Source organism: Aulonocara stuartgranti (assembly GCF_965226115.1).
Source record: "Aulonocara stuartgranti genome assembly, chromosome: 7".
Taxonomy (NCBI): domain Eukaryota; kingdom Metazoa; phylum Chordata; class Actinopteri; order Cichliformes; family Cichlidae; genus Aulonocara; species Aulonocara stuartgranti.
Genome location: NC_138945.1, coordinates 58154499 through 58226587, shown reverse-complemented (window position 1 = coordinate 58226587; position 72089 = coordinate 58154499). Strand labels below are relative to the sequence as shown.

The following is a 72089-nucleotide window of genomic DNA, read 5'->3' as shown; positions in this document are numbered from 1 at the left end:
CGCTTTACAATGCCACTATTCAGTCACTCTCACATTCACACACTGGTGGAGGCAGCTACAGTTGTAGCCACAGCTGCCCTGGGGCAGACTGACAGAAGCCAGGCTGCCATATCGCGCCATCGGCCCCTCTGGCCAACACCAGTAGGCGGTAGGGTAGATTTATCATATCACACTATATTATCCAATATTATATTACATTATATTATATTATAATATGTTATATTATATCCCCTTTCACATTAGAGCCACAACAGGACCCACTAGAACATGGGAACAGGTAAAAGTGAAATATAAGAATATTCTACAGAATGGTAATATTTATCACTTATATTGCTTGTCGTCTCTTGGAAAGAGACCCTGGAATGATCTGTTTGTTTATAACAGCAACCAAGAAAAGGGCAGAGCAAAAAAAAAGACAGGTGGTGGTCCTGCACCCCCTCGTCAACAAGTTGGTTAAGTAAATAATATCCTCACGGGAAAATCGATATCTCTCTATGAGCACACTGTCGCGCTGAGCTAAAGGATCCTGTCTGTCCCGCAATATACGCGGAATTCTGAGGACTCTCCTTATCAATCTTGCACCTTCCGCAATGGGTGGCTCGCGTATACGGACAGGACATGGCTGCGACAGGCTTCCCAAATCCACCTTCGCTTTTATAGCCGTGGTCTCTCATCTTGATTACACAAAGTAATTTGCAATTGCTACTCTGAAATATGAATTACATCTGTAATAATCACATACATGTGATAGAATGTTAATAGTACATTTCCCTTTTTTAGGAAATGACCTGTATGTATCTGTGTGAAATCAATAAATGGATCAGGTGCTGCATTGTCTTTAGTTACATTGATGTTATTTATTTATGGTGAAACAGTGGTGGAATATCGCTGTTGCTTTCGTATAAATGAAGCGGACATACCTGCGTGGCCGCGATCTAATCCTGTTTACATAAAGTGAACCTGCTCCCGAGCAGGTTTACGCTTACGGCTCTGTTGCTATGACAGCAAGTCCCGGATGAGCTTCGGGGAACCGAACGATCCAAGATCAGGCGAAATCGTCAACAATCAAATCCAGCTAACCTACTTAGCGAGGTACGAAGAACGGGCCCCTGAAGTTACTAAACTTCATGAGTGTATGCACTCACTCCAAGAACCGTATGATTATAAATATGCATATAAATATGCTACGATGAGATAGCTGACTTCATCTAACTAGCAAATGTTGTCCAGGCTACGTTGGTGATACAGTTTTTTTTAATGTGTATGATATTTTTGTCATGCGATTTTAAAGCCAGTCCTACAACCGCATCCAAGAATAACATGCAGCTTATCTCAGAACTGTCGGTGAAAATTATTCTTGCAGCTAGGTTTAATTGAGCTGCATTTTAAAGAGGTGCAATTTCACAATTTGTGTATATTTTCTAAGTTCACTATTTTGTCATGTGTTGAGAAAAACACAGATTTTAAAATTACATGGTCTAATATTTACATTTAGCATAACTGCAACATTATTTTTTCGTTTTTTTTTTTTAAAGACTCGAAAGGACTTGAAATTCAAAGTTTCAGACTTGTGACTTGACTCGGATTTTTACACCAGTGACTTGAGACTCGACTCTGACTTGCCTGACATTACTTGAGACTTGACTTGAGACTTGAGGATAAAGACTTGAGACTTACTTGAGACTTGCAAAACAATGACTTGGTCCCACCTCTGATATTGTGTGTTAAGAGAAGTTACACCAGCAATTTCTAAATTAAAGCATTATGGCTGACTGTAAGATAACAGAACACAAAATAACAATATATGCAAGTGACAAATGGCAAATGAATTCTGTCCTAGCCACTTTGTCACAGTCAGGCTCAGACGGAGAGAGTTCCAAACTCTGGAGATCACTGTTGCAAAAGACTTTATTAGTTCTGAACCTGGTGTGCTGTACAGCTAGCTGACCCTTATCACATGACCTCTGGGACCGTCTCCAGCTGGTCCCCGAGGTCATGTGATCAGGGATGTAGAAGTTCACTGGTGTATGAAGATGCGTCTCTATGCAGGGTTCTAAAATCCAAAACCAGAGTATTAAAGTAAACTCTGAAGTTAATGGGGAGCTGGTGAAATTAGTGTTCAGAATGCCTCACATCAGCATTCTGAACAACATGCAGACGCTCCAAGGCAGCTTTATTAACAAAAATGAACACTGAATTAGAGTAATGCAAACATGATGAAATAAAAGCATGAATAACAAAATCCAGTTCAGAACGTGACACGTGTGTTCTCAACTTGGCAAAAATTTAAGTCATAAAAATAAGAATGAACCAGAGGTGAACAAGAACATCCAGAGTGAAGTTCTGGATAGAAATATTAAGCAGAAATGGCAAGGAGACCTTGAGTTTCCATTGCCTCAGGCATAAATCTCACAGAAACAAGAACAAGGACTTCTGTTTTCTCTCCATTAAAGTTTTAATAGAGTCCAAGCACCTATGCAAGATCTATAACAAAAAAACATCTTGGAGCTTAAAAGAGATATATAACTAAATGTCATCTACAAAGCTGTGATAAGAAATGACCTTAAAAGTGCTGAAGAAGAGCAAATATAACAAAAACAGGACTTTGGTAAGAATCATCATCTGATTTTGTTCTTTAGCGGCACAAATTCCAACTTTAGCTTTATACTAAATGTGAGCCATGATTTATCATGTAACATCTGCTTACGTTATATATTTATATTCATTTGCATTCATAGTGCTGAATATAGTTAGCTAATTCCTCCTCAAAACCTAAACCTCAGAGCCGAGTCATTTCTAAGTGAGTCATTTTCCCATGCTGCACTTCTACACCAGTTCCCCCATGTGCCAAAACAAACAAAAAAATAATAATAATAAGACACATATCTGATTTACAGTAAATATTAAACTGTAAAGCTATAAATGATAATGATTTGTTCAATCTGCTCTGTTTGTACCATGATGTCACACTCTTTTTTTTCTGGAAGAAAAAAAATGTCATCAGTGTTTTGTTCATTTAATGCTTTATTAAATAGACTAGTTTTCTGCGATAACAAACAATCTTCCATCTTATAGTTAATACTATCCAACCTCCTTTCCAGATCAGGATTCTGGATGTTGTGACTCAGCTCCGCACAAACAGGAAGAAAAGGATTTCAAACAGTCATCCCGTGAATACATCAGAGATTTCGCTCCTGCTGCCGTATAGAATAATAAGCCAGTGTTTTGTTTCGCATCATTAGACTCTCCCAGTAGGAAGAAGTGTGTTAACAAGTCATTTACATTTTAAAGTGCTTTATGAAGAGTAAACTGAGAAGTGCTAGTCTGCAAAGGACATCAGCAGAATAATAAAGCCTCTGTTTCATTAAGGTTTCCTGGGAAAGTCGGAGAGGAAAAGTCACGGTTTCGTAAGCTGTATACATTTTTCTTTAATATTAATTACACTTTGATTCACTAAATCTATTTTCCTCCCATTTTTTCCTGCCAGTCTATTACAACAGAACATAGAACTGTAGGGCTGTATGTTCCCAGGCAGAAAGGTTATGTCTGTTTCAAAGTAGCAGGAAAACAATTTGTTTTCCATTACCGTGTTTTGGATTTTGTCTTGTATATGCAGTAAATTTCAAATGGCAGGAGCCATAAATTCTCAGATATACCATATATCTGGTTGTTTTTTCCTCTTGAATGACCGCTGAGCTCTGCCTGCTTGCTGGAGCAGAGCAGCATGTAATAGTCACCTCTATGTTCTGACTGTGGCACAATCTCTTAAAAGTGAAGCACGTTTCGGAGTGTACTTCAGGCAACTTAAAAAAAAAAAAATCAGCCTTGTTGTTTATGCAGGCACGGAAAATAGTGTTGATGAAAAACACTGCTGATGCTTAAGTTCATATATTCACACCCACAGAAGGATAATTTTATCGCACGCTGACATCCATTTGATGCTTCACTGGATGTAATTGGAAAGACAGGTCGTCCAATCTCTGAAGGCACCGAGCACATTTACACTTCATCATAGCGTTCATGCTTCCCCAGAAATGATAACGTAATCTCACTGAGGTGAGCGTGACAGGGTTCCTGTTCCTACATTTTAATAACATCATGTCAATCCCTTCTCAAGCCCCACTTGCAAACTTTATACCATTTTAGATATTTATTTAAACATATACATGCAAAATGAGCCTCCATGTCATACAAACATGCTGTGCATTTATTAATAGGCAAATCGAATGCAATCATGCTCAGTTTCAGCTGCAGGGTCGGATTGTTTTAACTATTATTACGTTGCAAACATATAAACGTCTCTGCTGTCGATGCCGATATTTAATCTTTTAATTGTTTTATAAAGTCAAACTTACTCGGCAGCCGATACCTGTTCATAGGTTGAGCTCATTATCCTGGAGAAGCACGGCAACACAACTCTCCAAGGCTCTGCCCTGTGGTATTAATTGGGTCACAGCTAAGCCGACAAGCTACCCTGAAAGTGAGTTAGTTCATTTTCAGGTTTAATGATGTGAGGTTAGATGATTGACGGTTCGCACTTTGCTCTCTGATTGGCTGAATGTAAAGAGCGACTAATTAGTGTGTAATTAATTCAAATCCCTTCCACTTGTTGATTAATTTCTAGAGTTCAGTTACTAATACTCATTCAGACTGATCATACGCCACCAGGCTTCATAGACAGTCACTGATCGCCATGGTGATGGCCCTACATTTGTCCGCCTCAGTATGAGCACAGTTAGCCTCGGTGTATTTAAAATATACCGAATGTCATATGTCTGACAGTTGCACTCTAGCGAGAGAAAAAAAATCTAGCAGGACAATCATATTATGGATGTGTGGAAGTATGCACACAAAGCCCATGAAGTATTCATGTAATCGGTTTCCTTCTGTTGAATGCTTCACCAGAGATTCAATATCAGCCTCATCGCCTTCTCTGGTCCCCATCAATAGAGTGAAATTAATACCACTTAAAGTATCTTTAGGGCAATAATTTTTTTCAGAGGCAATGAGATTACATGTATCCCTATTGACTTGGTATTATACAGCATGTAAGTGATCTACTTAAAAAGGATTAAGACATGTTGTGTGGCTACCAGGACTCTGAAGGAGCATGCATCAGTGTGTCCACTAAGTTTTAGCGTCTGAACCACTGAATCATCTGATTACCTGAGATTTGAGCCTTGCACCATAGCACCGAACAGCCAATGATATGACTCTAATTTCCTTTCAAAACTCTGCAGAATTGTTTCATTACAAATCCTTCCATCATATCTCTTCTCAAGTGGATCAGCAATCAGTCTGGGGAAGATTGGAAGCTAAATCCAGTTTGCATGTAATGCACCTCTGCTGTTGGTGAATGTCAATTTTACTGTTAGGAATAAAACAACACAAAGACGGAAATACCTGTGCTTGAGGCTGTGCGGCAGCACTGATAGAAATCACCTTTTCATGGCAAACAGTGCACCAACGCTGCCTGACGGACTTGTCTCTGTTGAATAATATTATTCTGTATCCAAGGGAATCACATCTACATTGAATAAATCTGTATGATTTACATTAATGCCTCCATCCAGCACCCTCGATCTAACAAGTGGGCAGTGTGGGTTTTGTGCCTTGATTGGGGGATGTGCATGTGGTGAGTCAGACTCTTTCATCCCGGAGCCCAGTTTTTCAGCAGTCTCACAAATCTTATTAATGTTTACCTTTTTATGTATTGAAAACACAGTCATTCACTAGAAGTCTTTCTCTTTCGCTGGAGCGATTGTATCTCCTGGAAGGCTTGAGAACGATTCTGTCCCCATCCAGATGGACAGATGGATGGCCTTTCACTAATCTTGAACCTGTTACTGCATAAGAAATACTGGAAATGCGATGAAACTCTTTCACCTCTAATGAGACACACATTATGCACAAACACCTTTAATCAGTACATTAAAAGGAACTCTGGGGAGCAAAGGAAACAAGCTGTATACACAACACTGACATGCTTGAAGCTGATATGATATGGTATTTACACAAATGTTATCAAAAAACACTGAAACGCAGGGAACTGTCCAGCCAGAAAAGACAGGGTACACAGACCAGCAGGAAGGTGAAGGGGAGGTCTGTAAATACACGGAGAACTAAATGAGTTGAATACAATGCTGATGAGGGCGGTGCAGAGAATGATAAAGGGGGGAAAGGACAAAGACAGGAAGTAAAACAACCAAAGATGCACAAGTAGGTGTTTAAAGAAAGAAAAAAACATGAATGATACAAAGAGACACAAAGTGGTTGAAATGGCATGCTTCTTAATATATTAACAGGGGAACTAGTGCACACAGGTGCTGGTTTTGGACACTATTTGGATGAAATGCTGGTACAACAGTGTGCGCTGGATAGTTGCTGGCATGTAAACCATGTTTGTTCACCCCATTCAAAGCAGACAGATAGTGCATATACACCAATAGTGCATAACATCGTGACCACTGGTAGCTGAAGTGAATAACACCTGTTAGTGAGTGGGGTATTTTAGGGAGGAAGTGAACACTTTGACCCAAGAGTTGATGTATTGGAAGCATGAAAAATGATAAATTGTAAGGATGTGTGCGAGTTTGACAAGGGCTGGGCTTGACGGCTTGCTCTATTCCAAAACTGCAGCTCTTGTAACTGTGCCGCTTGCCGGGGGGAAACCTGGCATCAGGTTGGACTATGGCAAGAATGGAATGGATGACTTAAGCAAACCAAGGCTAACCTGGTTTGCCCAAGGCATGGATGGAGGCAATGTGATGCTTTGGGCAATGTTCTGCTGGGAAATCTCAGCATCCATCCAATTCATGTGGATGTTACTTTGACATGTACCAGCAACTTTGTAGCCTTTCATGGAAATGGTATTGCCTGATGCCTCTGGCCTCTTTCAGCAGGATGGTATTCCCTGCCACAAAGCAAAAATGGTCCAGGAATGGTTTGAGAAGCACAACAATAAGTCTGAGATGTTGACTTAGCATTTAAATTCCTCACATCTCAGTCCAATCACGCATCTTTTGGATCTGAAAAAACAAGTCCAATCCATGGAGGTCCCACCTTGCATTTTACGGGATCTGTAGCTAGCATCTTGGTGACAAATACCACAGCACACCTTCAGGGGTCTAGTGTCCATGCCTCAGGGCTGTTTCGGGAACAAAAAGTGGGCTATCATAGTATTAGGCAAGTGGTACTAATGTTATGCCTGATTGGTGTATATTCCCCTGTGAAACATGAGAAGACAAGCTCCTGTACATTCATTTTTGGTGTGTCATGCAGCGAATCTGTAGTTAACTATATGTAATGGATGAGATTTGCATTTGACCTGTTAAACCACCCTGCCAAATAGCTAACTCTTTGGTGGACATTATGAGTATTGTAATAAACAAACTGGGCGTGAAACCAACAAGGAAGTAAGAACAAACACCCAGAATCATGTTAGCTGAGTTACTTTGTCTTCCAACTCTAGAAAAAAGATAAGTAGCTCTTTAGTTACTAAATTTCCCACCAGATCATCATTACAATAACAGTATCTGTGCGCTTTTTAACAGAAAACACTCACCTGTTTTTTCTGTTAAGATCACTTACATACTGTCCTGTGAAAGCTGTGGCTGTGAGGTAAACAGAAGCCTTAGAGACGAGCAGTTAAACAATGAGCTGAAATGCAAAACGAAGTCTGCCAAATGCAATCAAATGCAAAGTAGGTTTTCCGTAAAGGCGACCCCTTTGGTAAAAACCTCTTTGAATCATCTTTTTATGACCGTTTTTATCATAGCTGCTTTAACTATAGCTGTTTCATTGTTGTTGCAAATAATATATTACAGATAAGACACATTTCTGAATCGCATTCTCAGTGTAGACACAGACCCTTGTGATTCTCATTTGTAAAGGCTGGCTTTGTGTCCCATTTGAGCTTCAGGATGAGGAGTGAGTGAGCATCCTGACCGCTGGTCAAGTAGCTCTGTCTGATGACTTAATTAAGGTCACCGGCTGAGAGCACGGTTTGCCTCTCCTCTGCCTCATTAACATTTCTCTTTGTTCAATATGCTGATGCAAAACAATAATTTACAGTTACTCAGCTTCAGTGTTGCTTTTCTAATTATGCCAAAGTGCCACAAAAAAGAAAAAAGGTTTTAGGTCTTTTTACTCAACTGGATATTTTGTTTTTATAAAGCCTAAGAAAAGCTTTACAGTGCAACTTCTTTACCCAAACAGTCATTAATAAAACAGACACTCTCGCAACCTGCTTGCATTCTCCGCTGCCGCTGTGTTGAGCTCATTTGCCCGGCACTGAGGGAAAGGTGATAGCTGACAGTGTGCAGTAATCTGCTCTATTGATCATGCTGTCGCGTAGTGTTGCTGAGGGAAACACAGTGAGAATTAACCCTTTATTCATAGGCACCAACAAAGACTAGTTATACCAGATGATGATACCATTTTAAAAAGTAAAACGCTTTCATAACATCACACTCCCTCCCTCCACGACACATACACACACTGTGTGAATTAGGGTTGATCCTGCAGTGCTTTATACCTGTAAGGAGAGGAGAGTGCTGCAGGGATCATTTACTGACACTGGCGTCTACGGTTTTGGAGATCAGAGGGTGAATCCCGGGGGGGGTGTTGATGCAGACTCGCGCTTTGGTTTGAGGATCTGTATTACGTTGCTCCGTCCAGCCCTTCTTCCATCAAGTTCAGGAAAACAGAGCCCGTTGTTACCCATAAGCCCATGTGTCATTGAATATTTATCATGTATCTGATTTGATGGGGAGAGATTCCTGAGATGTGGCAGCTCCCCCCTGAGGCCTGCAACTCAACACCCTGTAATAGAAACCTTAAAATGTGGCTGTCGTTTTCTGCCTCTGGGACATGGTTAATTAATTACACGTTAGCCTTAACTCTTTGAGCAAACCTCTCTATGTTATTTCACAAGTTTACCCCAGCTCTCTGTGCTGCCAGTGCTGTGCTGTGAAATACTGTATGTAGTCATCTGAGAGAATAAGAAATGCAGCTCCAAACCAGACACAGAGTAACTCGAACGCATCACTTGACTGTCAGTAAAGTACAGTACATGTCTCTGGAAGCATTTTAATACAAATCAGTCAGGTGATGGAGCCTTAGCAATGGTAGCACAGAAAGCTGGGAAAAACTGTTGAAATGTCAACAATCGGGTGGAGCGGGAGGAAAGGAAAGCCCCAGCTTCACACATAAAGAAGTACAGGCAACGGAGAAGACAATAACATGTAAGTATCAACCTATTTTACCACCCATGCCTCTCAGTGGACTCTTAAATTTCACATTAAAACAATAGCACGAGTAAACAGATAAATCTTAGGGCTCAGTCACAGAGGCCCAAAGACTGGTTGCTGACATAAAGTCCCAATCATACTGTTGCTGAGGGAAATCGGTAGCAAAGAGAATGCTGCTCCAAAAACCTCACTGCGATTGCATTTTTACAAGCATGTCTCCCAATCTGCCTGGCAACACTTTCTAACTAACTAACCATGGAGCAGTACTGCGGTAACTTGGAAAAGTAAATGGCCTGTATTTGTATAGCGCTTTACACATCCAGTCATCCACCCATTCACACACACTGGTGATGGCAGCTACATTGTAGCCACAGCCACCCTGGGGCGCACTGACAGAGGCGAGGCTACCGGACACTGGCGTCACCGGGCCCTCTGACCACCACCAGTAGGCAGTGGGTGAAGTGTCTTGCCCAAGGACACAACGACCGAGACTGTCCAAGCCGGGGCTCGAACCGGCAACCTTCCTATTACAAGGTGAACTCCCAACTCTTGAACCACAATTGCCCCAAAAAGTGCAACACAAACCAGAAAAACAGAACGTTCACATTAAAAGTAGAAGCTGTACATATTTCAAAGTTTTACTTTGAAGGTGAATGTTTTATGAGGGCACTGTAATCTTTTTCACTACCACTTAGCGCAGGGGTGGGCAACTCCAGGCCTGGAGGGCTGGTGTCCCACAGGTTTCAGATTTGTCCTTGATCCAACACAGCTGATTTAAAGGGCTAAATTACCTCCTCAACATGTCTTGTAGTTCTCCAGAGGCCTGGTAACGAACTAATCATGTGATTTAGGTGTGTGGACCCAGGGTGAGATCTAAAACCTGCAGGACACCGGCCCTCGAGGCCTGGAGTTGCCCACCCCGGACTTAGCGAGTAAGTAGCTGGTGTTTGCTGACAGCTCAGCATCTTCCTTGCAAACTATGGGTGACCAAAGCAAGGAGGCTTTGGTGCAACACCATATACCATTTGCCACTATACCTAGCGACAGCAAACAATCATCCATTGGTTGAAGAATACATCTTTTTTCCTAGCAGTGAGTGGTTACTGGGGCTTACTGACTGGTTACTAGGGCTGTGTGGCTGAGATAAGAATCATCACACATCGAGAAGCTGTGCAAAAATCAGTGGTCTCTCTGTGTTCCCCCCTTTAAGGCTGCCCCTACCCGAGCTGGTTTCTGCCATATGTCTCTTCCTGTTAAAAGGGGCTTCTTCCTTCCCACAGTCCAAGTTTGGGAAAAAGTCATAGTTTGGGGTAAAATACATACTTTCACGAGGTTAACTCTGCATGACTGAAGGATTATGGGTTTGCAACATATGAAGACATACTTTATGTGCAGTTCTCATGTAGTTCCCCGTGTAGAGAGAGAAGTGTGAATTTTCATTGTTTGTAACTCTTGGTTTCATTTTAGGTCTTTGTACCAACAAGGACCAACAACAACACAAGCAGCTCAAGTAGCCCACACATTTGTGACATCATCCCCTTGTGACATTAAGCAGCTCTAATATCTAGATGATTGCCTGTAAATCTGTGTTCAGCATGGAACCAACGCTCAACTATTTCAGTCCCTTTTAGACTATAAAGTGTCTTGAGATGACTCTTGCTGTGAACTGTTGAGACAAAAAAATAGTAGAACTAAACTAAACTGTAGGAAATGATAATGCTCCTATAGTGACAATGCTAGCAGGCACCTGTTTGGAAGCTAATGTTTATTTTGTAGATATAGATTGTATTCATGATCACATTTTCTCAGTTTGACAGTAAACACTCAACACAACAAAGATAAGAGAATGTGAAATCTGTAAGATGCAAATGGGAGAGGGTGCACCTATATTTCCCATAACCCTCAACCAATTCTCCTGTTGACAGTTGTTGTGATTTGGCAATATATAAATAAAACTGACCAAAGCCACTGTACTAATTTCAGACTCCCACAATACATCAGCTCACACAGTACATATAACAGCTACATGGTGACGTCATTCGCTATGTTTAGCACTCTATGTGTTTGATGTTCTTTCACTCTTCATCGCTCCGCGTGTTTCATTTAGAGCTGCTCCGGTGTGGAGGAGATCGATTTTCTGCAACAGGAACATTAGTGATTCTCGAGCCAAGGGTATTAAACTCAAATCATTGTGTTCTATTGTTTGGCATGTCATATTGATTATCTCCTGGGTTTCACTGGCGAGAGAGAAATATTGTAGCCTCAACAGTCTTGCACACAAGGAACTGGATTCATTTGAAAACAAATAACTTGTGCAAAGCGATCCAACATTTCTGTTTAGATTTAATCCTTTCTTGTTGTTTTTGCACGGTGTAAAGAGTGGGAAACATAATAGCAAGAAGACAAAGCAGAGTTTAATAGCAGGTTGAAAGGAGAAACGGGTACGGACTGCATTAAATGGAAACACAGTCATCCCAGGTGTTGCTGCCCTGCGGCTGGCCTGTGGTCAAATTCACAGCAGGAGGAATAAACTGACAGCAGCATCACTGCAACATGTTAATACAGCAGCGGTTTGCAGTGCAGACCTTGACAGCATAAAAGCACGAAAAAGTTGGAAATATCGATCTGCTTGACTCAAATCCCTCATTATTTCACAGCACCTGTTAAAGGGCAGAGTCTGCACAGCTCTGCCCTCACAAAGAAAAGATGTGTGACGCACGGGAACAGCAGCGAGGCACCGCTCAGATAAAAATAATATTCTCATCCATGAGTCATTTTTGCTATTGCGTCTCTTGAATTAGACACAGCAGGTACCGAGAGAAAATTTCATTTTTTTGAGTTGCAGTGACAGAGAACAAAGACTTTCGCATATATCGCGCCATTGCATCATGTTAGAAAATCTGATGAAAGTGACCGCTCAGACGCTTCAAATTTTCAAACTGCGTGACGGACACCTTTCTATAAACGGAGTTTAATTCCTGTTGTTTACTCGTGCCGTCTAATTAGGTGACTTTAAAAGCAGCAAACAGCAGTCTCATCTGTTGCTCCTGGACTCATTACTGATTCACTGTTTCTTAATGAATATGAACCTGCCCATGCACAAGAGCTGGTCCTATTCTAGCAGAAACAAAGAGAAAACCTCATTATATTAAACAAATGTTACAGCAAGACTATAAAGGCTCCTATAGCTCCATTCATCTAGTGTGCTTTGTTTCACTATCAGTGTGGCATTTACTGTATAGGCTCCATTGAAGACTTGACAGAGATTGTTTCCCGTGACTGATGTAGTTTGAGTCTAAACGAAGCATGAATTCATTAGGCTGAGTGATTACATCACAGCACAAAGTACACATTTTTAAGAGTCGACAGTGGATCTTCATGGGTGGAAAAAATGGTTATTTGCCTTCCATTTAAAAGCATCGCTAAGCCTTGTTGTGTTTATGCCCATTGAACACTGCATTGAGGATTGAAACCCACCATTATCCTCAGTTCTCTGGCTGAGTTATTCATATGGGTCTCCTGTCGCGTCTCTTAAATAAAAAGCCCACAGCGCCTCGCCAACCTCCCACTCTTCAAGCTCTGCAGGGTCTCTCACAGAGCTAATGGTCATACTGGGGCCTGTCAGACCTCTCTAAAGCCCATCCTTTGTGCACACTCTGCTCCAGCCTCACCCCTGCTGCCCTGCACCTTACTACAAATGTCAAAGAATATCGATTGGGCTCAGTGACAAAGTCTTCTCTCAGATAGCTCCCTTTGTACTACTACAATAAAGAGGAATACCTGACATTCATGCGTGCTTCAGCGGGGCGCTATCTATATTTTATCTTCCATCTGCAGTTTTGTTTCTCTTGTACGAATGTTGTCGGGAAGAGACATCCAGCAGCCAGCTGAAACTTCGCAGTGGCACAAATGCTGCCAGGTTATGAGCGAGCCTCATGAATGCTGCTGCTCTGATGAGCGTGCCATCTCTTTTAGAAACAAGCTTCTGAGGCCGAACGAATATTCCTATGAGCCTTTTAGCAACTTAGCGCCACTGATAAAAACGGGACGGAAAGCAAAATAGAGAATCTAAATTTCTGACTGATGGCAGCTTCAAAAGCACATCAGAGGAGTGACACGGACAAACAAAGAGGAACAAAAAAAAAGAAAAGAAGTGGGTTTTAGCATTTAAAAAAGCATACTTGGCTTCAATTTTCATTCCAAAATATTCCAGACATATTTCAGCATCAAACTGACAACTATAGAGGTATGATCTTGTAAATTTCTGCCAATATGTGAACACCTTTATGTGCTTTTTTGTCGTGGATACAACAAAATAAAGTGCGTAATAAAAATCCCCATTATCCAGCAACATAAAACAAAACAATGACATTTAGATGAAATGTAAGAATGAATTGTTGGGCTGAATGAGTGTGGCATGATGCCTGGTTTCTTATGTCTTGCATGGCTGATATCTAATTGTTTCTGCAGAAAACTCATTAGCAGTCAGTTGGCTGCAAACTCTCGCAGGAGAATCACTGCAGTCATCTGATAACTCCACTTTCCCTTTCAGAGGAGTTTATTCGAAATCCTCTTACAGAGACAGTGAGAACAAAAAGCCTCTGATTTCCCTGAGGTGTGATGATATTACTGCACTTTGTGTGTAGGAAGTCAAATGCAAAATGCACTCTGTGAATACTCGGTATTAATTGGTAACAATGTTGCATTGTAAGTGACGTTCCTCTAAACACACTAATGCAAAAGCAACAACAGATTCTTTGTCGTTTGCCCAGAAAAGGTTATTCTCTGTATGTCACGTACCTGCTTTAGCTATATATTAGAGTCTAATAAAATCTGACCTCAGGACTCTTTGATGTATCTGTAACTCTCTGATGAATGAATGCTTCTGGATGCCTCATCAGGTTTTCTCTGCAGTCATCAGTCTGAGCTCAGATCCAGTTTGCCCTCTGCCTGTACTTGTACATCTCACGCTCCCTCTCCTCTTGCCCTGCTCACTCAGGGGAGCACTTCTGTGTAATGCTAGATGCATCCGTTGCATCTTCATCCCTCATTATTTTACCCCCTCAAAGGCCTTTGCCGGACACAGGAGATGCTGAAATCAGAACGAAAGGTTTAACTCTTTGTTGTGTCACACCGTGAGCCGTGTTGTCTGGAACTCTAGACGGGTTTCGATAAACTCGACGGAAATTCTCAGCAAACATTTTTGTGGATTTTTTTGCAGGGAATGAAAACTTGGACTTTTTGAGCATAATAATGTTTTTGATGGTTGTTTGTTTTTTGTAAAATCTTTTTTTATTCAAAAAGAAAATCCTAAATTACATTAAATGCAGTGCTTAACAATCACACCCCAGTGTTTAATTTATGCCACATCGTTTTTTATTTTATTTCTTATTTGAATTTCTATTTTTAATCATGTTTCTATAATGCTTAATTCACCAATATGTGTGAGCTCCTTAATAGAAATATTATTTTATTCCCCCAAAAATTATTATTATTATTATTATTATTATTATTATTATTATTATTATTATTATTATTATTATTATTATTATTATTATTATCCAGTGCCTGAAAATAATTTGCACTCTAGAACAGAAAAATTAGCTTTAGTGATTGATTGTTAGTTTTGATGGATTTCTCAGATAAATGTGCCGACTCAAATTTGGCTACAAAAATGTAAATTCATTTTGTTATTTGCCTAAAAATAGATATATAATCTTTTATTTTTAATTAAGTTCTTGTTTTTATGACAGGTGGTCTAATTAATTTGTTAAACACTGTAGGTGTGATAAAGATAACAAGATGAGAGCAAGTTGTGCACTTCACAGACGCACCTGAAAACCTGCAAAAGAACAGTCATCCTTAGAAATAAAAAATATAAAGGTGCTGTACCGTAACACCAAGGAATAACAGCAGCTGGAGATTTGGGACTCCAGTAAAGTTTGAGATGTCAAAAAACAAAGATATATAGATGATAGGCAGGATGATAGAGATAGATACTTAAGCTTACCTGAATCCTCTCTTTCCTTAACACCACAGATATCGACTTGACGGCTCTTAAGCTCATCCCTTGCCCCGCTGATGACCTCTTTCAGACCTGCGTCTTGGTAAAGTTGTTGTAACTGTGGTATCATCCATAAATGCACTGACTGAGGTTCACACCCGCTGTCTTCTCCAGTGTGTTCATGGACAGAGCAGCAAGGGTAACTGAAACAGCCAATCCAGTGTTAATTAGATACGATTTAGATTAGTTTTTTGAGTGTAACATATGTCAAAATATTGGGAGACCAGACCTGTGAACACTTGTGGTATTTTAGAGACATTTAGTCAACAAACTCTTGCTTTGCTATTCCACACACTTTGCATGCAGCCTAGTAAAATTCTTCTACACCAAAGCGCAACTAAATTTTAAAATATTTTACATGTTTTGCATTAAATGATGAACTCATCCTCAGTTTTAGCTAAAGGGTACAGCCCTGAGTGGTGGTGGAGGGTTCATCTGCACAATCCATTATTAAAGGGTAATAAAAATACTATTTTCACTCTCTGCTGTTGTCAAGGAAAACTCAGCCAATGTCAGTGCTGAGAGTCATTAAAATAGCATCATGAGTAATGGACACACCTGAAATATAGATGCCTAGAAGGAACACTATCACCTTAATATTAACTCTGATTTGGTAAATCTTAGAAAGTTGACATATGTAAACACTGCAAAGAGCAATGTTGTGTAATCTGCACTTCAAAAAGACAGATTTTAACAGAACTATATCTGACTGTTTCTAACGTATTTACATTATATGGGCAGAAAAAGTGGGCAGAAGGTTGCAGCAAAGCTAAAGGGGGTTGGTTAAGAGTGTTATGGGGGTAGGAGGTCACCGCTGGGATAAATTTGATTGGTTAAGGAGAGAGGAAGGAGAAACAGAATTGGGTAAGGGATATGGAAAGAGGGAGCAAGAAAGATTGGGTTTAACCTTTTTTTAACCTATTATTATTGTTATTATTATTATTATTATGTTTTATTACTTTTCTGTTTCCTCTGTTTTCTCCTCATCTTTCCTTTCTATTTTTCTTCTCTTCATTTTCAACACACTCTTTGCTCCTTCTGTTTCTCCACCGCTTTCTCTCTTTGTCTCCTCTTGTTTCCTTTAACCTTTTTTATATTCAATACTTTTCAGTTCAGTTCATTTTTATTTCAAACATATACATTCACCAACATTTCATAATATCATTCCGTGACGTTGTTTTTAAAGGACTAGGCAGAAGTATATACTTATTCAGCCCTACCCCCTTAGGTTTACATCTTAATCATTTGCTCATCATCTAAATTTGAACAACAGTCCTCCTCATTTAGGTTAGATGCAAACTGTCCTGGAGAGAGACAGACATATTTTAGAGTCTATTACACAGAGAAGCAGTGTGAAACAAGCTGGAAAGTTAATCAATAAGTTGAGACAGCATACCCCGGGGTTTGTTGTTGCTGGAAATAAGGAGATTGTTTTGGTCAGCTGCTTCTCTTCCCGTCTTCTTCCTCAACTTTCCTGCCTCTTCACCTTTCCATCACACTGCTCTCCTCTGTGGGGCTCGCTTCTTCGTGCTCGTTCATTATTCTTCACTCTTCTGCAGCTCCTTTTATTTTTAAGAACCAAAGTGAGATTCATGAGCCTTATTTTTTCTGACCCCTTTGAAAAGCTTGTCTTTTTGCTTTAGTTCTTCTTGGAGCTAGGTTTAACCTTCCGCTTTCTTTTCCTTCCTGTCTATTTTCCAGGAAATTAATCCATACCTTCACAGATTTGTTGTCCTCGCTCCGCGTCAGAGATCTCCAGGTTGGGACCAAGCACATATTTTTCTATTCTCTTCATGCTACAGAGCTTGATTAGAAGACATGTAGCATTTTGTTTTGTTTCTATTGCATCAACTACAGTAGAGTAGAGCAGCTGAGAAACATCAGTGTTGGCTGACTCATTTTCAGGGCTGTTACTCTAATCTGCAGTTTTGATTAGGTAGAAATAAACATGCTCATATTTATGGCTGTGGAGCTGTTTCTGAACAAATGTGGGGATGATTATGTTTATTTAAATTTCTTACATGTTGAGTTTCACAGCAATCTGGAAACACTGGCCATTTAAAGTCATCAAATCAAATCAAAACAGGTGTTTTTTCTTGGTACCTTATTTGTATTTGGATCTGGTGCAGTTTTCTGTTTCTCTATGTTCACTTTAAGCCTAGTTTAGAGATATATGTTGAACCACATTTATACATGATCTGTGTGATGTGATGTGGAAAATTGCTGCCTAACTACGCGCACTATATATTTTAAACAGGTACCGAGATCAGTTTTAAAGAGTTGTGGGGAAAAGGCGATAGCAGTGGTAACTGTGCTTTAACTAGATCAAACAAAACCTTTTGTATTGTAGAAATCAACTTGCAAGTGCACTGTTTGAAATACTAGACCTATGTGATGATGTCACTCTTCGTAAATTATACCCCTGGTTCCCAAAAAGTTGGGTTGGGGTTGTGTAAAATGTAAACAACAGGATAAAGCGATAATTTACAAATGATTTAAGCCCTTTGTTGGATTTTTTTTTTAACAAAACACAAGGACAACTTGTGGTTGAAACTGAGAAATGTTATTGTTTTTCGAAACAGCCTGCTCATTTTGAATTTGATGCCAGAAACATGTTTCAACGAAGTGCTGTCACATTTTCACGTCTCTTTGAGTCTAAGCATCTGGGAAATAAGGAGAACAAATGCTGTCATTTTCTTTTATTCTTTGCTTCATGAGAAAAAGGTGTTCACTCGGTGACAGACCTGAACTATAGCCCAGTGTAGCACCTGCACTGCTGATTTAATATGGGTAGAATGTGGTTTGGCATTGTCTTGCTGAAAAATTCATCATCAACAAGCAACATATGCTACTGGATGACATGCTGCTCCAAAACCTCTTTCTATATACATGAGCCAGGATAAATGGAACCTTCAATGATGTACAAGTTACTCATGCCATATATGGTAATGCACCTCATCACAGATGCTGGCTTTGGTTTCTCTCCTGCAATTTGATTGGTCAGACCACGGGAGAGTTTTCCACTATATCCCAGTCCATATTAAACGCCTTCATATTCAGAGAATGCGGCTTCTAGATATTGTTTACATAAGTTTTAAATTTTCATTTGTGGACTCAATTTCTGAGCCTGTGAGTGGAAGAACAGAGTAGTTCTGTTTGACATGCAGGGGTGTCAAAGACAAGGCCCGGGGTTGAGAATCGACCCGTGAAGATTTTCCTACTGATGAAGACCTGCCCCATAGCCATTCATACTAGACTAAAGATAACCAATGAAATGATAAAACAGTCTGTTTTTTTCACCATCTACAATTGAAATTGAAAAACCAAAATGCAAGCAAGCATAAACTTATTATTACAGGACAGTCTAGACGCTCTGAATCTGTTGATGAAAAATGAAAATCATCTACAAGTTAATTAAGTTACATTTTTTGTTATACTGTGCTGACATTAAATTAAATGGTTTTCTTAAAAATCAAATTTCTCAGTTTAAACCTTTTGTGTTTTCCTCATTCTATTTTCAGAGTTTAAATAATCTAACAATTATTTACATTTTACACAGCGTCCAAAATTGATTTGTAAACAGCCTTCATGTGCAGCAATAATGTCCAATCTAGGCTAACTGATGTCTGGCTTTTGTTAAGTCAGCGGTAAAGAAAACATGTAATTTCAAGTATTTTTAAGAGAGATTATTTAAAAAGATTGCTCAAAAACTATATCAGACACATCTATTGCACAAAACCATATTTTTAGTTAATATTGTTTAAAACATTAAACAAAATAATAAATAGCAGTCAGTAAGCATCAGATACAGAAAGGAAAGAGAGTGGAGAAATGCAAACGTAAAAAGATTATTTTTAGTCCCTAATTAAAATCCAAATTATGAGTTCAATATTTTTTAAACAGATTTTGAAACTGAAAGAGTTTTATGATTTCAGTCAGGTATTTATAAATGAGCCCCACATTGTTTTACGTATAAACATCTGCTTAATTAGATTCATATGAAATTTGTATATTCTTTGCACTGTTTGCCTTAATATTCTCAATTAAGAGTGACCAGAGCAATCACAAGGTTTCTGTTGCAGAACCCTGTTTGCAAACTGTGAGGTAAGACAAACCTTCTCCTAGCATTGTTGCCAGCAGTTGACAACCGGTCTCTAGGTCTGTGTGACTGAGGTCCAAGAAGCTGTTTGAGGACTATATTTTGCAACTTTCCCATTTATAGCTTGTTTATGCTTATTTCAAGGAGCTGAAAAGTCAATAAACATAGATTTACTGAGCCCAAGTTATGTCCATTCTTTCTTGGACAGAGAAGTGAAGTGGTTACCCACCAAACATGGCTGAAACCCTGATGTTGTCTCTCTGGTTGAAGTACAACATAAAAAACAGAACCATATATGGGCCGATGTGAGGGTGTGTCAGAAACGTTCTTAAAAAGTGAGATATGCATGTTAAATGTCTTTGTGTGTTTTTTAAATAACAAGAAATAGCCCCCCTGGCTTCTGCTCCGCGGCTGCTGAGTGACCCCTCATCTGGGGCTCTCCTCAGCTCTTACTGGGACAGTGGTGCGGCTGCCCCTCTGTTGGTCTTCCTTGGTCTCTTGTGTTCTGCGGGCCTCTGGATGTCTGGAGTTTTGATCTCCTCCATACCTGCTTCATGCCCTGGAGGACGGAGCTGTGGCCCCCCCACACCCTCTAGCAGATCATTACATGAAGGAACCTTTTAAATACAAGCGCGCTCACGCTCACAGGTGTACACACGGATGCTCACACACAAACTACACCCTTTTTGGCTACTACCTCAAAGCACACTGTGCGCTGTCGATCTTACGTGCTGCACAATAATGTTTAATATTTAGTATTTACTGTTATATTCCCATATATCATCATGATGTTGTTTATTATGTTGCTCTTTTTTTTTCTTCTGCTTGTTTTCTCTTTTTTCTTTCTCAACAGGTGATCCAGGTGATTGATATATGTGTTTTTTGTCTGCTTATTTTGTTGGTTTTTGTTGTTTTCCCTTTATCACCTTTCCTCTTCCCCGCTGTTTTTCTTTCCCTCTTTCTTTCTCCCCTTTCTTTTCCCCAGTCAAGTCTGTCCTGTATTTAGCAAATGAAAATAAAATAAAATAAACAATAAAAGGTGAATCAAATAGACCATTACAGCAAGGCTGGGATGGTCCATTTGGCAAAGTAAATCCGTTGGGCAGCTTTCTTCGCCTTTAGACAATAATTCTGATGGCAAAGAGCCAAACGGGACAGGCCAAAATAATAAAATAAAAAAGAAATATGGTTAATACATGGTTGCGAAACAACATCCACACAACCTCTTTTCCAGGTACACAGACAACAACAACAAGAACTTTAAGCTTTTTATTGCTATGATTTAAATGGGAAGGTAAACAATTCAAAAGGATAATGGCTGGACTGAAAGTGTGAGATTGTGATTCTGAGTGTGACTCTAAGTTTTTTCTCTTTTTTTTCTAACTCTTTTTTTATCAAAAAAACGTCCCATTTTGTTCATCTCATTTGACTCTAATCAAAATGAGGTATTAGAAAACATTTCTTGAACATAAACTCTTTCTAGAAAAGTCTAATGAGGCCATCCAAGCAACGTTTAGGAAGTACACAAGCTGATGTTGAGGTTTTATCCTCAAAATTTGGTTCAACCTTTATTTCTCAACAATTTTTCAACCCTGATGAGATGTCAAGAAAAGATCAAGATGGAAGTTAATGTCAAAATGTTTGCTGGCTACGATTTAGTTGGATTTAAACGCAAAGTTAGTTTCCACTTTTCTAAGAGTCTAGACATGTGATTGGGGTTATTTACCTGCATTCATCAAAGGATAAGATATAATTCTTCAGTACTCCCTGCAGGTTTAGGGTTTAAGAAAGGATTGATATGACGGCTTACAAAGCAAAAATGTATGTAAGACGTTTTACAGCCAGGACACCGTTTTGCTTACTGTAGCCCCTCTGTGGGTAAATATTGCAGTTTTCTATGTACACTTAACAATTATTTATGTGTTTGAGAGAAATGTTGTCTTTTATCCTAACAGAAAAAAAATAATGTAACCACAGTTAAAGACTACCTAATTTAAAATCCTCCTTAAGCCCTAAAAATCGATTGCAGATTCCAGAAGACCTGGCTGTGCTTACATCTTACAAATAAATCTGTCTGATTGCACCACTATCTACTAAAACTCAATTCCCTGCTGTTGGTTTCTTTATGTGCTTTACTCCCCAACCTGTTCCACTTCTCAGACACTGGGCCTGACTGTCCCCAGAGGCTTTTACCCTGCTATGAAATGACTGATTGCCATTTCTGTTTCATTTTAGAGTAGGGCTATAAGACAGGTGAATGAATTGTGAGTTGGTACTTCTATTCTATAAGTGGGCGTTGAATGCTGGGTATAAATCACCACAGTTTGACTGACATTTAATATGCCAACATTATTTTAACTGACAGACAAGAATTATTGTGTCACTCCCTGACACCTCAGCTCAGTTAGATTCTCTCACATGTGACAACTAAATTCACCTGATAAACATGGAAAAATAGTTTTTCAATTCTTCAGATATCTTTCAATTATGCTTCTGACACACTACAATTTAAAAAAATTATTTTACTAAAATATTAAAAACGGTCTTGTTGCTACACGGGGTGGGAAAGAGAATTCATTAAAAAAAACCAAATATTTCTATATTTTTTGCCATGGTAAATCTACATTATATCAGAGAAACTGAATAGTGATTACCGCTGTTCGCTTCAGCTGTGGTGTTTCACAATAGTTCAGGTTATTATTCCAGGTTGAAAGCCAAAGAAATCCATCAGGTGATTATGCCGTGAAGTAAAATCAATGCTGTGTCAAATAAATTATGTTGTTACGTCAAAGATCCATTAAATAAACGGTGTTAAGTGTGATGCTGGAATTGGTTCAAATCTAATCTGACAAAGGTCCACTGTTGCTGCTGGCAAAACTCTAAAGTGACGTTGATCCAAGCTGAGACTTTCAATTGCCCTTGAGGGAAAAACAGAAAATTCATATATTTCTCTAAACATTCAATCAGTCATGAAGTTTCTTTGTGGAACTGATTCCAAGTTGAATATTTTGAGCATTACCTACAAACCTGCTGTCGTTAAAATTGATAGAAACATATTAAAACTCAATCACATAGAAAGAAATCTGCTGTAAAACTGGAGTTGGGTGTTTCTTTCTTTTGTGTCTAAAAAAAAAAGAAACTTGAGGAAAGTTCGTAGACAAAGGCGGCAAGGACATAAAAACTTCAGGCAATGCTGATTGTCAGAGTTCGTAGCAGGGATTTGTTGCATGGATTAGGCCTCTGTTGAAGTTGGGTTGGTGGGAGGTAATGGAGCTCACTCTGCAGCCTGATTCACACATTGTATTGATGACCGACTGCAGCACAGACTGCAGAGTCACTAATTTCTCTGCAGCTTAATGGAAAATAAATAAGGTAGCAACCTCCTTGCAACTATGAAAACCTGAAGGTTGCCTGATGATGGTGCTGAATTTATGCACATTGAGTGATCGCTAGTAATTGTGGCAACCAAGTCGCCCATTGGTCGACTTGGACTGATTGCAATCACTCTCAGACAGACTGGCAAAAGTTGGAATGTAATTTGCATCTAATTATAAGCACAGACAGATCACCAAAGCATTGCAATCAATCTGAGTCAGTCTGCACTAATGAGCACAACGCGGCTGCGATGTGTTACTGCAATGTGGGATTTGACTCAACTGTTTGTATTCTGGTTGTATTCCTACATAAAAGCAAGGTACCTGAGAACCTGTGTCAGTTTGCAGGAATTCCTACATTTACGTTAGTTTCAAATGTCAGCAGTTACTGCTGAAGCTGGCGAGGTAGAGCAGGTCATCTGCTAATTAGAAGCTTGGTGATTTGATCCTCAGCTGCTCCGGTCTCCAGTCTGCATACCCGAGTATTCTTGGACAAGATAATGAACTCCAATGTAAATGCTAGATAAAGGTGCTTGTGGATAGATGAATGAGGCATGTTGCATCAAGAAAAGCTCTATATAAGAACCAGTCCATTTACCATTTAATGTGAATATCTATGTATGGTAACAAGCAATTTTCAATGATCCATCACAGTTAATTGTCCTATAACTGCCAACTTTTATCACCGTGTCGATGCACCAAAGTCTCTTTGAAGACAGCAACTGACCGGAAGTGCTCGCAGACCTTTAATGCAATCATTTTAAAGGCAACAAGGCTGTAAGTTCAGTGCACATGGTCCTAATGACTTTGGTCAAGCCAAAGTCTTCAACATTTGTTTTCTCAAGTGTGACTGTAGCATGTGAAAGATTTTGATTTGTTACCATTTTTGAAGCAGTGTGCTCTCCCACTGAACATGGCCAACCTGCTGCTTCCCAGTCATCAAACTAACAATGCAACAAATAATAAATCTCATAAAAAGACAACATATGAGTCCATGTAATAAAACTTTCTTTCATTGCTTTTATATGGCACTCGGTCTGAAGCCCTACCATAATCCTCCAGTATGAAAACCTTTAAAAATAGCTCATGAATCCATCTCTTTAGTTTCTGCCAAAGGCTACTCAAACAGTGATATTTGTTGCAATCCCAGAATCTAGGATGATTTTATACAAAATACAGTGTGGTGATGCTAAAACAAAAGCATGTCAGAGCAACCACGTGGCTCACTCAAGTGTTTTTAAGGATTTTGGACAACAATGGAGCTCTGCAGCACAGAGGAATACACGTTTTCGACTAGACAGGCTATATTTATTTAAAAGATGTGTTTGGTCTTGGTTTTATTGTTGTGTAAAATTTGTTTTGACTAACAATAATACATCACCAGGCTTAGCTATTAAAAGCATTTTTCATCTGAAAATAATCTCTCTGCTTCAGAGCAGTAAATACTCCAACACTGAATGGTGCAGCATAGCGAGTTTTCCGAGTTTTACACCAAGAGTTTTCTAATCTTTTAAAGGTCATTGTTGTCAGAAGGTTTTCCTACTTGTGAACGGCACAAATTAGCATGCTGAAGTTCACCAAATTTGCGCTCTTGATGAAAGTGCTACGAGTTAGGGTTCTGGTACGACAATTTTATTCAAAGGACACGACAGAAGAAGCTGCTGGAGAAGCATATTATTTCAGTATGAAGTATCACTTAGCGTCCGTGTACAAAATAACCACACTTAGGATCTGAGTTGGATCAAGCTGAAGAACCCTTGTTGTAGCACATACATGTGCTCACATTATGCACAATGCTAATTAGCACAGGCAGCCACTTTACATGGTTAATTATAATCATCATGTGAAAAAAGAATTTGAGAAGACTGGATGAGAAGAGAATGACTATTGTTTGAAAATTCAATCAAGATGTGCCACTATAGCTCAGAAATATTTCCAGAATCTAAGTTCTGCTGTCAACTGGGATATCTCCTGGGGCCATTAGTCAAATCATGGTGTACAGGGTGGTGTACAGGCAGAAAGATGAACTTTACACACTGTAACGGTCCACCAGGCTCGAAGAACTATACTGTCCATGCAGTACATGATAAGACGGGAATATAATTTACATGTAAATATACATAAATTAAAAACTCCCACCCTCGCCCTAATCTGATTTTGTCGTATTTGATGCCCCAGCAAAGCCCACGCTGATTGGATTTCTGTCAGGGGAGTAAAAAAGGCAGTTGCTGCAGGAAACAGGTGGCTATCTCTTTTCTGACCTAATGAGAACCTCCTGTCTGCTATGGACTGAGCTAAAGTTGGTGGTTTGAATCTCTGGACTTAGTTCCACTAGCCACAGAGTCAGCGTACCAGAGTGGCGTAATTATGTTTGGCTCCCACTACCACAACAGGATTAGGTGATTTGCAGCCAACAGGCCTTCATAATTGCCCCTGATTACCACTATCCAGTTCAGTGTAGAGAAAGGTCAGCCATTCTGCTACTCAGACACCCTTTTGGTCCATAATCCCTCAACACCGTGTGTCGGTGTCATCCCCTCCCCCCCCTCCCATACACCTCTGAGCACGCAGAGTGATCTGGAGCATTACTGCACTCTGTTATTGTCTGAATCCTACTCTAATTGCTGCTCTCTTCCCTTCACTGCTCGGCGGACAGAAAACAAGTAGATGGTGCAGCTGATGTCGCAGCTCTGTGGATGAGGTCTGGATTTCCTTTTATTAGAAAACACAACCACCGATCGCTCATTATCTTCAGCTGAAAATATGTGACCTTGTTTGGAACCACAAGAAAACAGACTTAGCAGTGGTGCACTGTCTGAAAAACAATTGCTTCTTTTCTCTTTTCTTCATTTCCGACTCTCGTTAGGCTTCACAAGGGCTTCGAAAAATTCCCTTAAGCCTCCTCAGTGTTTTTTCTCTCCTTTATGTAATTTTGCTAGCACAGAAATAATTGGCTATATTACATGCAGCAATACAGGTCTCTCACTCCTGAAGTGCAAATCCTTCATTCTGCCTTACTTCGTGAAACTCCAATGCATCTTTAGAGTTTATACTGGCTTTGTTCCAGACCTTTTGTATCAGTGCCTATAGGTAGACAGGTAGTAAAGTAGGTACTTGCTGCTTCCTGTGTCCCCTACTGGTTGCATGTACATTAAAAAGCAAATCTAAGTTTTGGCAAAAGCTCCTGAAAACTGTTTAATAATGTATTAAATTCTAGAAAACATCAGCAGGCGTTATCAAGAAAGATAGATTAGAAGAAAGAATTTGAGTCCATGCACAGATATTTGGGTTTAAATTATAATAAGCTCTGAAATTAGATGACATAGGCATTTGATAATGATCTTTAATATCCATCCATTCGCTTCCCCTTATCCTTTTTCAGGGTCACGGGGGTGCTGGAGCATATCCCAGCTGCCTCTCACCCTTAGGGTGAGAGGCAGAGTACACCCTGAACAGGCCGCCAGTCTGACGCAGGACTAACAAATATACACAGACAACCAATCGTGATCACATTCACTCCCACATTCACACCTATGGGCAATTTAGGATTTCCAATTAACCTGTCCCTCACTAAGTGCACGTCTTTGGACAGTGGGAGGAAGCTGGAGGACCTGGGGAGAACCCACACACATGGGGAGAACATGCAAACTCCACACACAAAGACCCAGGCCTGATGATGGAATTGGACTCAGGAACTTCTTGCTGTGAGGCAACAGTGCTAACCACCGTGCTGCCCTTAATCGTTAATATATTATTTAGTATTTAGAGTAAAACAACAACAACAAAAAAAACAAAGAGGAGAGGGTCTGTAAGTGTAGTGGTTTACACATTTGACAACAAGTTTCTGGAATCTCAAATTTCAAATTCAAATCTTGTGAATAAGGTGACTAAGAGAGCCACTGAATGTAGCATTTAGAGTAAAACCTGAACCCTGTTTATGAAAACAAAGACCAAAATTTGATGTTTTTCTTTCTTTTGCACTGAATAGCTTTCTTTTTCCTTTTTTTTTTTTGTTGTTGTTGCTATTTTATGACATTTAAAAACTAACTAGGTAATTTTACTAGTTAATAATAATCATCAGCTGATGTAAGTGTAAATCATGACAATAAATGTCAGTGCTAATTGTACACAACAATAACTGTCAGCTGTCTAGTTAAAACGTCTCAGTTTTTCACTTCAGGCAACTTTAACACTTTATAAACAAGTATGGAGAATAACAGTAGCTGTAAAATAATTAGCAAGTGAGCAAAAATGCAGACACTGAAGTTAACGTGATAATAAAGTGCGACAACTTACTCAAGATTGGCATATTCAGCCAATGGTTTTTGTGTGTGTGTTTAGAGACATTTGAGCCCATCTGATAGAGCTATGAAAATGCTCTGGGCAAAAAAAGTTGGGAATCTCTGGCTTCCTGTAATAGTCTGAGGTCTCAGGATTTCATTACAGTCAGTCATCAGTTCGTATAGAGCTCGGAAAGAATTTGTTCTCCTTTTCTTTGCAGCTCTCTTAATTGAGAAATGATCTTATAAAATCATCACTGGGAACTTGTTCTTGTTTTTAATACGTTTGTATAAAAATGAGACAATGTTTGCTAATTTTTGTGATTTTACTTTGCTACAGGTCCCTCGCTAAATAAGATGCTGAGTCTGAGTAGGATTATATGTATAAAGGTTCAAACATTACAACACTGCACCCTTAACTTTTTTCAGCGGTGCCAAACAAACATCAAAGGTGTCTTCTGTTCTCAGTGAAATCGCTCTCATATCTGCAGTCTGCTTGTCTTTGATAAAAGCTTTGTCCGTTTGGATGCTTTGGGTTGGAGACATTAGCTAATAAAAGATTTATGATAAATTCCACTTTAAAAAGTGTCAGCGTAGTATTCATTGTTGCTTGTAGCCAGCCCACCTCCTGAGGCTTATGTGAATGACCCAGTGTGACTATTTGTTCTCCAATTTGTTCTGCACTTTCTCTGAATTCTGAAAGGTGCCTTTGGCTTGAAGCAGAGCTGCCTCTGAAGATGACTCAATTGCTTAACGGGGTAAGAAATGAAGATTTATCTCCACATCTGTGACGCGCTCTGCTCTCCCGGTCACACGGCGTATCTCAACCTGTCCCTGCATGGCTTCTTTTAAAAAGCAGCTGCTCGTATATACAGATTTTTGTCTTTTAGTTTAACACAAACTTTTAAAAAAAGGTGGGGACTCAGCTTAATCTGTCCTTGTTTGAACTGCTTTATTTATTCAGGCCAACCTCACACTATCACCCAAATTGCCACTCCACCTTCATTTCCTGCCAGGCAGCACAGGCTCTGCCTCAGCTGACCTTTCACACAGTGAACCCCTTGAATGGACAATAGTGCCCTTCAGTTGGGCCCCACGATCACAGCAAAGCTTGCAGCTGGAGCACACAGCAAGGCTACCCCGGTCCGAGGGCACGCTAACAGCTGAGAAAGATCACTGAACTGCCAAGGGGATTTTTGGGTAATGCTCGGGGAATCACAGATGTGAGGGATGAAAAGTGGCCCCTACACTGTGAGAGAGGATCAAGAGTTGGAGCTGTTTATTGGATGCCATGAAGTAGTTGGCCTTTAACAGGTGCTCAGGGGCTGGATGGGGGATCTGGAGTTGAACTTCATGAGGATGAAACCCTTTGAAAGCCCCGGGGCATTTTTCATCAAATAAAGGAAGCAGGGGATTAGGGCAGTTACTATAAAATCCTCAGGGTTTCTTGCTAGATGTCAGAAATAATTCCAGGTTATGTATTGGATGACAACATGAAAAATAAAAGTTTCACGACTTCATAAAGTGGATGAAGCTAATTGATTTACCATTTTCCTCCATGTAATTAAATTTGAGGCACTTGGTCATCTGTAGTTTATATTTCAGTACATCTCAGGGAAATACAGTGGGGCAAAAAAGTATTTAGTCAGCCACCGATTGTGCAAGTTCCCCCACTTAAAATGATGACAGAGGTCAGTAATTTGCACCAGAGGTACACTTCAACTGTGAGAGACAGAATGTGAAAAAAAAAATCCATGAATTCACATGGTAGGATTTGTAAAGAATTTATTCGTAAATCAGGGTGGAAAATAAGTATTTGGTCAATAACAAAAATACAACTCAATACTTTGTAACATAACCTTTGTTGGCAATAACAGAGGTCAAACGTTTACTATAGGTCTTTACCAGGTTTGCACACACAGTAGCTGGTATTTTGGCCCATTCCTCCATGCAGATCTTCTCGAGAGCAGTGATGTTTTGGGGCTGTCGCCGAGCAACACGGACTTTCAACTCCCGCCACAGATTTTCTATGGGGTTGAGGTCTGGAGACTGGCTAGGCCACTCCAGGACTTTCAAATGCTTCTTACGGAGCCACTCCTTTGTTGCCCGAGCGGTGTGTTTTGGATCATTGTCATGTTGGAAAACCCAGCCTCGTTTCATCTTCAAAGTTCTCACTGATGGAAGGAGGTTTTGACTCAAAATCTCACGATACATGGCCCCATTCATTCTGTCCTTAACACGGATCAGTCGTCCTGTCCCCTTGGCAGAAAAACAGCCCCATAGCATGATGTTTCCACCCCCATGCTTCACAGTAGGTATGGTGTTCTTGGGATGCAACTCAGTATTCTTCTTCCTCCAAACACAACGAGTTGAGTTTATACCAAAAAGTTCTACTTTGGTTTCATCTGACCACATGACATTCTCCCAATCCTCTGCTGTATCATCCATGTGCTCTCTGGCAAACTTCAGACGGGCCTGGACATGCACTGGCTTCAGCAGCGGAACACGTCTGGCACTGCGGGATGTGATTCCCTGCCGTTGTAGTGTGTTACTGATGGTGACCTTTGTTACTTTGGTCCCAGCTCTCTGCAGGTCATTCACCAGGTCCCCCCGTGTGGTTCTGGGATCTTTGCTCACCGTTCTCATGATCATTTTGACCCCACGGGATGAGATCTTGCGTGGAGCCCCAGATTGTGGGAGATTATCAGTGGTCTTGTATGTCTTCCATTTTCTGATGATTGCTCCCACAGTTGATTTTTTCACACCAAGCTGCTTGCCTATTGTAGATTCACTCTTCCCAGTCTGGTGCAGGTCTACAATACTTTTCCTGGTGTCCTTCGAAAGCTCTTTGGTCTTGGCCATGGCGGAGTTTGGAGTCTGACTGTTTGAGGCTGTGGACAGGTGTCTTTTATACAGATGATGAGTTCAAACAGGTGCCATTCATACAGGTAACGAGTGGGGGACAGAAAAGCTTCTTACAGAAGACGTTACAGGTCTGTGAGAGCCAGAGATTTTCCATGTTTGAGGTGACCAAATACTTATTTTCCACCCTAATTTACGAATAAATTCTTTACAAATCCTACCATGTGAATTCATGGATTTTTTTTTCACATTCTGTCTCTCACAGTTGAAGTGTACCTCTGGTGCAAATTACTGACCTCTGTCATCATTTTAAGTGGGGGAACTTGCACAATCGGTGGCTGACTAAATACTTTTTTGCCCCACTGTATTTTGTAGTATTTAGCCATTAGAAACACTTATTACACTATACCTGAATAAATAACAAATACATTGATAACATGTGTGAGATTTGCATCTGCCACTTTGAACAGACACAGTCAAACATCTCTTGATTTTGTCCTTGTAATGAGCAAACAGACCTGTAATTCTTTCATTTAATTCTTAGTAAAAAGCAAATGTGAAACTATTTATTTAAAGGGAGTGCACTTTGTATTATACAGTGCTGCCGTCAAACTCAAAAAGTTCTCATTTTCACTCTTAAAATGTTAAATTTTCTTAGTTTAAACATTATATGTTTTAACTGCATAAAATGTGAGTTTCGTGAGCTCTGTTTTATTTACATGCTTATACATTATCTCAGTATTATGTAATTGGAGTTTTACAATATTGTTGCACATTGAATATGCCTAAAGCTTACTTTATGGAGGAAGAAACATCACAGTGCTCTAAGCGCTCTGTTCGGGTTTTGTTTTTTATACTTTTCGCTCCATATGATGTCAGTGAGAGCAAATCTAACCCGGGCTTAAAGGGAGCACGGGGCCATCTCAAACAGCCATTTGAGATAAACGATGAACAGAGAGATTGCACCAGGTCACAGTAACTTAAATAAGAATAATTTGGGCTGTGTGGGCAGTGGGATGATTGGGTAGTAGATCCTACTGCTTCTTCCACCAATGCCTTGGTTACATTTACTTATTATGTTTATTTGGCGTATCTGAGGTGAGTAGCTAAATTTAAGACTTCTTCTTTCTCCTGCTTCTGTTAACAAAGTTGTTGGAGTTGTTTATGAGATATAATAAAAATCAGATATTGTAATTAATTATATCTCTCTTTGGTCATTTTTAATTGTCTGTGTGTGTGTAATTATATAATGAAGTAGACAATTGACCTTCGAATCACTTGTGCAATGAAAGATCAATAATGTCTCATAATGAACATGTGTCTGTAACTTCTGTAATCTTCCTATTGAACTTCACTGTCACCAAAGCAATCAGCGTTTGGCGATTAGGAGCTTGCTTCGGCATCCCGCTCTCTCTCCCCTGAAGGGGTTTCTAATTAATGAGGAAATCAATTATGATGAAAACACACCAAACGTGTCTTATCTTCTTGCCAAGAAGATATTTGGTATTCGGAGCCACAGGGCAAGTACAGGCAAACAAATAGGAAACATGCAAATGAGCAACAGAATTTTAAAAAGTGCTGAAAGACACTTTATTAAAATTCTGTCATAATCATCATCATCATCCTGCTCCTCATCACTGCCATTATCACAAGGCTCGCTTCTCTTCCAGTCCTGCAATGACACGCTGTCCAAGAAGCCATTTACTCCAGCCAGCCCGGCTGCACAGGAAAGTCGTCCAGATACTTGGCGGCGCCCCCACTCTGCCTCTTTAAATGAGTTTTCATTAGCATAATGGTGTGTGCTGCTGCTTGGTGATTTCTTTTAATCAACCCCGGAGTCACTGGTAATTAGTAACAGACGACTAATGGATTCTGATGGATACTCTTGGCATCCTCAGAGTCACTCTCGGCTGACTTGATACCAAAAGAAATATCACTAGCAGCTGCACACTCCAAATATACCTATAACGCGGGATTGTAGGTGAACTGAAATAGGTTGACACTGATATTTTAGAGCTTCTTTGTAGGGAATTCAGTGCATTTTCAGATTCACCCAAGCTGGCTTCAGCACATTTAAACTCATTGGACCTCAGGTTTGACATCAACCTAATCTTCCCCCGCAGGAAAAAAACTGCCCTCTGAGCCGATTGGAGGAAATTGACATTCTCTTTGCTGTTTCCATTTCTGACTGTGTCTCGCAGCTTTGTTTCTCCACAGGACATGTGGTGATTGGAGTTCTGAGAGGTAATAGGAAGAATAATATCCAGCAGTGCAAAGATATAGAGCGAAAGAATCGGTGCGTCTGTAGAGGGAAGGTAGAGGGAAGAAGGGGGAAAAAAACGTTAAAATTCATACGACGAAAAAAGGAATCAACTGCAGAATACATTACACAGCATCAACTCTTCCAAGGACAGCAAAGGTCAGACTGCTCATCTGGCACACTGTCTAGCAGTCGATTGGGACTGTGGGATCACGTTGTACAAGAAAAATTGGGATTTAAAGCTGCAGAATGTCAAGCTCCAAATCCACACATGCAATCTTGTGTGCATCACTTCCTTTCATCACTGTCCACACACACACACAGCCTGCATGTCCCCTGACAGCAGGTGTGGGCTTGTGGACAAGTGAGTCCATCCACAGAAGCCAGTGACCCGTTTTTCCAACAGCCACACAACGCCTCCTCACTTGTATGCTCTGACCTTTGATAGAGAAGACCCAGATATGAAGTACCCCGCAGACAGAGAGCCTGTCTCAACCCTAATCTGTCCTGAGGCTGAGATTGATGCTGTCCAGGGTTTAGAGAAGCTCGATTCTTTCAACAGACATTCACCAGGATGTGTTACAGCATGATTGCAAATTACCAAAGTTGTTTAATCACGGATTGATAAGAACAATGGTTTCCCGGGAAACCAGACTACTATGCATTTAACCGCCAGACAAGCAGCCTCCCAAACATCGTTCTTTGTCATTCTGTTTGCTTTTGGCCCTACTGTCTCTTAAATATACAAAGATCACTCACACCTACACACCTAGAAACACACACAGGAACACACAGCAGCGCCCACACGGGTGAAAAATTCAAGAACCTTTGATTTCTCCTTCACGATTTCCTTTCTTTTGCCCTCTAACCCTCAGCTCAATAAATTAACTCTCTCTTCTGTCTCAGACTTCCTTGTTCAAAGTTAAAGCAAGATCAAGTTTACACAGAAACCCCACCCAGCCCGCCTCTCACTCTTTCCCAGAGACTCACTATTTCAACACATGCTGGCTGTACATGTATGTATACATATATATGTGTGTGTGTGTGTGTGTGTGTGAAAGCCACACCCTGCAGCTGTGCACCTGGAACCGCTCCCATTCCCGCATGGCAGTGAACCCACACACCTGTTCACACCTGAGGCCTGCGCCTCTGGTCTGCCTTCTCATGCCTGCCTTTGTTGCATCCATCAACTTGTGACACTGACACAAACTGAGAGGGCGGGCAGTTTAAAAAAAATGTGTCAGGACTACCCATGTCTCATCAGAATAACGTCAGCTATGCAACAATCAGAGGCCCATAAAACAAGAGTATCTATTTTTGGTTTTATTGCACATTTGAGCTTAAAAAACAAAACAAAAATCTCTTTGCAATCCCACCCAGCCAGTTAAACCAGCCACAAACACAACATGTCAGTGTGATGAATAGCTGACTAATTTTTTTTGATTTGAGAGGGATCCTTTTGTCCAAAAGCTCAACAAGTTTTCACGCTTTGATGACTTCACATGAGAAATACTAAAATCAGCTTGATGACTTTACAGCACAGACAATAAATCATCCTGGGCCATAGTCTTTTGGGGGGGGGGGGGGTCTCTCAAATCTTTTTAAAGAAAAACAAGAATCTCCAGCTATAAACAGCTAATCAGCACCCTTTAGGTGTGGTTTGAATAAATCTTCTCAAATCAGACGAGAAATATTAAACAATATGTCATATAGTATTAAAATAAATGCTAAAAAGGATTCATTTCTGTTCTGATCTACTTATTTTAATCATAATGTCTGAAATCCTTTTCACCATTTATCAGTGTCACATGTGTCACTTTGTAAAATCGGTGCAAACACTCGTTTGCTAATGAGTTGATGACCACTCCAAAAAAACATGGGAGGTCTGAGCGCGCTCAGCAGCTCCAGAGCGTCCCACATGTCTGCTGACAGGTACGATATCAGACCATCTGTTGTTGTCTCTCTGGCATTTTAGTGTGCCTCAACAAACCATTTAGCAACCATTGCAGCAATTGTCTGCACCCATGAGAGCTGAAACAGCACAGACACAGCAGCAGATTAAAAAAGTTCTTCAACCTGAGACACTTGTTGTTTTGTTTGGAAATATGTTTTGCTTCTATGGTGTTAACTTGTCATTTCATCTTGAATTTTAAAGGTTTGTTTTTTTTTAATAATTTATATAAACACATTGTTTTTAGCAACAAAACATTTTCCTCTTTCTCCACTGTTATTATTTCATGTGGTTTCATAAGTGGACTCACTGCATAAAAGCATTTCTGTAATAACTGACGCCACCCTCTTGTATCAATCAATCTAGATGAAACTGGTGTTTATGAACAGCTGTTTCTTTGCCATCTTATGGTGTAAACAGTTATTTAATGAACATAAGGTAATGTACATGTCTGTGTTTTCATTCACAAGTATAAAACAAGCACTGCAGGCCTGCAAAAACTGCCTACGGGCTAGATTTTTGCTAGTTATAACAATAACAAAATAATAATAAAGACCTTTCATAATACGACCACTTTTGTAGAAAGTGCTCTTATTTTTAAAAAATAAGCGATAAAAATTCAAACATACCGTCTTATAAAAAGAAATAATTTCCCCCAGGGATCAATAAAGTATTCTGATCCTGATAGTTGGTCACATAAACTTACTTCCATAAATACATTAGATATGAACTTTAGACAAAAATAGTGAGAGGAAGATTAAAGAATAACAAGCCTATAAAATAAAAGGCTTTCATGAGCTGTGAAGGGAAACAAGAATAAGGGTGATGTATAAGCATCGGCTAGCTGAGCCTAGCCCCTCTTTTCTGGACCACCTGAACTGAATGCATGTTACGAGAGTTGCTATAATCAGCACAGGAGAAAATTAATGTGTCTACTAAAAGTTTTAGATTTTTGAGGAACAGTATAGGTTTGATTTTTTATATATATATATTTCTTAGATGAAAGAAATAAGACTGGGTGATCTTATGAATGTGAGATTCATTGATCAAACGCTTCCCAAAAATAGGACCAAGGTTCCTGCCAGATGAGCCAGTGTAAAGACTCAGAGAAGCTGTCAGAGCCGAATATAAGAACCTCTGGTTTTTCAGAAAATTTGAAGGCTTCCAATTAGAGATAGCAGTGAGTCACTCGATTGCACAGACCGAGCAATGTAAACATGCAAAAACTGTCAATTATACAAATGCATCTTCACTATCCGGTCGTTAAGTCTGACGTCACTAGCCATGTCTGGGCCTAAACTCCGCTGCAGGTCCATATATCAAATCACTATGGCATTACTGAGAGTTGAAAAACTGTCTAAAGTCTTTCATCTTTAATAAAATGATCAGCGTTCTGCTCTACCAGGTGTAACAATTGAGTTTAACATCCAGGCATCCACGAAAACGGAATTTATGACATTTAACGGAGTTAGAAGTTAGCAGGGAGTTAGCTCGCTAGCTTCTATCTAAATACAATATAGCATGTCCTGACTGCGGGGTTTTGGAAACAAATTAAAACGTACAGCTCTGTTATCACTTCCAACATAAATGAAGACAGAAAACTAAACAGCAGTGACATTTGTAGGGTTACTGAAGTTTGGCTAGCTGGTATATAATGATGTGCTACGTGACCACTAGCGACACAGCTATGTTAGCATAATATAAACAAGCTAACTTTTTTCCACTCAATAAAAGTTAACGTGAGTGTTCTTGGTGGTCAGGAACAAATGTAATCGCATGGCAGGATGCTGTAAAAGGACCAAACTTCAGCCAGGAGAACAACTGAGATAATTCATCCACTATACGAGGTTAGTCATTCATATACTGCTGCATGGGCTGGGCTGTAGTTACATCCTAAGGTTTTAAAAACTGAGCTTAAATAAATGATTAGCGGTAATAAAAGCCGAGGGAGGTCCACAGTGATCAATGACTGTTTTAGGAGCTTTTTGAGATTAAATAGAAGAAAATACAAAACATTAAACATGTTAACAACACAAAAGCCATATTAAAAGCAGACTACTTTAGGCCCGGAAGTAGGATTCGTCACGTCGTCACTTAACGACCGGATAATTGGTTCCTGTGTTTTTCTAAAAGCTAGCATTCAGTTTCAAACAAGATATATTTCATGATGTTAGCAGCTATTTAAAAACTCTGAGTTTGATAAAAAACTGCTTCATGAATAATTTACTGAATAATGAGGCTACAGTACCACTTATTATTTTTTGGTTTGTGAGTTATTAATTCTTACACTCTTACAGCTCGCCTGTCTTCTATTAGACTCCATCATGAGTGCTTAAAAAAAATCTCTTGAGATGACTTTACTCATCTGAAAAAGTATAAAAATCATCTCCAAGCAACAAAGATCCAAGAACTGAAGGTACATTGCCAATATCTGTTTTTTATTTATTCTCTAATTTCCCAACATAGACATATTGGTTCAATTATCAACTTGATCTAGGTTTTGAGAATAAAGCAGATTGCCAGAGAAAACAATAACGCCAGCAGCACTGGGATGGCTCAACAATGAGCTTTGTTTTCAGTCTGAATGTCAACCACGTCTCTCTGCAGGGAATAGATGCAGTCTTCCAGCTTCATACTAATCCCACTGTGGTCCCTCCAGAAGGAAGCCACCTTTACTTTTCCTTAGTCTCTAAAGTAATAAACCTTCCCTCTTGTCTCTGTTTGTATTTTGAAAAGCGCTCTGTATTAGAGACGGGTGTCATCAAGAACCCAGTTAGAGGTCTGAGCCCATCCAGAGGGATTTTTCTCTGCTCTTTGCTTTGAGGAGCCAGTTGCCAAGCACTGCCATGTGCACTGAAATAATTAGCAACTCTCTGGCATGGGACTCGAAACACTGTAATTCTGTGCAGTTGTCTTTAAATTGATTAGTAGTTTGTCCATAAATAACACAACTTTTTCTTTCCAAACAGACATCCAACATGCTTAAATCAAGCGCTGTTTTACTGTTAGATCACTATTTCAGCTGAGAATTTATAAATGTTAAAAACACGGCTTTTCAGCCCTTTCATTTTTATTAGTCAATTATAAATCATCTCTAAATATGCCGTTATACGACAGTGAGACAAGATTTGTTGCACTTAAATCAATGCCAGCTTGCCTTTATTTAAGCTGCATTTACTGAACCAAGAGCTTTTTTAAGCAGATGCACAGCTCACACATTTGCGGCACAAGCCTATATTCAGTCACAAATATTTCTGTAAAGTCAGATTCAGATTGGCCTCTAATAAATCAAGACAAGAACAAACGCAATAACTGCCAACAGTCATGAGAAGATATCAGCTGTTCAAGGTAAATGAAGGTAGAACAAAAGTATCTCTCAGCTCTCCTGCAGCAGTAGCTTATAGTGTAAGACCACCCAAAGAGTTCAGTTGATATAACAAACTTGCACTGTTTCAGCATGAACTAAAATACTCCACCCATGGATGTATGAATTCTTGCTACATGCTTCTACATTTTGAAATCTCAAGCAATGTTTAAGACTGATTTTGTCATTGATATGATTTATATTGTTTTTCTTTTCTAGTCAGAATGAATATCCTACTGTGAACCTGCTGATAGTAATATTATTTTAACTTCATATCAACATTGCAGCTAACAAATATAGCATTTCACTTGCTAAACTTTAATATTTAACTTGAAATAATGTAAAGCACCTTTTGTCACAACTAAACTAGGTAATAAGTGTCCTAGGGCGTGTCATGGGAAATCATTCACATACAGTAATACAATATACACACAATAGCGATAATATAGCTGAGAACTGATTAAACTAGCTTGGCTTCCTATTAAATCAAGAATCCAATTTAAAATCCTTCTCACATACATGTTGAATAATGTATATCACAGCTGGAATCTTAAGTTTTTGACTAAATAAATCAATATTATCAGTTTTACAGATAATGCTGTGTTCCTTACATTTCTTTTTTTTATCACAATTAGGTTTACAGGTTTAGATTGTGTTTCTCTAATAAAACTGAACAGGTTTCCATGTAGCTTGCGGGTGTGTGTGTGTGTGTGTGTGTGTGTGTGTGTGTGTGTGTGTGTGTGTGTGTGTGTGTGTGTGGTAGAGAGAGAGTGGACAGGTATTAACATCTTTGTGGGGTTTACTGTACTGTGGGAACCGACAGCCCTTGTGGGGACCAAAATCGCAGCCCCAATGAGTTTGAGGGCATTTTTGAGACTCAAAATGTGGTTTTAGTGTCAGGGTTACAATTAGGTTATGGTTAGGTTTAGGGTAAGGGTCAGGGCTAGGCATTCATTTTTGATGGTTAGGGTAAGCAGCTAGGGAATGCATTATGTCAATGAGATGTCCCCACAAGGTCGTGTGTGTGTGTGTGTGTGTGTGTGTGTGTGTGTGTGTGTGTAGGTGTGTGTGTGTGTGTTTATGTAAAGATAAATTAACCTACTTTTTTTTTTTTGGCCAGCCTCAAGTGGCCAAAAGAGGAACTGCACGTCATCAGCTCATATAATGACTATGCCTCTTATGCAAGCATTACTTTGAACAGTGTGAAGAACCAACAACAAAGAGGTGCTGCCACAAGCTAACCATATTCCTACCAATTTTAATATTAGTCATTACTTATTAACCCAAACCATCAAAGGAGTCATATTGAGCGTTAAATGATGAATGAATACTTTGTGCTACTCGTTGATGTCTGTGTAGCTGCAAATTATTAGTGTGGATACTCGCTCAGCGTTGATGAACACGGTGCATTAAAAACACTGCTTTTCCTGTCTGTTGTTTTTTAATTATTTTTATTATACTGATTAACTTTTCTGAAATGCAAATTCATGCAAAGCATCACTGGAAAGCACATGTAGAATATGTGTGTTAATAGTATTTAACACATAAAAATGTTCTTATTGCAAGTGAAACATATGGCCCCAGCAACACCACACAGTTTGGAAGAAGAAGGGAGGGGTCGGGTCGGAAGAAAAGCCCTGACCTTTGGCTCTCTACAAAGCATTGCCCACACTATAGACCCATTGAACTGACGTTCTTCTGAGGTTCTATATAAAGAGCATCTCTAATGTGACTGACATGCACAGCTCTCCACAAATACTAATATCACCCAGGAAACTAGTTATGTGTGGAGCTGCCAGTATGCTGTCATTATAGCAATCACAGCTCTGTTGTGTAGGTGCTTTTGTTTTTTTCGTGTGTCAAACATGCGGTCTATATTTTCTTTGTTACACACATGCTAAACCAAAATGTCATGTGTCCATCGGTGCAGTCTGTCAGTTCAGTTGGCATTCTTGGAGACACTCCACTGAGGATATCTGTCTCCAGCTCAACATCTGTTTCACACTCCTGTCAACTGGAACGGTCGATAATCTCTAATTCCTCCAAATGGGGCACAAGTTGTGCATAATGTTGGCTTCAAGACGGGGAATATATGAAAACAAATGCACGTCCAAGCAGCTCTTCCAGAATTTAGACTAAGTGCAAGTGGTTCTTATTTATGCATCTGAATTTTACAGTATTCCTTCAGCTCCACCAGTCAAAAAATATAAGCGTGGAAGTTCATACTTTATTTATTTGACATTTTATTTTTAGGTTACACCAGCGTTTAAGTTTTCCGCAACCACTGAGCTGTTAGGAACACATTTAAAAACATTAGTCTACGCGTTTGGTTCCCTCAGCCTGTTTACTCCGTCTACCCTCTTGGATTTGGCTGGTGTTTTATGATGCTTATCAGGTGTGACAGCTCTCTGTTGTGACGATCTTCATGCTTCACAATGTCTTTAACATAATCTACCACAGACCAGTAGAGAGATCAAAGTGAGCATATCTGTGAAATAAGGAGGGATGCAGAAAGATGTGTCATCCATGCCTCTCGTGAAAGGCTTGATTAAGATCTAGCAACATTTCTGCACTTTCAGCCAGGTCTTGCGTTGTTATTCCTTTGCTCCGCTGGGAAGGCAGAGGAGGGCTTGGTGTAAACACCTACAGAGGGCTTTCACTCTCTTTCTGTGCAGGTGAGAAGCAGCGGCAGGCTTGTTCCACAATGCACCTTGGTTTTCAGAGACCCCTGCACAGCAGCTATCTTTTCACTGGGTTCGGGGGGTCACTATTTTCCCACCGGGAAAACTCTTTTTCAGCTCATATACGAAGCTTGCATCATGGCCCCTGAAAGAGAATTGTCGCTTTCAACGTGCATTCCTTTGGGTTTCTGTCCGCACAGAGGACTAGTGAATAAGAAATCAGCATCTTAATAAACCACTCTTTTTTGCACACACACATTCCGCCTTTCTCCCCCTCGATGTCCCTCCTAGTTCCATCGACCCCCAGCTCCCCTCCCCCTGCTGCTCTTCTGTGAACTTAGGGATCCATAGGAGGCTTATTTAAGATGCAAGCACAAGTGTGAGAACATTGGGCTTGGGAAAAAATCCTTTCCTTTGGCTTGAATGGGGGCATTTCAAAAACCGGACGTTTTTTCAGGAACTCCTTCAGCAATAGCCTCCGTCCTCTGTCAGCCGAACAAAAACACTGCTGCCATTCAGGGAAAATAAAGCCTCATTACTGGCTAATTTGATTGAGTATCACTGCAGCAAAGATTCCCTCATTTAGAAGCTTTCCCCTTGTCTGTTGCTTCTGTTTTGTCATATAGGGATAACTAATAATTGTAACAGCCCTAGTTAGTAAATATGTTAGGGGCTGGACAATGTTTGAGGCCACAGATCGGATGCTTCATCCGTGGCTAAGGCTCTGCTTAGCTACTGGTGTTCACAAATGAAAAGAAAAGTCAGTCACACAGAGATACCCAGTTGGTTCATTGAACTCTGTGCCTATTCACTCTCTGTACAAAACATCAAAGTCGGTCACTGTCAGAGCTGAATCGCAGAAAAAGGAACACATACAGAGTAGAAAAACGCAGAAATGCCTTTAAACACAACATCAGATTGGCTTCCACGTGGACCGGTTAAACTGTAAAGGTCATGAATAATGCATCACATTCAGGGGTATTTGGGTTAATTTGATACTTAATCATTCATTGCATTCTGATTTTTTTGTTTTGTTTCCATTGATATGATGGATAACATATTTCATCATATTAATCTTTTCTGCAGCTTTAAAGAAATTCTCATACAAATAAACATACTGCCATTTGCTTCTTGTTGAGTCTATTTTCCTCCTCATAAGAAGGACAGGGGGGGTAATATTTGCTGACGCCCTTGTCGTATTTCCAGTGAGGAATTAGCACGACGAAATGGATCAAAGGACGGTATTTGCAGAGGCATTGCCATTGCTGCATAATGAGGCGAATCCAATAACATTGTTGTAAAAATCATCCATAATGTGGACTAATGCACAGACAGAGAGAACAGCAGGAAGCTCACTGGCTCGGTGGCTGCCAGATTCTTTGGTCTGCTTTTCTTCCTTGTAACTTTTGCTCGTTTTTGTTGTGCACCCAAAATTAAAGACTGATACTCACACTGCATGCACTTATTTGGTGATGGCAGAGAGGCTTTCAGTAAGCCTGTCACATAATCACGCATAGCCTTTTCATATTAATGTATCTCCTGTTGAAAAAGATTAAGGCAGCTGTTTTTTATTCTCGGAAATTGAATATTTTATTCTTTTGTTTAAGAAACATTTTGACAAATTTGTTGCATGACCACTTTGAAATTATCTCGAGTCACAAATGAGTTTGAAACTAAGTCGTTTTTTTTCCAGTCCCTGGATGGATCGGATCAATGTGTTGCAACGTCTGTTGTCTCCTTGGACAAATATTACGACTTTCTGGGAACAAACATCCCCGGAGATGAGGTTGAAAAAAATCCATTTGCGTGGGCATGTTGTACATTTGTGTTTCAATCAGTCTGTTGTAACTGATTTGTGTCTGTACAACTGGAGTTTCAGCTTTTTGGAGTAATGTGATGCACGGTGATGAGCCAAAACTGGAAGACCACCTCTGCCTAATAGGCTGCTGGTCCTTCATAAGCCGCCAAAACGCTCCATCACGCCAAGGCAGGGACTCCAAGACATTAGCAGGAAGTCCTTGCAAGTTGCAATTGGAAGCCTGTGTGGATCAGACTTGTTCACCCTATTGCCAGATCATGCTTTGTCCCCCTTGGACCATTTAAGTGTTGCCAGTCCTGTAGCCAGATTGAGTCTGGCCTTTTTAAAGTAGCTCAGGTCTTTAAACCTGCCAATTTTTCTCTCGCCCAATGTGTTCTCTGAGAACTGGCTGTTCACTAGTGTCTAATATATCCCAGAACTTCACAAATGTCATTGTTTCAAGATAAGCAATGGTATTAAATTCAGCTGTAAATGATAATAGCGTTGGTTGACTTGGGGAAGGATTTAAAAAGACTTGCATCATTTAAAAAAAGCATTCTCCTAATTTAATAGGTCCAATATACTTGTTGTGTTATTTATCTACAGGGGAACAAAATCTGATGATGATGTCTTTAAATATCTTGTAATTGGTCAACGAGTAAAAGTTAGTGTTTAGATTTTGTGTTTATGAAAAAAAAAGATGTGGATTTTATTTTCTTGTTTTTTGATCATCTAAAAACTGAAAAATCCCAATTTCAACTACTAAAATGTGAAGTTCAAAGTGTATACTACTAAGGGTATCGTCACTACTGTAATTATAGAGGCAAGAGCGCTGCGTGGGGAACAGAGAGGAATGTCAGTTACTACTGTAACTATAACTGGATAGGCTGATGTAAAATTTAACTGTACTTGTGGATTTTCATTGATCCCAGCACAAACCTGTGTGAGCCTAGGTGGGAGGGGCGAAGGCAGTGCTGTTGTTGCTACAAATTTTTTTGCATGTATGGCAAAAACCACATGTATCATGCTGCCTTGGCCTCTGTTCCATGTGTGAATAACTTTAACAGAATGGTGAAGCCAGCAATGTGACATATAGTAATGTTAAGGTGGATGCTGATGCTTCAATAAATCACAAAATTGTAACATTGCTTTTCACTGTTTCGCTCTAAAACCAAGTGTTAACTTCAGTGCTGCAGTTTAAGATAAAACCAAATAATCTGTGCAATATTATCAATATTACATGTTTTCAGTAATTACAGCCCTGACACTTAACATTTCGGCTGTAATACGTTTGGCTAGAAAACAGAGCTCTTGGAACAAACAGCTTTTTGGGAGGTCTGTCACTTTAATTAACAGTGAGTTTGAGCCTGGCAGCTGTGATGGCAAGAGGCAAGCCAATCACAGGTGCTGTGTGGGGCACGGAGAGGAATGTCAGTGAGTGTTTGACAGCGGAGGCCATGTGCAGAAATAAGATGACAGGTGGCCTGATCCAACACATGGCTGCCAAAATGAGTCTGCCTTTGGGAGCACCAGAGAAACATGGCAGTGTTAATGAAAATAGCAGCATTTAAATGTGTTACGCCCTACAATAGCCCATCCCAAGGTTAGGACAGTAAAAAAAAAAAAGGAGGTCTGAATGACCTAAAATAGAAATTTATGAATTCCACAAAAATGGAACATATTTTCCCAGTTAATACATTTAGGTCTAAGTCTAAACCCTAAAATTTGGTTCTTAATATCATTTTAAATCTCACCGATCACTGATCGAAAGGGGTTAATCTGAATTCTTGGTCAGAAGAGATGTTCTAGATGTACATATTAGAGTCAAAAACAGTCTTTGTGGAGCAGCCATGGAGAACGCCAACATTTTTCTGCAACATGATGTTCTCTGTAAGTTTTTGGGTCTCAGTGGGAGCGGCTCTAAATACCTCAGGAAGTAAAAGCAGATACCCCCAGGTGCAGCAACACGGCTGACTGACACACATACGAGCACAAAGACATGCAAGGAAATTTTTTTTCAGGAAAGTTCTTGCTGCCTGCAAGAATAGAACCACTCGTCCCTCGATACACTGCGTTGTCTTTCAGAGCTACAGAAGCAACAACAGCAAAAAAACAATGTATCCAACAAAGGCTTGAAGTTTCCTAAATCATTTATTTACATCTACTTGTTTATGCTTAAACATGTAAGTTCAACTAAATTTTTGGGGCACTGCCGAAATCTCCCAATTGATGAAATAAAGTTCTGCTACTTTGGATCTGCAATTTTGACTTTTTGGCCAAATTTTTTTGGAAAAACTTTAAGACAAGAGACCCCAACCAGACACTGCCTTTTGTAATGGCTTAAAAAAAAAAAAGGCTGGGTACAGTAGGGTACAGATTGTAGGTGTTCAATGACACTTTTCAGACCAAAATATAGACAAAGGTTTTAGTTGCCAGTTTAGTTACATTTGGATTAAGATTTCCAATTAAAAAAAATCTATCTTTTGTAAAACTAACACATTTTAAATGATTAAAACAGTGGTTACCAACTATTTTTACTTGTGACCCCTTACCTAAATATTGATATTCAGATTCCACCTCACGTTTCAGATGAGTATCTTAAAAAAAGCTAGATTAGAAATAAAAATTAGTCCCAAAAAAAACGTGTACACATTTTTATAGCTAGTTATTACTCGAGCTGTAGGGACCTAGTATATCTGCAGGCACATTATGGGGACGTACATTCCATACATGAACAAAAATTCAGTCCCATCATCTCAGAGTCAGCTTGTTAATCCTAGAATGGGAACTATTGCTGTAAAATACAATTTAAACGTTCATATATTTATTAAAAAGGTCTTCTATAGAACAAATGTCATATGGCTGATAATGCTGTTACTTTTTCTAAGAAAGCTGCTGATTGAAAGAGGTTTATTGGTAATGGTTTCATATTGTTTCCTATTAGCAAGGTAGGATGCATTTTAATGTCAAAACTTAATCTCAACTTACAAATTTCAGAAAAATGTAGCAGTAGATTCAATAACCTATCTTCACCATTTTCTTCAAGCTCGATATAGTTTACTTAAAAACATTCTCCCATGCAGTAATAAGCATAGTATTAATATTATTCCTTTTTTTTTTAACCCCAAACCAAATATTCTTCCTGAACTGACGGACATGTTAAGTTTCAATTCAAGTGAGCAGACACCTGTGAAATATTGCAGGAAAAAATTACCGAGCATCTACAAAACAAACACTAACAGTGGAAAAGAGACATTTATTTTTCTTGTAGGCGTGTTCTCATCCCTGCCAACAATTTTCCTCTGTATCACTGTAGTTGTTCTTGGTGTCAGCTAAGTTTCCACAGTGTTGCGGCTGTGCGAGGAGCCCTGCATGCCGAGGCCTGTTTCTTAAGCCTGCATTTCTTACACACACAAAGGTGCTGCACATCCCAGCTTTGTGTCAAGGATTAGGAGAGCAGATACGCTGCAGCCACAGAGAGACACGCTGAAATTGCTGCTTCCGTTTTCTCACATACCCTCACAGTTAAAGCCACTGGTAAATTCCTGAAGATATGACACAGGGCTGTCCCACATGCAGTGAAAGTATCAGCAGGACCCAGTGGTGTCAGAGTTTTAAAGAGTAAAATCTATCCAAAGAGCACGGCATTAAAAAAATGCAAAAACGGCTGAACAGATAATCCAGAGAGTTGGGAAATAATTTAACTAGCCTGACAACTTAAGAGTTTTATCACTGTGCTCACACCACAGCATAAAAGGCGTCCAGTTGTTTCTAACTGGTTTCTGACCAAAGAACAGCGCGAGCCATCAAGTCCAATTAGCGTTGCACACTTATGTCACAACCCAGAGGTTCAGAGCGCTGGACTAAAAGCAGCAGGGAAGGATTAATGGCCTCCGAAGCAAGGTGGTTAGAAACATACTGTAGGGAATGGGTTAAATCGTTAGAGTAAGCCGCTTTCATCCACAATCCAGTCATCTTTTGGAAATGAATGGCGTTTTAGTCAGACTCTTTGTTTTCCCAGAGCTTTTATTTGTTCACCAAATAAACTGTCCCCAATTGTTCTCACAGTTTTATGGAAGATGCCTTATTCTCCGCTTGATCGTATATCAACCTCTGATGTGTGTTTGCAAAGGAAGCTTAAGAAGAAAAAGACGAAAGTACTAATTAATCAAGAATAAAGACCGATGCTGTCACTGCATGCATAGCTGTGTATATAATGGACGATTTTTTTATGTGTACACCAAATAAACTTGATGCATTTGCTTCGCTTTCGCTTGTGTTCATAAAAGCAGGAATCCAGCTGTGTGGATGTCAGCAGCGTTGTAGATCGCTAGGCAGCCTGGATATGCTCAGCTCCAGATGCTCCTGCTCCCTTTTCATACACCTCCCTGTATCTTCGTCTTCCCTGCCTGGTTTTATTTGAGCTGTTTTCCTGTGCCGTTCCAATCGGATGGCTTAGAAGACTTTTTTTCCCCTACCTTCCATTGTGTAAAAACCATACTGGCTGACAGTTGCCTGTATGAAACTGGGCTTTCAGAGCTTTGTCAGGCTGCTGCATTGTGACAGAAGAGTCTCAGGTGCAAAAACTAGGCGTTGGTAAATGAATGGAAAAAAATTCACAGTGCACATGCAAAAGAAGGACAGATTCCAAAGAGACAGGTGCAAGACAAAGAAAAGTTTGAGGGGGGTGTTACAATGCAAGTATGCCCTTGGGTATTTTAATGTGTTTAGGTCAAAGGTGAAAATTTTTAGAAACGCTTGACAAAAGGATAAAAGGTGGTGCTCTTATTCCTCGCTCTCACTATGGCTGTTTTAAAGCTACTTGGGAAACAGTCAATAAAGTCAATCAATACTGCTGAACTGCATTGGAAGACAAGTACAGGCAGTAGTGTATCTCCAGATTTTGCAGAGTAGAATTCCTGGCTGTGGGATCTGACAGAAATTGAGTTTCTTATCTAAAATGGCAGAGTGAGCTAAAGTTTTTTTTCCCCCTCCCTATGCTGTAGGAACCACCTGACAAAGAGTTCTCAATTTATTTCCAGTTTCACAAACACGCCTAAAAGTGCGTTACGTTCACATGCATTCGCATCTTTCTGCACCACACTCTGTTGTATTTCCTCCTGTGGTGTGTTTTAGCGTTTCAGACGAGAGCTGTGTTTGACTGCTGATACTGTGGAATTTGCTGCAAAGATACAGCTGGGATCATAAGCACAGATCACCTTACTGCAAAAAAAAAAAGGAAGAGAGTGATAGCAGCTGGAAAGCAAATGCACATATGTCAGCCATCTGGAAAAGTTACCCAAAACACTATGCGTCCTCTGTACTGAGACAAAGAGGTCATTTTACTTCAGGAAAAACATTGTTTCCCTGTATTTTTCAGTGCAAATGAAGCAGCAAACTGTACTAGCTTTTTAGTCTGTTGTAGCAGTTTTAGCACTTCCCAAGGAGTCTTAGAAATTACTTTTTACATTCAACAGGCTTATAGCCACTCTGTGCACCACATTCAATGTACCTGAGGTTAAACTGTTTGACCCTTACACCCTTCACCCCTCTAAACCAGCTCCAATTGCTGCTGTTCAGGAGGTCATGGGACATAGGATCTAACGGACGGGTTCAAAATCAGATCAACTGAGAGACATGGGAGACAGAAATTAACTAATAAATGAAAGAGTGGGTCTCTCCACAAAAGCATGCATGGCATTGCACTTGTGTTAAGCTGCTTTCACAGATGCACAGCAGCTCTGAATTCGTTCAAAGTAACAGTAACTATTTAGAAACTTTAGAATTTCACTCACCATAAGTGAGTATTATATATTATTCATCAGGTATTTCCATTAAAATGCCCAAGAAGTCACCAACAGTTGCCAGATGTCAGTGTTAAGACAGCCGTGCCCTTTACTCAAGCATTCGAATGACTATGAACAGAGCAGTATCAATAGAGGCCAAAACGGGTTTTGTAGCAGGCTGTAAATGTGGTTTTTAATGCTCTAAAAACATTTTAACATAGACGTTTGTGGGGGTTCAACTGCTTTTGAAGACAGTCTTACTAAGTGGCCACTTGAGGAACTGCAGTTTCTCCTTGGCTTCATTTACCAGCCCTGGAGGCTGTCGCTTGGGCCTGCCTCCTGCATGCTCTATGCTCAGAAAGCTCCCACACCCAAATGTGCTCATCTGATTGAATGCGAATCATTACACGTGTGAAAACTGCTTTGCATTGCCACTTGCACTTCGCATGAGTCAGTTTCTGAAGTCTGTTTGAGAACATTAAGATGGTTAGAGGTGTACTGACCACATCTTCTTGCTCATATATCAAGAATCCACAAAGCCTCAACACTTGGCTTGTTATAAGCGAGATAATTGCCCAAGAACAGAGGGCGTTGCTTACTGTACAGATTTAAGAACCAGTCTGTGAAATTGTTCAACATATATAAAATTTATTTTCACTGCTTGAGGGACCATAGATTGAATATTTGTTTTGTGATCTGTGAATACTTGGTATTTTATCAGCGTCCATGTGTAGCTTTCCTAAAATTAATGGGGGTTCAAATTTCTCAGTAAATGATGTCAGCATGTAGACACCAAATGAGGCACTGTGGTCTGATATATTGTCTGATATTATGAGAATGAATTGTTTAAAGCTTTTGGTACCTATTAATTAAAAGAAGATGGAACATAACATTAACATAACAGTTTCATGTTCAAAACTGTAATAATTAAAACAAATGGCTGGTTTAAAAACTCTGCACACCTGAGTGAATGACAGGTGAGCACAAGGGAAAATAATTTAATTATAACCTCCACACACGTAAGCATCCAGCACCCGTTCACCAGAGAGAAATTAATCATCCAATTAGGGAATACTAGCTGTTAAAGTTGAGTGATTGAATTCTGCCTGGTGTATGGGTGTGAACATATATAACTGTGTGTTGAAGGTTAGTTGGACCAAAAACATTTTGATTTAATAGGCGAAACAGTGCACGAATGTTAGAATTGATCTTTTTAAAATAATAAAAAAGTCTGACTCCAGCTATTCAGACTTGGATGCTATTCCAAGTCTGAGTAGTTGTGTTAATGCAATGTTAAGATTTAGTCCTCGGATGAACTGAGTGGGCTGCAGACGACATGTGTGGCAAACGTTTCTCTCAGTCGGGTGACAGATGAGGTTGAATGCTCGCTTTCTCTGTAACAATTGGCAACACAACTCTGAAATGGTGTTAACGCGCTGCTGCGGGCTACAAGCAGACTCTGAAATCTAAATTAATAAACCGAGATTAAAGGTTTATGAAATGCCAAGACATTGCACACCAGCAATCGCTTATCCTCGACCGAAATGCTACACTGAGCACACTTCGTGCCATTTAGCGTCACAGTTTGGCTTCCAGACATCGCGCGATGATGCTGCATTTCTCCACAAACAAGGCTGAGTCAGAACAATCTTTTTTAGCTGTGCAGCCGTGTGCTTTTGTTGCCCCGGGGCTTCTTCGTCATGAACCCCCATCGTGCCAATGCAGTGGTCTCATTAAAATATATGAGGAAACTGGTGTTTTTCGCCCCAGTGTTGTCAGTGTGAAAGGAGCCCCGAGGCTGTGGAAACCAGTAATGCTTGGACTGGCCTCATCCAGGTGTGGTTTGATATGCAGAGGAAACTGCAAGACCCTGTATCTTCCTACCTTGCAGGAATGTTATCTAATCTGACACTTACTCAGGAACACAGATCTCCTCACCGAGCTCAGGCAGTTTGCTGGCAGTAGTTCAGTTGTTGTTTTTTTAGATATTTTTAATGCAGTATTTTTCCAGTCTTCTTAGTGACTGATTAGGGCTAAGATATTTCATCACAGCTTTTTTTTTTTTTTTTAGCTAAAATAGCTTTCTCGCCTTTGAATGTGCAGCCCACATGTACAAAGAGGTTTTTTTTTTTTAGACTCTATCTGGCTCCTCACACCTTTACCAAAGCGGCAGCTTCAGCTTCTTTCAAGGTGCTGGACATAAAAGCCATGTGCTAAGTGGATGTCTGGGTGCTTGCAGCTAACTAACAAGAGGCAGCAGCAACCAGCAGCCTTGGGCTCTCCCACTGGCAAAGACCCACTGACTGCAGCCTCAGGGATATTTTATTCACTTGGTCACTTTGAAATGTGCACACTTGATCCTTTAAAGCCTATATATGGCTACGCTTTTTGTACTTGCTATTTTAGAGCATCTCACTTTGTTAGATTGTTGTACATATTCATACATCACATACAGTATAGCAGCCTACTGAACAATTGATTTAAAGTGAAGTCGTTTTAATGGAAATTCTTGCATGTTCTTAGATTGCAGCCAAAAGTGTAGGTGATTTACGTGCCCTGACAGTTACCGTACGTGTCTGTTGGGTCACATGATAGCTGCGCATAAAAGGTAACCTATTTTTCCTAATATCATTTGTCTTGTGATTGAAATATCAACAGCCCAAGGTAGGATTCTTCCCTGGGTTTGCTTTGATTGGCACAAATGAGAGGAAATGTAGACAATACAGGGGCAAGTGGAGGCATATGGACTGAAACAGACTCAGAGATTAGTCATGAGAACTTACCATTCACTTTCGCTCCTCTCCCCACACAAAACTCAAACATGCTGTAAGTGCAACGTGAAATGGAGAGGCTGTAAATCATATACAAATAGTTTCTGTTGTTTTACAGACAGGAAGAATTACATCAATATCGACTCTGTCACAGAGAAATCTTGGCTTTCTTTTTTCTTTTTCTTTTTACACGGTTTAAGTAAACTGGCACAAAGGGAGGTGTGTGACAGTGTTATTGTCTCTTTTTAAATCAAAGAGATATATTAGGATGAGGTTAAATATGTGGTGACTCCTACCTGAGCTTTAATTAAAGTTACTGGTAAGAGGACCAGTCTGCATGTTGAGGCATTGAAGATAAACGTCAACGTGGCCTGAGGGAACTATGACTCACGGATGTTCTTTTGGCACTGGTTTTAGGATCTTCTTTCTTTCTTTCTTTTCTAAGAAGAGGGTCTGAGTCTCCTCTTGTTTCGCAGCTTTTCGGTATAACTACGGTGTGTAAGGTGCTTCCACGAGGAGCTGTCAGTAAAACATCAAGAGCACATCATCATTCTAAGCACCTGACCCAACACCAGATATATTTCTTCCTCTTCATCTCAGGACTCGGAGGGGGTCCGCTCTTTCTCTCTGCACCCCCTTAAATTTACTCTTAATTAACCTCATTGCACCACGATCCTCAAGCGCAGGTATCTACATAACAAATCAAACTTTTATAGCTTGCTCAGCACCACCTCTTTTCCCCCCTTCCTTTTTAAGGTCTAATCCAATTCAACTGCAGCAGCCAAGATAGATAATTAGGGTATCATTTTACATATATGCAATCAATAACAGCATTATTTAGCTCCAGGCTGAGGGAGGCGGGGGGGGCAACATCTTAGAAGCCTGATATTTATCTCTTAGTCCCTTTTTTCCCCTGTAATTAGATGTCCATGGGCTCTTCAATTAACATAAACCCAAAGCGCTGACTTTTCGACATCTCATTAATGAACCACAGCCCTTTACACTTCACTTTACAAAGATAGAGTGGACAAGGCTGCACGGGGCCATGAACTTGGGTGCTAAGTGAAGAAGAGGCTTTTTAAAATGTTTCTAACGGGGACTAGCACCAGCTGAGGAGATAGCATACATCTTAATGAGGTTCAAATTAATTTGTTCTTTCAGAATTCCTCTCTTCAACAATTTTAAAGAGACTATAAATATTTCAGCATTGTAATGTTCTTTTTTTCTGGGCATAGAATTGTTAATTTTTACACTGGTTCAGGATAAAATGATGCACTAGGAATGACTAAACCAAAGGTTTATGGAATAGCTGACCCGCCGTAATGGTTTGAAACGTAGACAGGAGAGCCAGTTTATGCAGAAAAGTCAAATTTACTTTACATCTCAGAAAAATTTTCTACATATAATGTTGGCCGTATTTGATTGAAATAGTAAAAAAAAGAAAAGAGAGAAGTGGAGTATTGAAATGTTGTGCACATGGTGGGATTTGTAGGTGCAGCTAGCTTGGCTGGAGGAACTTTAAAGTCAACGTGTGTGGTCAGAGTAATGAAGTCAGAGAGCGCTAAGAAGCAGCTGGGGCTGGAGGTGATCTAGAAAAACCTTCAAGCCAACTGTGCAAAAATGCTGAAAATTTACAGCTTGACTGGTTAGATATATATTTTACCAACTTACTGGAGGTTCAGTTTTGATTGACTCTAAGGTGCTTGCTTGTGGCAGCAATAAAAAGCTGTCAAAACACAAAACAATTCCCCATGCAAGTCTCATTATCATCAAAATATGAAGGCTGCTAAGTAATTTGAGGCTGACACTTTTTTACTTCTGCATGCATCGTTTTGTTTTTTTTTGCTGCAGCTATTGTGACAAGATGGGACAAAAGCGAGAGCGGCATGAAACCCCCGCAGCTGTGCATACATGACAACGCTGCAGGACATGTAGCAAAGTTCAACAACCAGGCAGAAGAAGCCAAGACATAAAAGAGCAGCGAGGAACTGCTTGTTTTCTAAAAACCGAATCCCCAGACAGTGTTTGCAGCTTTTACTTAGGATTAACGGTGTGGGTCAGGTTGTTATGATAAAGTCTGCATTCCTCTCTCAGTCTTATCGTCATTCAGCATTTACGCAGGTCAAGGATGAACAACTGGAGTTTATGGGAGAAAAATATCAAGTGTATAAACCAGGAATGTCAAACATAAGCCCCGGGGACCAGAACCTGCCCAGCAAAGACTCCAATCCGGCCCACTGGATGACTTCAGTGTCGCTGGTCGGGGCCACATAAGATTAAAGTGGGCTGTATGTGGCCCATGATGTAAAATGACTTGTGAATTACAGCTGGATGTGACTTCTGTGGAAGACTACAAAGCTCTCCAGAAATATGAAAAAGAGAAATTTATGTGACAGTGACAGCAATTTATCATTTTTATTCCAAGGGTAAAACCTTTGCACCGCCGGTCTGTGTACAATACCAAAAACAGTTAGTTAGTTAGTGTATTGTCTGTCTTGTCTTAATGTTGGTTTAAAATGGAGCACTGTAACAAAAAATAATTTCCCCCAGGGATCAATAAAGTATTCTGATTCTGATTCTGATTCTGAAAAAAGCATCAGTTTTTCTAATGGCTGTGGAGACAAATATAAGAATAATGCACACATTTTCATCATTTCCACAGAGCGCCGTTGAGCCCTATCTAATTTTATATTCATAAACCGAATATATAGCTTGTCGTTCATTTTTTGTGCAGAATTTTTAAAGCAGGAAATTAAAAAGGCAGCTGTTTTATTGAGATAAGCTTTCCTTGCATACATTTATGAGATCGTGCATGCAAATGGAGTCATAGCTGCTCACCAGTGTGTATGTATGAGTGTTTGGGGTTTTTTTTAATTGTTTGTTTGTTTGTTTTTTAAACCCTGTCAGGTGCTGAACAGTGATTCATCATCCACAGTCAAAAACAGTTATCCATTCACAAATGTTTCTCCCTGAAATTTGGCCTGATCGGCTCTGTTGAGCAGCAGAGCTAATTATTTGTCTAGCGGCCTGTACACACTCTGTCTAGTTCGGTCCATGTCTGGAATTAAACAGTGTGCATAATTCTTGTTGGATTGCAGTCCATCTCTGCTCAGTACGAGAGAGAGAATCTGCAACGAGGGTCAAGTCCCTCCGTCTGTGTGAATGAACAGGCCAATTTGCAAGCCTCCTGCATCCGCATTGTTTCAGACTGTGGCAGTAATTCCACAAATTATCTGAGCCTCCCATATCAACCCTTAATAGAGTTTTCTGAATTCATGCCCACACCTTATTACCAAAGACAGTCCTGCTGTGCACACCACCCCCTCTTTTTAAATGCCAATTGTGCACATGAAACATAGATCTTAGACAGTTTGTTTTATCAATGAATGCTAAAGGGACTCTCACAGGTTAACACCCTTCTGCTGTAATTGTGTATGAAACCTCTGGCTGCGATACAAGTTGAATTTAAACACTAAAAATACTCCACGTTCACATGAGGTCAGCCCATAGTGGCATATTCAATTTACTATAGCTTCCTTATATAGATATTATACCTACAACTGAGTCTGTGGAATAAAACTGTCTCTAATATATTGTATAGACAATAATATCCATTAGAAATGTTGTTTCAGGTAAACAAAGCAGAAATATTTCCCTGATCAGTCCAGCACAAAAATTGCACAAATATATACAGAGACGCTTCATCAAAGTCCGAAATGTATTTTTAATCTTTTTCAGGTTTCGTCGTTCTTTTTTTAATACTCAGCTGCTGCTGTTATTATTATTGCAGAGTAGTCTAGCAAAGCCCAAAGAATAGATTAACTATTTGAATTAATATTGTCAGCAAATGGCAAAAATGCAGAGCACAAAGTTTGTTGTGATGCCATTAGAATCCATTAGAATCAAAGCTGTTCAGTTTAGCATCACAAGACAAAGAATAGCAGCAAGCTAATTCTTTGCGTTTGTGGATAAGAAATTACTTTCTCGTGTCGATTTGTTGATTAAATCGACACGAGAAAGTGATGCCCAGTCTTGATTCTAAGTCTGACACCTCTGAAAAGAAAAGCCCAGCAACGCTATGATGGCCTAATTGTTATGCTGCAGGAGTGCAGAAGGCGTCCGGAAGGTCACTTCGAGCATATGATGTTTACTAATCCCTGTCTGACTCAGAAATACTGCAACAGATCGGGTTTCTTACACAGTTCATCCACGCCCAACGCGCAACCGGCCGGGTGTGGATGAATGTAGTTTGTGTCAAAAGACTGAAACATCACCTAAAGATGTACAGAAACCATTTTTTCTCTGAGGAATTTATGACCCAAAATCACAGACCGTGCAACTGTTCTGTCCCGAGAATCTCACAGTTGAACTTTTGATCCGGCGATGAGGAAGCCTAGCATGTGATGATCTGAGGAAATCACCTGATAGTGAAGCAAGAATTACTCATCTGCATTTGTCCACATCGTCTGTGTGGTTTATGATTAATCGTGCTGCAGAAACCTTTTTCTTAAAACTGCGGTCTCCAGGAAAGATTGAGCAAAAATGAATCAGTCAGTCTTCTTCTAGTATACAAGTATGTAATCTCTCCATTACAAAGTGTGAAGAATAAATGTTTCTGCCAGGACCTTGTTATCTTTTTTTTTTTTTTACATTAGTCTCACAGGCATCTTCGTCTCTCCTTGGTTTCTACCATATAGTTTCTGCTTAACACATTTTATAACAGACTAAATCACAGACAATTAAAGGAAATCACACAGCGCCCTGAGCATATAGGCATCACCCAATGCTTTTGTTCCTATAATAGTAACGTAGCTGATTGTCACACACATGCACACAGAGGCGTGCGCACACACACACACACACACACACAAAATTGAAGCATTATAATACAGTTTTTCTCAGTCGCTTTGGTGCATTTCTCACAACAGAATTGAACTCTCCACCACTACTAAGGCACTTCTCAAAACAATTAGTGCAAACTGCAAAACATGGTGGATAACTTGCAAAAGTGAGTCACTCCATCAAAAAGAAAAGTCAGGTGTCCAAAATAAGTTGTCAATGCATCAACAACAAATCCCTTGAGCAAAACAGACAATACATTCATCAAAAGCAAGTACTGATACCAAACAAAGTGTCAGGGCTGTCACAATTACAAGTCATTAGACCAGCACCTTTGGTCACAAAATCACATGGTCTGAACATGTTCCCATTGTGACGGATGTCTTTGTAGGTGCTTCCCAATGACATGTCAAGTCCGGACCGCATGCATGGCATGTTGAAAACCATAAATTGTAAAGGACAATCAAGACACTCCATATGCACTCTTGATAATATTTAATTGAAACTGTTCACAGCATTGTGCAAACTGGGGAAATACAGTAAATCAAACATTTTACAGCAAACAAACTCACCTAGACAGTAAACCTCACTGCAGTAGTTACGACTCAAAAAAAACAAACTGAAAAACAGACACTGCTGCATATCAATCATTGATATCTAGACGCTCCCGTCTGTCTGCCCACATATTTGCATCAACATCACAGCGTATGTCAGCTCTATCGATGCATCGGGGAAAGTATCTTCTGGAGTGTCGAATCCACCCTCTGCAGGACTCTGCTGTGATGTCATCACAAGCTGCATCCATAGCTGCTAGCAGGGTCATTTGGGTATGTGGATGCCTGTCATATACCTTCCACCTCCAGGAAGAGAAAAACTCCTCAATTGGATTCAGGAATGGACTGTAAGGAGGAAGAAACTCCATAAGCATCCTGTCGTGTGCTGCAAACCACTGCCTGACTACAGCAGAGTGATGGAAGCTTACATTATCCCAAACCACTACATACATTGTCCGATTGTCACCAGGATCATCCCTTCCATTTTGTGGGATCAGGTCCCTATGAAGAGCATCCAGAAAAGCCAACAGGTGTTGTGAATTGTATGCACCAATACGAGGAATATGGGTGTGAACACCATTCTCTGAGATTGCGGCACACATTGTAATATTCCCTCCTCGTTGGCCTGGGACATCAATGGTGGCTCTTTCTCCAATGTGATTCCGTCCACGCCGTCTGCCTTTTGCGAGATTGAATCCCGCTTCGTCAAGATATACAAACATGTGCAGGGGTTCCCTGGCCTCCAACTCCAGGATATGCTTTACAAAGGATGAGAATCAGACAGGTCTGTAATGGTGCATTTGGCAGAACAGATTGTACAGTTGGAATTGTACATAGGATTACAGTAACATGCATAAATGTAGGTTGAGTACATGGCCTAAACTGTTACAGTGAACAGAGGTACATATGCGAACATGTGTTACCTGTACATACTGGTGACGGAGCTCCTTCACTCGATCACTGTTCCGTTCAAATGGCACTCTGTACAATTGCTTCATGGACATTTCATTCCGTCTGAGGACTCTGTCTATGGTGGAAATTGATATTGACTGAATATTTCCGAAGATGGTGTCATCGTTTACGACAGTTCTTTGTATTTCTCTCAGTCTCAAAGCGTTGTTTGCAGCCACCATTGCACAAATTCTTTCCTCTTGCTGCGGAGTCATAAGTGGACCTCTTCCACCTCCTCTAGGTTGTCTGGCAGTCCTTTTTGAGATGCAGATGGGAAAACACACACATGTAAGCGCAAACATGCTTACAGTGATTGTCACAGGACTATCATTCAAAACTCCTTTCTTTACAGCATTACTGTATTGTACCACAGCACACTATGCCACACCTGGGCCAAGTCTGCGCTTCAGTTACAGTACGTCTATGTGTAAGGATCTGTAAGGTCATGTCCTAATGCAAGTCTCCTGTATGACTATGAAAGTGCAGAGCAAATTAGTTTGTGCTGCATACTGTAACTAGATTACGGTGTGCTCACCTGTTTTCCCGACGAAATGTCTGGATGATAGAACTTACAGTAGTTCTCCCAACATTTGGCTGCACCCTTCGACCAGCCTCGGCCATTGTGAGGCCATGGTTTATCACATGATCCACAAGTGTTGCCCTGATTTCGTCAGGAACGTGTCTATGTGGTTGGCCTCTTCTCACCCGGTTTTGTCCTCGTCCTCCACCGATCCTCACTCCTCTTCCACGAGGCTGACGTTCCATGTTCTGCTGTTTTGTAGATTCAGTATGCACCTCATGCCAATCCTGTCTGTTGGTTTACATTACAGTATATATGTACTTGTGGAGTGGGGGATGCTGTGCCGCGGTTCACCTGTGACTGGGTAGGAGAGGCTTTTCATTGGTTGCAAGTAGGAGTGACACACACCAATTTTCATTAGTGTGAGATAAGGTTCACCTGAGACATGTAGTTTATGGAGATTTTCATGGGAACTCCTCCAAAATAGGGTTTTCAAAATGGGTGTATGAATCGTTTGACAAGCTGTTCAGCAATTTTGAGTGCACTGACACAAGCAATGCAATGAAGACTATTAGTTGTAAGGACAATGACTATTCAGCCGGTACAAGTATGAATAATTGTGACATTCATGATGAAAGAAAGGAGATAGTGATGAATAGGAAGTCAAACGTGACCATTCTTTAGATATTTGTACTCACTCAACTGCTTCATGTCCAAAGGCATTTGCCTTTGGACGCAGTGAACGTGAAACCGCCACAGGGTTGTGCCAAAACGACTACATGTTGTGGTGGTTGAACTAACTGTTGTGCAATGTTTAATTCTGTTGTGAGAAATGCACCAAAGCGACTGAGAAAAACTGTAATCCAGTGACATGTAAAGCCGTTGTGTTAACTAGCCGTAATACCTCAGCAAGGCAGCGTGTACACCAGCTGCGTTTAAGATGAGGCCGGCATCCGGCACCTCTAAAGCCATTCTTTTCACACCGGGGTGTCACTCTTTCATGTTCTTCTGCTACATCAATGTAAAATGTGCTGCCTCTCAGTGGCCATCTGGAGTGGGCAGGTCTGGGCTGTGATAGTAAAATGAGAGTATTTACAGGGGTCAGTTTCTTGCTGGATGCACCGAGGGATGATGTAATGTGACAGTTCTGGCCAGCGGCTCAGTGCAAGCAGCATCAGTGTCAATAGAAGGTGCAATCAGAAGCTCATTAGGAAAGGCTTGTGTCAGCTCTGCATTTCTGCTGGCTTTCTCCCGGCCACTCTGCTGCTTCGCTCAGACGCTGCTAGTCCGAGGGAAACTGGAGCAGAGAGAAACAGTTATGCTGGAGGTTTGAAACGCTTGAGGAGAGAGGAGCGGGTGGGGGGTTGTGGTGGTATTTTCCTGCATGCAGCCTGATCCTAAAACACAGGTGCAGGTTCCTTGAAGCCCTTTGAGCATACCCCACCCCAACCCCTCTTCCCAGCTGCAAAGTGTTTGTCCACTTGATCCTCCATTAAATCCTGATTATTATGGATTTGTCTTTTTCAAATTGGTGATTTGCAAAGATAAGAGACTGATAAAGGTTATCTGGCAAGGGCTGTTTGCTGCCAATCAATGAGACTAATTAAACTTGATCCAAATACTGCAGAAATAAGAGTATGTAAAAACAGAGGTGAAAGCAATGCAGATATCCTCACTGCCTGGTTTAAAAAAAAAGCCATTTGGTTTAAGTGAAAGCAGAGTTGTCACTACGCATGGGTTCGGTTTTTTTATAAGATAAAAAGTGTTCAAAAGTGCGTTTCTGCCTGGTTTTCAGTGCAGACCTCTTTTCGCTGCAAAGCATCTAGTTTAAAAAAAAGAGAGAGAGAGGGGAGGGGGGGTCTGATATTTGGGGCTCCCATGCGGCGTCATGCAGAGCCGATCATTGTCTCTCTCACACTTTCTAACTAGCCATTTCACAACATCCACACAGCGGATCGAGCTGTACGCAGCAGCAGTTTTACCTTCAGGGCTTTTTTTCCTTTCTTTCGTTTTTTCTCCTACACGACGTCGACCCATAACTAACAATTTGAATTCGGCACGCGGATGAGGCCAATTACCGGACTTAATCTATCATTACGTCCCCGTTCCGATCGGCTGATAGTCAAATGAGTTAAGCGATGGCTGAAGAGCTCCGAGTCCGCCACCGGGTGCCAGAAGTGGTTGTTTAAATTTAAAAGAAAACAACTAAAAGAGAGAAGAGAGAGGGGGGAAACACTTTGATTTCCTTGCAACGCGGACTTGGAGAAGCTGTGCGGCGGACATGATGTGCAGAGTGGCGGATTTTACGCGCAGAAAGCCGCTGGGTGCGTTTGATTTCGGATTACTGTGACACACTGGCTGTGTAGTTTTCAGGGGGAGATTTTTTTTTTAAGGAGTCTGCTTCCCTCTCGCTCCTGTTCGCTGCTGTCCTCCAGGACTCCAGAGTCGCGGAGATCCCATGCAGTCGCCAAGGTTGGTTCGAGACTAAATTTTACTCCTTATTTCTCATATTAGGCAGGAATGTGATCAGTTGTGTGCTGCTCAGCCCTGTAATGTGTCTTGTCTTCCTATCATCCTGCCCGGAGTGTTTGGATTTCAGCAGATTTAATAACCTGATCCTTTTTCCAGTGTCACACAAGAAAAAACTAGGAGAAAACTGAATTTTGAAATGCACCAGACCCCCCACCAAAAAAAAAAAAAAAAAATGCATCTACACGCCTCATTACTTCTAAATTATTGGACAACTGGGAGTAAAACTATTAATCACAATTTTATATGTTATTTTGTCTGGATTTAGCAGTTACTCCCGACTAAAAATACCCTTGAGGCCACTTTAATCCAACATGCAGCCAATGATGATCTTAACGGTGCTACAGGACAAATGCGCCTGTCGGATGCAGATTTTTCACCTTTTAAATCCCAACTGCGTGACAGCTACCTGTAATTAGACCAATAACCGAGCTGTCCACAAAGCTCAAATTTAATGACAGGTTTGGTTGTCCTCGTAACGCCATGTGCGTCTGTGTCATGATTTGAGGTTTCATATCAGAGCTCATAACAAGCGCCATCTGTTGGAAAAGAGGATCAGTCCCTGTGGCTGTGGAGATAAAGATAAATGGACAGAGATATGTTGGCCTGTGCAACCAGTTTAACGCTGCACACAAAAGAGATGGAGCAGCTTGTTATTTAGATTACACAGGGAGGATTTAAAAAAAACTGTCTGCTGTAATTCCCCCAGCAACCTGGTTTGACAGGTGATATCAGAGATTTAAGCAGCACATCATAAAGCCATTATGCTGGATTTATGGAGATGTTTTATTGTTATATTGTGTCACCGCTACCTGTTACAGCATGTGGACGACAGGGTCTCCCGGATAAATATGTCCTCATTTATATGACGGAACATGGTGGTGGTTAAAAAGCAAAAAATTTGAGCTGTAGATAAAAACATAACTAAGCTAAGCAATTCGATGATCAGTGTGTTGACTCGGAGAGGTGGTGACTAGAAAAGACATGTCCTAACCTCATTTTGATTGATTATTTTATTAGTGATTTATCGATTAATCAATAAAATGTCAGAAGTTTCTTCCTATTTCCCCACCCAGGAAATACACCAGACCCCAAAGAGGTTCAATTTCAGTGAGAGATTTAAGAGCCTCTTTGATAAATAATTTAACTAATCAAACTGGAAGCAATCAAATTAGCTGATACTAATACTGTAATTTATTATTCTGGTATTCTAGCAGAAACAATTAGTGATTCAGAATAAGGAATACATGGGGTCGTTTTGGACAAAGAAATAGAGCTGTGACTTTTTATTGATATTTACGAACCCTCTGTGACATAACTGGTTTCTCATTCACTTTTAATAGTAATAACTGAATCCCTTAATGAAGCTGGATAACAACAGATAACTATCATTCATGCTTGTTCTCCATAAACGGATCATAAAAATGACTAGTTGGCTAAAGCACTGACAACAACAATAATTTCCTCTATTTGTTTTGTTGTTCAAATAGTGCAAAAACATCTTCACATAATGAGAGTAGATGGTTGATATGGATGTTGTAGGTTAGTCTGCAACAGGTGATGTATGTGCAGCATCTGTTTTTCAGATCTGGTGCATTTTGCAGATTGATCACTGGGCTGCTTCTGCCCAGCAGCTGACCGACATCTGATTAAGACAAGCTGCATCAAACCCTTCAGAGTGCTGCTGAACAGCTTCATTCCTCTGCTGCAGCCACGCTACAATCCAAAAATATTCCACAATTCATCAAAACATTTCACCGAGCAGCTTATACCTTTCAGCTGCGCTCATTCCTTCCTTTCAGATGTGAATGCTCGGTATATTAGGTTTGGAAGTAACTCTGCACGGGGGCCACCCTTGTTGAAAACATGTGTAGGCTCGGACCTCTTTGTACATGAACATATCCATCACCCGCAAGAGGGACAGCAACCACAAAGACAATCAGCGCTCTGTGGAAAAATACTGTACAGCCAGCCACAACCTGAGCAAGATGGTACATATTTTGGTGTAAATGAAATGCTCCACTAATGTGTCATCAGCACAATTCAAAGCTAATCAAAAAGAGGAGCAGATCAACACCTGCACTTCTTGTCATTTGGAGAAATGCTTTTAAATGCACCGAACCAACATGGAGGAAATGCTCACTGCAACGAGGGGCTGCTTGTTCTCATTTCAGTGAAGTAATTAAGTAGTAAAATGCCATCAAAATTCTTACAATCAGGTGGGGCTCACTGTAAGTTTGAGTACCTCATGCCCGGGTGCTTTAAATGACTTGTGCTGGGTAAACTATGGCCGCTGTGATATCAAAGAACTGCGGTGTTTCCACACTGTTTCGCTTTCTCTCTTTTTTTAAGTCATTTAACAACCTGAGGATGAGTTTACATCATATAATTACAGGCACATTACACATAGCGGATGGTTAAATGCTTATTTTGAAGTTAATGCCTTGAAACATGGTTGTAAGAAGATAACATTTGCAATAACAAATACTGTGCAATTTGTTTTTCACCCTCCTAGTAATTGTTTTTAAAATTATGGCTTATGGCTGAATTGTATGGCTGAATACATGGAGTTAGGTAACATTTTAGTAAAGTACGCTATTAAATGATTCAACTTTTTGTCAGTATACAGATATTGATCCTCAAGCTAAGATAATCTCCAAACATTCACTCGTTCCACTATGTTAAACACGATCAGTTTAATGGTTTTCCTTGTTATGTGTACCAGGAACCCAATTATCTTTGGATCAACTCAGGGTCTGGGAATCTGTGATGGGGATTTTTCCCTAGATTAAAAACCACAATGGAGAAATTAGGAAGCAAATCAGTGAGATGAACCCACAATTACATGTATGCTTTATCATTTTGACCCAACTTTTCACTCAATCCTGGGTATTTGTGGTAATGAGAACATCTTGTTCAATAATACCTTTGCACATTGCCCACAGTGGGCTATGTTGGGTGGAAGGGTTGTAGCAAGCATTTTAAGGTGATGCAAATGATGTATAGTTTTTCGAGAAGTGATATGAAGAAAAAAAAACTGATGATTGTTCGTATTGTTGGTGGTTTTCCTCTTGTTAATCTGCCCACACACGCTCTGTGGAGGCATGACACAGTTTTCATTTCAAGCCTTTAAACGGTGCGGTTGTTGTTGTGATCTTATAACAAATCAGATCTTTCTTTTATATGGCGGTGTGGACTACCACTTTGTGGGTCATGAAAAGTCGGTCGTCGTCTAACAAGTCTGCACACTGAGGTGTAATTTGAGTCTCGCAGAAAGGTGGGGGTTTAAGGGCGAAACGGGCAGCCGTGATTGGTTCGGCTTGTCCGATGGCCCGCAGAGGCTTCGCCTCCTCGGCACTCCCTAAAAGGAAGGATAGCTCGGCTGCCTGCCTGCTTGGAGCTGTTTCAGCTAGCTGCCTAACTTTTACCGACGAGAGGAACAAAACAGCCTCTTACCAGGCGGTGATGAGAAGACGGGACCCCCAGCTTCAGACCGTTTTCATGGACTTTCTAGTGTTTTCTTAGCGAAGGCTTGGCGAGTTGAGCTAACTGTCCTCCACTGTTTTTTGTCCTTAATGCGACCAGGGAGAGGAGTACAGTGCGAGCCCGAGCTGGATGGATGGTTATGGGGGAAAGAGGGAGACCCTCGGCGCTTGAAGTGTGCAGAGTCCTCGCCGTGCTTTTCTCACTCTTCCCCTCTGGTAAGAATTTTTTTTTTTTTTTGTCCGTTTTCGTTTTCTTCCTTTTTCCTTTTAGACCCAACAAGCGCGTTTTACGCCAACACACACGGTTTATATGACTTCACGTAACTGTTAATCACAGTGCTAGCAAACTCCAGAAGTTATTAGCATTGATTTTTCTCCACCTTGGCGTCCAAAGTTGCCTGATTTATATACTTTTTATTTGCCGAAATATTGTATTTTGTATCATTGTTATTATTGAACCACTTGTTTTTATTTTTCAAAAAAAAGTGACGTTTTAGCGGGAATCCGAAAACTAGTATGAAAGCTTATAATAGTCCTTATCGTTTAGTTAAAAATCCACCAAACTCTATACAAAAAGTGACTAAAATCTAGAGAATTGCAGCGAAGCGTTTACTTTGTACGTTTATAATTGTTTTTAATTTGAAAATATTAATTTTTCATATTTAGTTATTGTTAGAAATCTTGACATTTAAAAATAACATTTTGCCAGGTATTAGTTTTGAGACAAAAACCACTGAAAGGTCTTCCCGGAGCTGCATGCGGCTCTCCAAAAGTGTTTTGTTGGGGGATGGGACGGGTCTCGGGGTTTTGGCTCCTTCAAAGTGTTTTTTCAAGCCGAGAACTGCACCGTAGAAGCCAAATAATGTATCTTATTAACTATATATTTGTGTGACTGCAGTCAGTCACTTTTTCAGCTCACTTAGCGCAAAGCCTAATCGGTTTTCTTCTTTGATCACATGTCGTTACACAACAAAGTGATAATACGCTGATAGCTGAGATCAAGATTAGTTTATTGCCATCTTGATAAGTGGATGGGTGGTGTGGACGCTTTGAGTTGTTTAAAGTTTGACTTCAAAGTGCTGGTAGTCCACCCCCCGGAAACCTCTCACAGCAATGCTTTATTAATCGAAGGTGATAGTATTCAAACATGGTGTTGCAATGATTCATCCTGGGAAATGTTAAAGTAGCATTGGTGCAAAAGTTCGCCGGATATTGCAACAAAGCTGGAGACCCCAGAGGAGTAGTGTTATTAATCGGTTATCGTGTAGATTAGTATCCCTAATCGAGTTTTTACCTGTGCATATGAAGAAAGAGAAATGGAAACAACTGGATGTGAAAGGGAAGTGAAGCGAAGCTACCTTCTTTCCAGGCTTCGCTTTTGTTTGTGGCTACATCATATAAAATGTATATATTGGATGAAAATTACATCTAATGTTATTGTAATTGTTATTAATTCTATAGATTGTTTTTTTTTTTTTATCATTTACAGTATAGTATGCACAAAGAAAATGGTTAACTTAAGGAGGAACAACAGTAGCCTTTTGGATAGAGAGTGTGCTTTAAAGTGTCATGTTTCTAGATGACTTTATTACTTTTGCTCCAACTGGATGTTGTTCCTCTCTGACAGTGAGCCTGCAGTGCAAGATCCTCAAGTGCAACTCTGAATTTTGGGCCTCCACCTCAAACTCTGGACCGGAGGAGGAGTTTTGCACGGCTCTGCGGGCGTACAACAGCTGTGTACGTCGGACTGCACGTACCTGCAGGGGTGACTTGACATATCACTCTGCACAGCATGGCATAGAGGACCTAATGAGCCAGCACAACTGCTCCAAGGAAGGACCGACTTCCCATCCACGTACCCGGACGCCGCTTCCTCCAGCACCCCCGCCGGTTATGACTGACAGCCAAGAACGCTCCGATGGCCCGGAAGTGTGCCACTATGAGCGCAGTCTTCCACGCAACACGGCGCCACCTAACTATACCCACTGTGGCTTTTTTGGAGACCCACACCTCCGAACCTTTGGCGACGACTTCCAGACATGTAAGGTGGAAGGAGCCTGGCCGCTCATCCATAACAAATACTTGTCCGTCCAGGTGACCAACACTCCCGTAGTACCAGGCTCTTTCGCCACCGCCACAAGCAAGGTGAGACCCTCTGTTGTTCCTGTGTATGACTGCAGCACTAGCTGATTGGCTAAGGCTTTGAATATATGTCTTGATGCATGCTCATCCAGGTAAGAAAATCCCAAAAAGTTGAATTTGTTCTGGACGTAGCGTTTTCAGTGGCAGAAACATTTCGTCACTCATCCAAGTGACTTCTTCAGTCTCAGCTGACTGCAGGTTTCCCCAACCTTATAAACAGCACATTTGCATAATGACTGAAACTAGCACCACTGACAAACAATGATTGCATTATTCATCAGTGGCGCTAGTTTTTTCTTTCTGAATCCAGTCAGTCCGCTTGCATCTGAGTGATGTAAATTCCATTATCCAAGAGGGTCCATGTGCCAGTTTTTTGTGACAGTGCAGAGTACCCCACAGAGACTGCACTGGATGCACTACAGCTAACTGCAGTGGATTGTTATCGAGGCTTAATGCCGAACTGATCATCCTTAATCAAGCTAATGTTTATTTTTCCACAAAATGTGCTGTACTAAGTATTCTAGAAGGGATTCTGTTCTGTGTTACTAAAAATACACTAAAAGCTACACAGAGGAGAACAGGAGGGCAAGATGTCTGACACAGGAATGGTATACAATCATCCAGTCACTTTTCAAAATAAAAGACCCTGTGCAGACTAAATGCTGTGCTGCTGAAAGTGTGTTTTGAAGAAGTTCAAAGGATGCTATGTGTGTTGCATCGCTGGGATGAGCCAACAGTCAGTCAGCTAGGGCCACTGTTAACAATTAAAGGGCCATTTACACATTCCTAAGAAGTTGTTCAAAATTTGGTGAACAATTTTTGGTTGATGCGCAGTTAAGAAAAGGACTCTTGTCTGTGTTGTGTTACCTCCGTAATTAAAGGGGGGGGAGCGCAATCAACAATTTCTATTATCATTGACTCAATTAAGTAGCAAAAATGTGCTGGGTACAGCTTTTAAAATGGGAAGCATTGCCTGGTTCTGTATAAATATATGGTATGTAAGGATTTGGACTGTCAAGCAAAACTGGGTTTTGTAGCATTCTCTGTAGGTGACTTGAAAAGGTGTTTTAAGATAATAATTTGTTGATCCTTGCAATATTGCTTGTAGGGTTTCATAAATGTTAGTACAAATTAACCAGCTGCACATATGTGTCTGTGTGAAGAGCTGGGATGATTTCCTTTTGTTGACATATACATGGGCAGCTGCAGAGACCGCAGGTGTGTAGATGTTCTTACTGCCCTGCTTTCTTATCTGCTTGGGGAACATGTTACATACACGTGCATTAGATCAGCATTACAGGAAGACCTGCAGGTCCTTTTTGAAGAAATGGGTTATTTATTTATTTATCTTTATTTCTTTCCCCCTCTACACATTATTGCACATAAGATTGCCATATACAGGTGTAATAGCAAATGCCATGTGTTCTGAAAGGTGCTGTGGGCCTGTGTTCCTGTCACACTGTGGATCCTGCTTATTTGGATGAGTTCTAAATTAGGATATGAGGAAGCTCGATCCAGCAAATCTCAAAGGGCTCCATGAGCTTTATCAAAATCTTTTGATACTTAAAATCAAGATCTTTGATAAAGCTTATCAAGATCTTTGAGATTTGTTGGGCTGGGCTTCTTCATCTCATAGATCTTGATAAGCTTTATGAATCATATGTTAGTATTAAAACAGCTGTGCTTTGTCGCATGTGAAGCTTCATTCTCTGTTGAGCTCAGTCTGATGTTTGGGTTTCTTATTGTAGCACACAGTGAGCACAGAACTGCAGATTATTTTGTCCACATTATGAGATATTTTCTTTCAGATTTATCAGCAGTGCACAAGTCATTATTGATATTTTGTTGAATAGTGAATTGGTTAGTTTGGATAGCCGCCCCTAAAATGGTCAAACTGGAGGCCATAACATAGGAGTTGGCCTAGACTTGGCAATGCTCCAGCACCATTTGGTTGAGGACCTGAGTCGTTTGCTGAGGATCATAGCTGAAGTACTCAGACTGAGGTATAAGAGGACTTTGTCCCTAATCACATTTTTAGAAACTATAATTTTCTGTAATCAAGGTTTCTAATCATACTCTATTAAGCATTTGTGGGGGGTTTTAGCTTTTAAAGTAATTGCATTTTTGTACTGCTATTCTTGGAAGCAAATGAGACGGCTTTTTAAAGATCATGATTCTGGACAAAGGGAAAACAAAGCAGCAGCCAATGCCACCTGTGCAAACAAGGCCCTTCTGGTTAAAGATCTGCATTAGCAGAGCTCCGTGTTGGTACATAGCTCTCGCTACAGCAAATAAAACTGTCTGGTTATTTCCATCTTCATACCAGTAGATAAGGCAGGCCTTTTTCTTTTGTTTGCTTTTATTAAACATTTAAGAAGGAAACTGGGAAAAAGCAGAAGTTATTGTGGCTCGGATAAAGGAAATTGAAAGAGGGAGAGAGAGAGCTGGTGCAGCAGATAAATTGTCAAGCTTAAAGAGTATACTGTGGACCCCCACCCTGTGTCCCCTGTCTCAAACGAGCAGACATCCCAGTTCCTAGGCCGTCCATGTTCACACAAAGGCTCATTGGTGTCCTGATGAAACCAAGCTTACAGAGTCCTGGCCAGTCTCACTTAATTAGCTGCAGAGTATATCGCTGTGTCCTGGCCCGACGCCACTCCATGGAGCATAGTTCTGGGGGTTCACAGGCAGGTTTTTCAGTACTATGAATGGATCGTCTTTGTGTCTGCAAACTGAGGCCTGATTTTTACATGGCCGAGACTTGTGTTTTTTGAAGGCGTTTGCCTTGGCCTCCCTCATGTTGAGCCAGCCCTGAAATGTGACTCTTAAGTGGGGCGTTGTGGTAGATTGCACAAACTTGTTCTTAATGCAAAAGTATAAGCACTTCCCATTTTCATTCCGATGTTTACATTTACTGCAGTTTACTAGGATTTAGTATGTGAGTAGGTAGAGAAATGGTCACTGATAACTTCCTGAGAATCGTAAAAGTTGACCGTAAAATGAATGTTGAATATTGATGCAATTTCTTTCTCCATTCTGCAGCTGACGATCATCTTTAAGAACTTCCAGGAATGTGTGGACCAGAAGATGTACCACGCAGAGACAGACGAGCTGCCGGCTGCGTTTGCAGACGGCTCAAAGAACGGAGGCGACCGCAACGGAGCGAACACCCTGCGTGTGGTGGAGAAGGTTGCCGGGCAGCATGTGGAGATTCAGGCGAGATACATCGGAACAACCATCGTAGTCCGGCAGGTAGGCCGCTACCTAACCTTTGCCGTGCGGATGCCGGAAGAAGTTGTGAACTCAGTGGAGGAAGGTGACAACCAGGACTTGTACCTGTGTCTTCACGGTTGTCCTGCCAACCAGCGCATCGACTTTAGGAACTTCAGAGCTCGAGCGGCGGAGGCCCAAAGCGTCAGCAGGACCAGGAGCAGCACCGGTGCCAACGGCTTTACCTACCAGTCTGCAAAGACCAAGTGCAAAGAGCGGCTTCCAGTGGAGGATCTCTATTTCCATTCTTGCGTGTTCGACCTCCTCTCGTCCGGAGACATAAACTTCACCATGGCAGCCTACTACGCTTTTGAGGATGTTAAAATGCTCCATTCAAATAGCAAAAGATACCACATCTTTGAAAAGGCTGCCGAAATGAATAGTGCAGAACAGAAGGGCAGAAATGTACTTTCAGTCTTCCTCGTCAACCTCCTCGCTGTGTTATTGTGGACAGTCTGTCTATAGCGTCTTTACAACAGTGTCCTCATGGTGTGTCTGTCAAGGAGCATTAGAGCACCATCGCTGCGTCCTACATCGGCTCCTCTCTGCTCTGGTTCTGTGACTTGACAGGTAGCTTGCAAGTAGGTCATCCCCGACCCAAGTCTCATTTTAGTGCTATTGTCGTGTCTTGACGTCAGCTTAATGACAGGACGAGCTCAGCGTTCTCCCACCTATCATCACACGTATTCAGCTGCTTCATTGGATTGGTCTTTGAAGAGGGCAGCGGTGAGAGAGCCCAGCTACTGCTGAGCTCAGGATATCCACCTGGGATTAAATCCCACATTCTCAATGGGGCCTGCATACCTATGGGAAGCTGGACAAGATGATCTTTTGCAGAAAGAGGAGTTTGCTGTTCCTCCCTCCTCTGACCCCCCCCCCCCTTCATTGGTGCCAAGCCAGTGAAGCTCTATGGCTCATGTGGCAAAACGAGAGGACCTGACAGGGGCTTTTGTTAACCTTAGGCCAGAAGCAGCTCTATGTTTGATTAGTTTCCAGCTTTGGAAAAGCCGGAGCCTTTTGGAAGAAACACTCAGCCAAAAGGATGTCAGAGCAGCATCTCCAGTTGTCTGTGGAGATTAATGGGTCATATGTTAGGTTGTGTGTGTGCGTTAGTACAATATGTGTGCCGAATTCAGCATCTGTGGTTAATTTTGTGTTTGTGCGTGCAGCAGTTTCCAGACAACAAACCTCCAGCGGGAGAACTCCATTCCCATGTCTTTGTGTTGCACCTAAAATTTCAGAAATAGAAAAAGATGAAGCGCTCGAGTTCATCTAGTGGACTCTTTATCAGCCAAGTAGCAAATTCCAAAAAGGGAACTCAAAAATAGTCATCTGCATGTCATTTTTCACTGTCATGCAACCTTTTCCCCTCCTTTTGAGCCGTCACACAACACGCTGACGTGTGGATCAGACAGCGTTTGTACTTTTAGGTCGGTTATGTGAATGTAGCGAAGAAGGTTTAGAAGTGCAAACTTGTTTAAGGGCACTTAAAGCGTTTACAGAAGGTCGAGCAGCCAATCAAAGCCCGACACCACCTCGAGAGCATTTTGTGAATTTGAATCTCCGTTTAAGCGTCGGTGGTGTAGATGCCGTTAGTACTCGCTGTAAAGACATCACCTCTAGTCAGTTGAGCATTTTTATAGACTACCAGCGTGCTGAGCTGACTGTGGCTTAGTGAGTAAACGATAAGCATATGTCTGCAGACGTGATTTCATGGCTTAAATCATTGCCAAAGAACAAGCCCTTGTGCCAACATTTTTCCAAACAGCTGAATTTTCATCTTTCAGTCCTTTAAAAACAGTTTGCGACTCCTGTGTATATAACTCGTGTTTGTGGGTGAATTACAGTAACACGTACTGTAAAGGCAGCATTGGTTTCTGTTACTGCAGTCTCACTTTTTGCTTTTTCTTGTTTCACAATAAAGCTTCGAGGTTTCCAGCTGAACTTTGGCTCTCAGCTGCAGTATCTGTTAGTGTGCAAGTCCTCCCCCGTAGGTCCCGTTACCGCTGGGGCAGTTTAATGGTCATTTATCCTTTTTTACACTGAAGTATTTGGCAGGCCTTACTACTGCTATTTGGAATATGTATCAGTGCAGTTTGACGGCAACAAAAAAGGAAAAAAAAAACGCATACAAAAAACTGATGATTGTAATGTTGAATCTTGTGTTGATAGATGTAATTTGTGTTTGTGTGTTTCACAGTAAATGGTTCTACATGTGTAATGTGAGACTGTACATGGTTTTTGTGTATTGTTGAGTTTAAATTTGTATATTACCTGTTGTGTTTTGAATTTATCACTCCAGTTTTTTGTACACAAGATGTTTCAGTGAATGTGAACTTTTGTTTTTCTTTAATTTGAAAAGGGATTTTTCTTTTGTCTTTTTGCAAAAACATGAACGCCATAGAACCGATTAGTCTTTACTGAGTACAGCGTACACATCGGTCTGTGTAGCAGTGATAAACGTTAGTTGTTTAGTATCAAACAAGACTGCCCACCTTACCCACAGAAGAGATTGTTGCAAAGTATTTTTTTGGGGCGTTCATGTTTTTGAGTTTAAAGCACTTTATGTTTTCTTTGACATTTAGCTCTTTTGTTTGACTTGTAAGGGTTTAAAAAATACAAAAAAAGCTGAATGGGGGGAAATGCCAGAAAGATCAAACTGTGTTGTAAATGTGATCCCACATGCCAGCTGTTTGTAATGTAAATTATTTATTAAATAAAAGGAAGATGTCTCGTTTATCAGCTCTCCTTTTGTCCTGTGTGGTGTGAGTTTGAAAGCATTTTTTGAAAACCACCCCGTGTGGGTTTTCTGCCTACACTTTGCAGTGCTTGACTGCCCCCTGCTGTAGATATGAGCAAATGTTAAAATGTTGTTTTGTTTTTTTTGTTGTTTTTGTTTGTTTTTAAAGAAGTTTTAAGTTTTGACTTTGGAGTTAAAAATTGATATTAAAAATGGGATTTATGAGCTTTATATAGTTAAAATGTAAACACAGTTAAATGTAAAAGTGAAGTTTCAGGTGTATTGACAATTTATAGAGAAAAGCATAATAAATAATCTAGAATTGACAATTTACTGAACATCCTATGCAGACAGAGTAGGAGGAACGAGTAGGAGGAACGTCCAAACTTCATACAGAAGTCTCAAGGCCAGAATCAGTCTGCTGCAAATTAAATAAAATGTGAGGTCAAAATGTCCATAAAACATGTCTTTCTGACCCAGAGGAGGGAGGAACAGCAAACTCCTCTTTCTGCAAAAGA

At 40.5% G+C, this 72089-nt stretch overlaps 2 protein-coding genes across 3 annotated transcripts; one reads left to right on the top strand and one right to left on the bottom strand.

Moving 5' to 3' along the window:
- Nucleotides 1-55519: 55519 nt before the first annotated feature.
- On the bottom strand, nucleotides 55520-58255 carry LOC309711786 (uncharacterized protein). 2 transcript variants are annotated; one of them, XM_082542243.1, is made up of 4 exons: nucleotides 57421-58255; nucleotides 56858-57140; nucleotides 56385-56692; nucleotides 55520-56279 (listed from the first exon to the last, which is right to left on the bottom strand). In XM_082542243.1, exons 1-4 carry the CDS (start codon nucleotides 57648-57650, stop codon nucleotides 56024-56026), a joined length of 1077 nt encoding a protein of 358 aa, XP_082398369.1. In that variant the 5' UTR covers nucleotides 57651-58255; the 3' UTR covers nucleotides 55520-56023. The 2 variants fall into 2 exon arrangements, with proteins under 2 accessions (XP_082398369.1, XP_082398368.1); XM_082542242.1 differs by having other exon boundaries at nucleotides 55520-56692.
- Nucleotides 58256-59253: 998 nt separating this feature from the next.
- Nucleotides 59254-71568, top strand: rgma (repulsive guidance molecule BMP co-receptor a). Its single transcript, XM_082538447.1, has 4 exons — nucleotides 59254-59877; nucleotides 63520-63635; nucleotides 65047-65564; nucleotides 68604-71568. The coding sequence occupies exons 1-4, from the start codon at nucleotides 59864-59866 to the stop codon at nucleotides 69294-69296; spliced, it is 1341 nt and encodes a 446-aa protein (XP_082394573.1). The 5' UTR covers nucleotides 59254-59863; the 3' UTR covers nucleotides 69297-71568.
- Nucleotides 71569-72089: the final 521 nt, after the last annotated feature.

Coding starts and splice junctions, on each gene's coding strand:
- LOC309711786 (XM_082542242.1), bottom strand. CDS start 57,650: ATGGAACGTCAGCCTCGTGGAAGAGGAGTGAGGATCGGTGGAGGACGA. Junction 57,141..57,420: donor ACATTTCGTCGGGAAAACAG/GTGAGCACACCG, acceptor CATCTCAAAAAG/GACTGCCAGACAACCTAGAG. Junction 56,693..56,857: donor TCCGTCACCAGTATGTACAG/GTAACACATGTT, acceptor TCCTTTGTAAAG/CATATCCTGGAGTTGGAGGC.
- rgma (XM_082538447.1), top strand. Junction 63,636..65,046: donor TTTCTCACTCTTCCCCTCTG/GTAAGAATTTTT, acceptor CCTCTCTGACAG/TGAGCCTGCAGTGCAAGATC. Junction 65,565..68,603: donor TCGCCACCGCCACAAGCAAG/GTGAGACCCTCT, acceptor TCCATTCTGCAG/CTGACGATCATCTTTAAGAA.